The following is a 72089-nucleotide window of genomic DNA, read 5'->3' as shown; positions in this document are numbered from 1 at the left end:
ACCTTTGTGGGCATATAACTTGGCTTCTGAATGTCCTAGAGAGGTTAGGTTTGTTTAAGTGTACTCCAATCAACAGCCCCTACAACCACAAAAAGGAATGGAGTCATTAGCACTTATGGTTTGTAAATGGCACCCATAATTATGTTGCACGAAGCACAATTTCACATCATTCTGGGTTCATTTGTGTGAAAACAAGGTCCAATCAGGCTGAAACGTTACAGGAAGGTAGAATCTATTGAGTTGTAAGTGATCTGAACGTTTCATGATGATAGCACTTTCCTAAGGAGGTCAAACCATGTCCAAAAGGTCACTGGATCTGGTGTCAATTTAAAGAAGTAGTCCAGTTACACATTTGTGGGCTTATAACTTGGCTTCTGAATGTCCTAGAGAGATCAGGATTGTTTTAATGTACTCCAACCAACAGCCCCTACAACCACAAAAAGGAATGGAGTCATAAGCACTTATGGTTTGTAAATGGCACCCAGAATTATGTTGCACGAAGCACAATTTCACATCATTCTGGGTCCATTTGTGTGAAAACAAGGTCCAATCAGGCTGAAACGTTACAAGAAGGTAGAATCCATTGAGTTGTAAGTGATCTCAACGTTTCATGATGATAGCACTTTCCTAAGGGGGTCAAACCATGTCCCAAAGGTCACCGGATCTAGTGTCAATTTAAAGAAGTAGTCCAGTTACACCTTTGTAGGCTTATAACTTGGCTTCTGAATGTCCTAGAGAGATCAGGTTTGTTTTAGTATACTCCAATCAACAGCTCCTACAATCACAAAAAGGAATGGAGTCAATAGCACTTATGGTTTTTAAATGGCACCCAGAATTATGTTGCACGAAGCACAATTTCACATCATTCTGGGTTCATTTGTGTGAAAACAAGGTCCAGTCAGGCTGAAACGTTACAGGAAGGTAGAATCTATTGAGTTGTAAGTGATCTGAACATTTCATGATTATAGCACTTTCCTAAGGGAGTCAAACCATGTCCCAAAGGTCACCGGATCTGGTGTCAATTTAAAGAAGTAGTCCAGTTACACATTTGTGGGCTTATAACTTGGCTTCTGAATGTCCTAGAGAGATCAGGTTTGTTTTAGTGTACTCCAATCAACAGCCCCTACAACCACAAAAAGGAATGGAGTCATTAGCACTTAAGGTTTGTAAATGGCACCCAGAATTATGTTGCACGAAGCACAATTTCACATCATTCTGGGTCCATTTGTGTGAAAACAAGTTCCAATCAGGCTGAAACGTTACAGGAAGGTAGAATCTATTGAGTTGTAAGTGATCTGAACGTTTCATGATGATAGCACATTCCTAAGGGGGTCAAACCATGTCCCAAAGGTCACCGGATCTGGTGTCAATTTAAAGAAGTTGTCCAGTTACACATTTGTGGGCTTATAACTTGGCTTCTGAATGTCCTAGAGAGATCAGGTTTGTTTTAGTGTACTCCAATCAACAGCCCCTACAACAACAAAAAGGAATGGAGTCATTAGCACTTAAGGTTTGTAAATGGCACCCAGAATTATGTTGCACGAAGCACAATTTCACATCATTCTGGGTCCATTTGTGTGAAAACAAGGTCCAATCGGGCTTAAACGCTACAAGAAGGTAGAATCTATTGAGTTGTAAGTGATCTGAACGTTTCATGATGATAGCACATTCCTAAGGGGGTCAAACCATGTCCCAAAGGTCACCGGATCTGGTGTCAATTTAAAGAAGTAGTCCAGTTACACATTTGTGGGCTTATAACTTGGCTTCTGAATGTCCTAGAGAAATCAGGTTTGTTTTAGTGTACTCCAATCAACAGCCCCTACAACCACAAAAAGGAATGGAGTCATTAGCACTTAAGGTTTGAAAATGGCACCCAGAATTATGTTGCACGAAGCACAATTTCACATCTTTCTGGGTCCATTTGTGTGAAAACAAGGTCCAATCAGGCTGAAAAGCTACAAGAAGGTAGAATCTATTGAGTTGTAAGTGATCTGAACGTTTCAAGATTATCGCACATTCCTATAGGGGGTAAAACCATGTCCCAAAGGTCACCGGGCCTGGTGTCACTTTAAAGAAGTAGTCCAGTTACACCTTTGTGGGCTTATAACTTGGCTTCTGAATGTCCTAGAGAGGTTAGGTTTGTTTTAGTGTACTCCAATCAACAGCCCATACAACCACAAAAAGGAATTGAGTCATTAGCACTTATGGTTTGTAAATGGCACCCAGAATTATGTTGCACGAAGCACAATTTCACATCATTCTGGGTTCATTTGTGTGAAAACAAGGTCCAATCAGGCTGAAACGTTACAGGAAGGTAGAATCTATTGAGTTGTAAGTGATCTGAACGTTTCATGATGATAGCTCTTTCCTAAGGAGGTCAAACCATGTCCCAAAGGTCACCGGATCTGGTGTCAATTTAAAGAAGTTGTCCAGTTACACATTTGTGGGCTTATAACTTGGCTTCTGAATGTCCTAGAGAGATCAGGATTGTTTTAATGTACTCCAACCAACAGCCCCTACAACCACAAAAAGGAATGGAGTCATTAGCACTTATGGTTTGTAAATGGCACCCAGAATTATGTTGCACGAAGCACAATTTCACATCATTCTGGGTCCATTTGTGTGAAAACAAGGTACAATCAGGCTGAAACGTTACAAGAAGGTAGAATCTATTGAGTTGTAAGTGATCTGAACGTTTCATGATGATCGCACATTCCTATAGGGGGTCAAACCATGTCCCAAAGGTCACCGGGCCTGGTGTCACTTTAAAGAAATAGTCCAGTTACACCTTTGAGGGCTTATAACTTGGCTTCTGAATGTCCTAGAGAGATCAGGTTTGTTTTAGTGTACTCCAATCAACAGCCCCCAACAACCTCAAAAAGGGATGAAGTTATTAGCACTTATGGTTTTTAAATAGCACCCAGAATTATGTTGCACGAAGCACAATTTCACATCATTCTGGGTTCATTTGTGTGAAAACAAGGTCCAATCAGGCTGAAATGTTACAGGAAGGTAGAATCTATTGAGTTGTAAGTGATCTGAACGTTTCATGATGATAGCACTTTCCTAAGGGGGTCAAACCATGTCCCAAAGGTCACCGGATCTGGTGTCAATTTAAAGTAGTCCAGTTACACCTTTGTGGGCTTATAACTTGGCTTCTGAATGTCCTAGAGAGATCAGGTTTGTTTTAGTATACTTCAATCAACAGCCCCTACAACCACAAAAAGGAATGGAGTCATTAGTACTTATGGTTTGTAAATGGCACCCAGAATTATGTTGCACGAAGCACAATTTCACTTCATTCTTGGTCCATTTGTGTGAAAACAAGGTCCAATCAGGCTGAAACGTTACAGGAAGGTAGAATCTATTGAGTTGTAAGTGATCTGAACGTTTCATGATGATAGCAAATTCCTAAGGGGGTCAAACCATGTCCCAAAGGTCACCGGATCTGGTGTCAATTTAAAGAAGTAGTCCAGTTACACATTTGTGGGCTTATAACTTGGCTTCTGAATGTCCTAGAGAGATCAGGTTTGTTTTAGTGTACTCCAATCAACAGCCCCTACAACAACAAATAGGAATGGAGTCATTAGCACGTAAGGTTTGTAAATGGCACCCAGAATTATGTTGCACGAAGCACAATTTCACATCATTCTGGGTCCATTTGTGTGAAAACAAGGTCCAATCAGGAAGAAACGCTACAAGAAGGTAGAATCTATTGAGTTGTAAGGGATCTGAACGTTTCAAGATGATCGCACATTCCTATAGGGGGTAAAACCATGTCCCAAAGGTCACCGGGCCTGGTGTCACTTTAAAGAAGTAGTCCAGTTACACCTTTGTGGGCTTATAACTTGGCTTCTGAATGTCCTAGAGAGGTTAGATTTGTTTTAGTGTACTCCAATCAACATCCCCTACAACCTCAAAAAGGAATGGAGTCATTAGCACTTATGGTTTGTAAATGGCACCCATAATTATGTTGCACGAAGCACAATTTCACATCATTCTGGGTTCATTTGTGTGAAAACAAGGTCCAATCATGCTGAAATGTTACAGGAAGGTAGAATCCATTGAGTTGTAAGTGATCTCAACGTTTCATGATGATAGCACTTTCCTAAGGGGGTCAAACCATGTCCCAAAGGTCACCGGATCTGGTGTCAATTTAAAGAAGTAGTCCAGTTACACCTTTGTAGGCTTATAACTTGGCTTCTGAATGTCCTAGAGAGATCAGGTTTGTTTTAGTATACTCCAATCAACAGCCCCTACAATCACAAAAAGGATTGGAGTCAATAGCACTTATGGTTTTTAAATGGCACCCAGAATTATGTTGCACGAAGCACAATTTCACATCATTCTGGGTTCATTTGTGTGAAAACAAGGTCCAGTCAGGCTGAAACGTTACAGGAAGGTAGAATCTATTGAGTTGTAAGTGATCTGAACATTTCATGATGATAGCACTTTCCTAAGGGGGTCAAACCATGTCCCAAAGGTCACCGGATCTGGTGTCAATTTAAAGAAGTAGTCCAGTTACACATTTGTGGGCTTATAACTTGGCTTCTGAATGTCCTAGAGAGATCAGGTTTGTTTTAGTGTACTCCAATCAACAGCCCCTACAACCACAAAAAGGAATGGAGTCATTAGCACTTAAGGTTTGTAAATGGCACCCAAAATTATGTTGCACGAAGCACAATTTCACATCATTCTGGGTCCATTTGTGTGAAAACAAGTTCCAATCAGGCTGAAACGTTACAGGAAGGTAGAATCTATTGAGTTGTAAGTGATCTGAACGTTTCATGATGATAGCACATTCCTAAGGGGGTCAAACCATGTCCCAAAGGTCACCGGATCTGGTGTCAATTTAAAGAAGTTGTCCAGTTACACATTTGTGGGCTTATAACTTGGCTTCTGAATGTCCTAGAGAGATCAGGTTTGTTTTAGTGTACTCCAATCAACAGCCCCTACAACAACAAAAAGGAATTGAGTCATTAGCACTTAAGGTTTGTAAATGGCACCCAGAATTATGTTGCACGAAGCACAATTTCACATCATTCTGGGTCCATTTGTGTGAAAACAAGGTCCAATCGGGCTTAAACGCTACAAGAAGGTAGAATCTATTGAGTTGTAAGTGATCTGAACGTTTCAAGATGATCGCACATTCCTATAGGGGGTAAAACCATGTCCCAAAGGTCACCGGGCCTGGTGTCACTTTAAAGAAGTAGTCCAGTTACACCTTTGTGGGCATATAACTTGGCTTCTGAATGTCCTAGAGAGGTTAGGTTTGTTTTAGTGTACTCCAATCAACAGCCCCTACAACCACAAAAAGGAATGGAGTCATTAGCACTTATGGTTTGTAAATGGCACCCAGAATTATGTTGCACGAAGCACAATTTCACATCATTCTGGGTTCATTTGTGTGAAAACAAGGTCCAATCAGGCTGAAACGTTACAGGAAGGTAGAATCTATTGAGTTGTAAGTGATCTGAACGTTTCATGATGATAGCACTTTCCTAAGGAGGTCAAACCATGTCCCAAAGGTCACCGGATCTGGTGTGAATTTAAAGAAGTAGTCCAGTTACACATTTGTGGGCTTATAACTTGGCTTCTGAATGTCCTAGAGAGATCAGGATTGTTTTAATGTACTCCAACCAACAGCCCCTACAACCACAAAAAGGAATGGAGTCATAAGCACTTATGGTTTGTAAATGGCACCCAGAATTATGTTGCACGAAGCACAATTTCACATCATTCTGGGTCCATTTGTGTGAAAACAAGGTCCAATCAGGCTGAAACGTTACAAGAAGGTAGAATCCATTGAGTTGTAAGTGATCTCAAGGTTTCATGATGATAGCACTTTCCTAAGGGGGTCAAACCATGTCCCAAAGGTCACCGGATCTGGTGTCAATTTAAAGAAGTAGTCCAGTTACACCTTTGTAGGCTTATAACTTGGCTTCTGAATGTCCTAGAGGGATCAGGTTTGTTTTAGTATACTCCAATCAACAGCTCCTACAATCACAAAAAGGAATGGAGTCAATAGCACTTATGGTTTTTAAATGGCACCCAGAATTATGTTGCACGAAGCACAATTTCACATCATTCTGGGTTCATTTGTGTGAAAACAAGGTCCAGTCAGGCTGAAACGTTACAGGAAGGTAGAATCTATTGAGTTGTAAGTGATCTGAACATTTCATGATGATAGCACTTTCCTAAGGGAGTCAAACCATGTCCCAAAGGTCACCGGATCTGGTGTCAATTTAAAGAAGTAGTCCAGTTACACATTTGTGGGCTTATAACTTGGCTTCTGAATGTCCTAGAGAGATCAGGTTTGTTTTAGTGTACTCCAATCAACAGCCCCTACAACCACAAAAAGGAATGGAGTCATTAGCACTTAAGGTTTGTAAATGGCACCCAGAATTATGTTGCACGAAGCACAATTTCACATCATTCTGGGTCCATTTGTGTGAAAACAAGGTCCATTCAGGCTGAAACGTTACAGGAAGGTAGAATCTATTGAGTTGTAAGTGATCTGAACGTTTCATGATGATAGCACATTCCTAAGGGGGTCAAACCATGTCCCAAAGGTCACCGGATCTGGTGTCAATTTAAAGAAGTAGTCCAGTTACACATTTGTGGGCTTATAACTTGGCTTCTGAATGTCCTAGAGAAATCAGGTTTGTTTTAGTGTACTCCAATCAACAGCCCCTACAACCACAAAAAGGAATGGAGTCATTAGCACTTAAGGTTTGAAAATGGCACCCAGAATTATGTTGCACGAAGCACAATTTCACATCTTTCTGGGTCCATTTGTGTGAAAACAAGGTCCAATCAGGCTGAAAAGCTACAAGAAGGTAGAATCTATTGAGTTGTAAGTGATCTGAACGTTTCAAGATTATCGCACATTCCTATAGGGGGTAAAACCATGTCCCAAAGGTCACCGGGCCTGGTGTCACTTTAAAGAAGTAGTCCAGTTACACCTTTGTGGGCATATAACTTGGCTTCTGAATGTCCTAGAGAGGTTAGGTTTGTTTTAGTGTACTCCAATCAACAGCCCCTACAACCACAAAAAGGAATTGAGTCATTAGCACTTATGGTTTGTAAATGGCACCCAGAATTATGTTGCACGAAGCACAATTTCACATCATTCTGGGTTCATTTGTGTGAAAACAAGGTCCAATCAGGCTGAAACGTTACAGGAAGGTAGAATCTATTGAGTTGTAAGTGATCTGAACGTTTCATGATGATAGCTCTTTCCTAAGGAGGTCAAACCATGTCCCAAAGGTCACCGGATCTGGTGTCAATTTAAAGAAGTTGTCCAGTTACACATTTGTGGGCTTATTGGCTTCTGAATGTCCTAGAGAGATCAGGATTGTTTTAATGTACTCCAACCAACAGCCCCTACAAACACAAAAAGGAATGGAGTCATTAGCACTTATGGTTTGTAAATGGCACCCAGAATTATGTTGCACGAAGCACAATTTCACATCATTCTGGGTCCATTTGTGTGAAAACAAGGTACAATCAGGCTGAAACGTTACAAGAAGGTAGAATCTATTGAGTTGTAAGTGATCTGAACGTTTCATGATGATCGCACATTCCTATAGGGGGTCAAACCATGTCCCAAAGGTCACCGGGCCTGGTGTCACTTTAAAGAAATAGTCCAGTTACACCTTTGAGGGCTTATAACTTGGCTTCTGAATGTCCTAGAGAGATCAGGTTTGTTTTAGTGTACTCCAATCAACAGCCCCCAACAACCTCAAAAAGGGATGAAGTTATTAGCACTTATGGTTTTTAAATAGCACCCAGAATTATGTTGCACGAAGCACAATTTCACATCATTCTGGGTTCATTTGTGTGAAAACAAGGTCCAATCAGGCTGAAATGTTACAGGAAGGTAGAATCTATTGAGTTGTAAGTGATCTGAACGTTTCATGATGATAGCACTTTCCTAAGGGGGTCAAACCATGTCCCAAAGGTCACCGGATCTGGTGTCAATTTAAAGTAGTCCAGTTACACCTTTGTGGGCTTATAACTTGGCTTCTGAATGTCCTAGAGAGATCAGGTTTGTTTTAGTATACTCCAATCAACAGCCCCTACAACCACAAAAAGGAATGGAGTCATTAGCACTTATGGTTTGTAAATGGCACCCAGAATTATGTTGCACGAAGCACAATTTCACTTCATTCTTGGTCCATTTGTGTGAAAACAAGGTCCAATCAGGCTGAAACGTTACAGGAAGGTAGAATCTATTGAGTTGTAAGTGATCTGAACGTTTCATGATGATAGCAAATTCCTAAGGGGGTCAAACCATGTCCCAAAGGTCACCGGATCTGGTGTCAATTTAAAGAAGTAGTCCAGTTACACATTTGTGGGCTTATAACTTGGCTTCTGAATGTCCTAGAGAGATCAGGTTTGTTTTAGTGTACTCCAATCAACAGCCCCTACAACAACAAAAAGGAATGGAGTCATTAGCACGTAAGGTTTGTAAATGGCACCCAGAATTATGTTGCACGAAGCACAATTTCACATCATTCTGGGTCCATTTGTGTGAAAACAAGGTTCAATCAGGCTGAAACGCTACAAGAAGGTAGAATCTATTGAGTTGTAAGTGATCTGAACGTTTCAAGATGATCGCACATTCCTATAGGGGGTAAAACCATGTCCCAAAGGTCACCGGGCCTGGTGTCACTTTAAAGAAGTAGTCCAGTTACACCTTTGTGGGCTTATAACTTGGCTTCTGAATGTCCTAGAGAGGTTAGATTTGTTTTAGTGTACTCCAATCAACATCCCCTACAACCTCAAAAAGGAATGGAGTCATTAGCACTTATGGTTTGTAAATGGCACCCATAATTATGTTGCACGAAGCACAATTTCACATCATTCTGGGTTCATTTGTGTGAAAACAAGGTCCAATCAGGCTGAAATGTTACAGGAAGGTAGAATCTATTGAGTTGTAAGTGATCTGAACGTTTCATGATGATAGCACTTTCCCAAGGGGGTCAAACCATGTCCCAAAGGTCACCGGATCTGGTGTCAATTTAAAGAAGTAGTCCAGTTACACATTTGTGGGCTTATAACTTGGCTTCTGAATGTCCTAGAGAGATCAGGTTTGTTTTAATGTACTCCAACCAACAGCTCCTACAACCACAAAAAGGAATGGAGTCATTAGCACTTATGGTTTGTAAATGGCACCCAGAATTATGTTGCACAAAGCACAATTTCACATCGTTCTGGGTTCATTTGTGTGAAAACAAGGTCCAATCAGGCTGAAATGTTACAGGAAGGTAGAATCTATTGAGTTGTAAGTGATCTGAACGTTTCATGATGATAGCACTTTCCTAAGGGGGTCAAACCATGTCCCAAAGGTCACCGGATCTGGTGTCAATTTAAAGAAGTAGTCCAGTTACACCTTTGTGGGCTTATAACTTGGATTCTGAATGTCCTAGAGAGATCAGGTTTGTTTTAGTATACTCCAATGAACATCCCCTACAACCACAAAAAGGAATGGAGTCATTAGCACTTATGGTTTTTAAATGGCACCCAGAATTATGTTGCACGAAGCACAATTTCACATCTTTCTGGGTTCATTTGTGTGAAAACAAGGTCCAATCAGGCTGAAACGTTACAAGAAGGTAGAATCTATTGAGTTGTAAGTGATCTGAACATTTCATGATGATCGCACATTCCTATTGGGGGTCAAACCATGTCCCAAAGGTCACCGGGCCTGGTGTCACTTTAAAGAAGTAGTCCACTTACACCTTTGAGGGCTTATAACTTGGCTTCTGAATGTCCTAGAGAGATCAGGTTTGTTTTACTATACTCCAATCAACAGCCCCTACAACCTCAAAAAGGAATGGAGTCATTAGCACTTATGGTTTTTAAATGGCACCCAGAATTATGTTGCACGAAGCACAATTTCACATCATTCTGGGCTCATTTGTGTGAAAACAAGGTCCAATCAGGCTGAAATGTTACAAGAAGGTAGATTCTATTGAGTTGTAAGTGATCTGAACGTTTCATGATGATAGCACATTCCTAAGGGGGTCAAACCATGTCCCAAAGGTCACCGGATCTGGTGTCAATTTAAAGTAGTCCAGTTACACCTTTGTGGGCTTATAACTTGGCTTCTGAATGTCCTAGAGAGATCAGGTTTGTTTTAGTATACTCCAATCAACATCCCCTACAACCACAAAAAGGAATGGAGTCATTTGCACTTATGGTTTTTAAATGGCACCCAGAATTATGTTGCACAAAGCACAATTTCACATCATTCTGGGTTCATTTGTGTGAAAACAAGGTCCAATAAGGCTGAAACGTTACAGGAAGGTAGAATCTATTGAGTTGTAAGTGATCTGAACGTTTCATGATGATAGCCCTTTCCTAAGGGGGTCAAACCATGTCCCATAGGTCACCGGGCCTGGTGTCACTTTAAAAAAGTAGTCCAGTTACACCTTTGTGGGCTTATAACTTGGCTTCTGAATGTCCTAGAGAGGTTAGGTTTGTTTTAGTGTTCTCCAATCAACAGCCCCTACAACCACAAAAAGGAATGGAGTCATTAGCACTTATGGTTTGTAAATGGCACCCAGAATTATGTTGCACGAAGCACAATTCCACATCATTCTGGGTTAATTTGTGTGAAAACCAGGTCCAATCAGGCTGAAATGTTACAGGAAGGTAGAATCTATTGAGTTGCAAGTGATCTGAACGTTTCATGATGATAGCACTTTCCTAAGGGGGTCAAACCATGTCCCAAAGGTCACCGGAACTGGTGTCAATTTAAAGAAGTAGTCCAGTTACACATTTGTGGGCATATAACTTGGCTTCTGAATGTCCTAGAGAGATCAGGTTTGTTTTAGTGTACTCCAATCAACAGCCCCTACAACCACAAAGAGGAATGGAGTCATTAGCACTTATGGTTTGTAAATGGCACCCAGAATTATGTTGCACGAAGCACAATTTCACATCATTCTGGGTCCATTTGTGTGATGACAAGGTACAATCAGGCTGAAACGTTACAAGAAGGTAGAATCTATTGAGTTGTAAGTGATCTGAACGTTTCATGATGATCGCACATTCCTATAGGGGGTCAAACCATGTCCCAAAGGTCACCGGGCCTGGTGTCACTTTAAATAAATAGTCCAGTTACACCTTTGAGGGCTTATAACTTGGCTTCTGAATGTCCTAGAGAGATCAGGTTTGTTTTAGTGTACTCCAATCAACAGCCCCCAACAACCTCAAAAAGGGATGAAGTTATTAGCACTTATGGTTTTTAAATAGCACCCAGAATTATGTTGCACGAAGCACAATTTCACATCATTCTGGGTTCATTTGTGTGAAAACAAGGTCCAATCAGGCTGAAATGTTACAGGAAGGTAGAATCTATTGAGTTGTAAGTGATCTGAACGTTTCATGATGATATCACTTTCCTAAGGGGGTCAAACCATGTCCCAAAGGTCACCGGATCTGGTGTCAATTTAAAGTAGTCCAGTTACACCTTTGTGGGCTTATAACTTGGCTTCTGAATGTCCTAGAGAGATCAGGTTTGTTTTAGTATACTCCAATCAACAGCCCCTACAACCACAAAAAGGAATGGAGTCATTAGCACTTATGGTTTGTAAATGGCACCCAGAATTATGTTGCACGAAGCACAATTTCACTTCATTCTTGGTCCATTTGTGTGAAAACAAGGTCCAATCAGGCTGAAACGTTACAGGAAGGTAGAATCTATTGAGTTGTAAGTGATCTGAACGTTTCATGATGATAGCAAATTCCTAAGGGGGTCAAACCATGTCCCAAAGGTCACCGGATCTGGTGTCAATTTAAAGAAGTAGTCCAGTTACACATTTGTGGGCTTATAACTTGGCTTCTGAATGTCCTAGAGAGATCAGGTTTGTTTTAGTGTACTCCAATCAACAGCCCCTACAACAACAAAAAGGAATGGAGTCATTAGCACGTAAGGTTTGTAAATGGCACCCAGAATTATGTTGCACGAAGCAAAATTTCACATCATTCTGGGTCCATTTGTGTGAAAACAAGGTTCAATCAGGCTGAAACGCTACAAGAAGGTAGAATCTATTGAGTTGTAAGTGATCTGAACGTTTCAAGATGATCGCACATTCCTATAGGGGGTAAAACCATGTCCCAAAGGTCACCGGGCCTGGTGTCACTTTAAAGAAGTAGTCCAGTTACACCTTTGTGGGCTTATAACTTGGCTTCTGAATGTCCTAGAGAGGTTAGATTTGTTTTAGTGTACTCCAATCAACATCCCCTACAACCTCAAAAAGGAATGGAGTCATTAGCACTTATGGTTTGTAAATGGCACCCATAATTATGTTGCACGAAGCACAATTTCACATCATTCTGGGTTCATTTGTGTGAAAACAAGGTCCAATCAGGCTGAAATGTTACAGGAAGGTAGAATCTATTGAGTTGTAAGTGATCTGAACGTTTCATGATGATAGCACTATCCCAAGGGGGTCAAACCATGTCCCAAAGGTCACCGGATCTGGTGTCAATTTAAAGAAGTAGTCCAGTTACACATTTGTGGGCTTATAACTTGGCTTCTGAATGTCCTAGAGAGATCAGGTTTGTTTTAATGTACTCCACCCAACAGCTCCTACAACCACAAAAAGGAATGGAGTCATTAGCACTTATGGTTTGTAAATGGCACCCAGAATTATGTTGCACAAAGCACAATTTCACATCGTTCTGGGTTCATTTGTGTGAAAACAAGGTCCAATCAGGCTGAAATGTTACAGGAAGGTAGAATCTATTGAGTTGTAAGTGATCTGAACGTTTCATGATGATAGCACTTTCCTAAGGGGGTCAAACCATGTCCCAAAGGTCACCGGATCTGGTGTCAATTTAAAGAAGTAGTCCAGTTACACCTTTGTGGGCTTATAACTTGGATTCTGAATGTCCTAGAGAGATCAGGTTTGTTTTAGTATACTCCAATGAACATCCCCTACAACCACAAAAAGGAATGGAGTCATTAGCACTTATGGTTTTTAAATGGCACCCAGAATTATGTTGCACGAAGCACAATTTCACATCTTTCTGGGTTCATTTGTGTGAAAACAAGGTCCAATCAGGCTGAAACGTTACAAGAAGGTAGAATCTATTGAGTTGTAAGTGATCTGAACATTTCATGATGATCGCACATTCCTATAGGGGGTCAAACCATGTCCCAAAGGTCACCGGGCCTGGTGTCACTTTAAAGAAGTAGTCCACTTACACCTTTGAGGGCTTATAACTAGGCTTCTGAATGTCCTAGAGAGATCAGGTTTGTTTTACTATACTCCAATCAACAGCCCCTACAACCTCAAAAAGGAATGGAGTCATTAGCACTTATGGTTTTTAAATGGCACCCAGAATTATGTTGCACGAAGCACAATTTCACATCATTCTGGGTTCATTTGTGTGAAAACAAGGTCCAATCAGGCTGAAATGTTACAAGAAGGTAGAATCTATTGAGTTGTAAGTGATCTGAACGTTTCATGATGATAGCACATTCCTAAGGGGGTCAAACCATGTCCCAAAGGTCACCGGATCTGGTGTCAATTTAAAGTAGTCCAGTTACACCTTTGTGGGCTTATAACTTGGCTTCTGAATGTCCTAGAGAGATCAGGTTTGTTTTAGTATACTCCAATCAACATCCCCTACAACCACAAAAAGGAATGGAGTCATTTGCACTTATGGTTTTTAAATGGCACCCAGAATTATGTTGCACGAAGCACAATTTCACATCATTCTGGGTTCATTTGTGTGAAAACAAGGTCCAATAAGGCTGAAACGTTACAGGAAGGTAGAATCTATTGAGTTGTAAGTGATCTGAACGTTTCATGATGATAGCCCTATCCTAAGGGGGTCAAACCATGTCCCAAAGGTCACCGGATCTGGTGTCAATTTAAAGAAGTAGTCCAGTTACACATTTGTGGGCTTATACCTTGGCTTCTGAATGTCCTAGAGAGATCAGGTTTGTTTTAATGTACTCCAATCAACAGCCCCTACAACCACAAAAAGGAATGGAGTCATTAGCACTTATGGTTTGTAAATGGCACCCAGAATTATGTTGCACGAAGCACAATTTCACTTCATTCTGGGTCCATTTGTGTGAAAACAAGGTCCAATCAGGCTCAAACGTTACAGGAAGGTAGAATCTATTGAGTTGTAAGTGATCTGAACGTTTCATGATGATAGCACTTTCCTAAGGGGGTCAAACCATGTCCCAAAGGTCACCGGATCTGGTGTCAATTTAAAGAAGTAGTCCAGTTACACATTTGTGGGCTTATAACTTGGCTTCTGAATGTCCTAGAGAGGTCAGGTTTGTTTTAGTGTACTCCAATCAACAGCCCCTACAACCACAAAAAGGAATGGAGTCATTAGCACTTAAGGTTTGTAAATGGCACCCAGAATTATGTTGCACGAAGCACAATTTCACATCATTCTGGGTTCATTTGTGTGAAAACAAGGTCCAATCAGGCTGAAACGCTACAAGAAGGTAGAATCTATTGAGTTGTAAGTGATCTGAACGTTTCAAGATGATCGCACATTCCTATAGGGGGTCAAACCATGTCCCAAAGGTCACCGGATCTGGTGTCAATTTAAAGAAGTAGTCCAGTTACACCTTTGTGGGCTTATAACTTGGCTTCTGAATGTCCTAGAGAGATCAGGGTTGTTTTAATGTACTCCAATCAACAGCCCCTACAACCACAAAAAGGAATGGAGTCATTAGCACTTATGTTTTTTAAATGGCACCCAGAATTATGTTGCAAGAAGCACAATTTCACTTCATTCTGGGTCCATTTGTGTGAAAACAAGGTCCAGTCAGGCTGAAACGTTACAGGAAGGTAGAATCTATTGAGTTGTAAGTGATCTGAACGTTTCATGATGATAGCACTTTCCTAAGGGGGTCAAACCATGTCCCAAAGGTCACCGGATCTGGTGTCAATTTAAAGAAGTAGTCCAGTTACACATTTGTGGGCTTATAACTTGGCTTCTGAATGTCCTAGAGAGATCAGGTTTGTTTTAGTGTACTCCAATCCACAGCCCCTACAACCACAAAAAGGAATGGAGTCATTAGCACTTAAGGTTTGTAAATGGCACCCAGAATTATGTTGCATGAAGCACAATTTCACATCATTCTGGGTTCATTTGTGTGAAAACAAGGTCCAATCAGGCTGAAATGTTACAGGAAGGTATAATCTATTGAGTTGTAAGTGATCTGAACGTTTCATGATGATAGCACTTTCTTAAGGGGGTCAAACCATGTCCCAAAGGTCACCGGATCTGGTGTCAATTTAAAGAAGTAGTCCAGTTACACCTTTGTGGGCTTATAACTTGGCTTCTGAATGTCCTAGAGAGATCAGAGTTGTTTTAGTATACTCCAATCAACAGCCCCTACAACCACAAAAAGGAATGGAGTCATTAGCACTTATGGTTTTTAAATGGCACCCAGAATTATGTTGCACGAAGCACAATTTCACATCATTCTGGGTTCATTTGAGTGAAAACAAGGTCCAATCAGGCTGAAACGTTACAGGAAGGTAGAATCTATTGAGTTGTAAGTGATCTGAACGTTTCATGATGATAGCACTTTCCTAAGGGGGTCAAACCGTGTCCCAAAGGTCACCGGATCTGGTGTCAATTTTAAGAAGTAGTCCAGTTACACATTTGTGGGCTTATAACTTGCCTTCTGAATGTCCTAGAGAGATCAGGTTTGTTTTAGTGTACTCCAATCCACAGCCCCTACAACCACAAAAAGGAATGGAGTCATTAGCACTTAAGGTTTGTAAATGGCACCCAGAATTATGTTGCATGAAGCACAATTTCACATAATTCTGGGTCCATTTGTGTGAAAACAAGGTCCAATCAGGCTGAAACGTTACAGGAAGGTAGAATCTATTGAGTTGTAAGTGATCTGAATGTTTCATGATGATAGCACATTCCTAAGGGGGTCAAACAATGTCCCAAAGGTCACCGGATCTGGTGTCAATTTAAAGAAGTAGTCCAGTTACACATTTGTGGGCTTATAACTTGGCTTCTGAATGTCCAAGAGAGATCAGGTTTGTTTTAGTGTACTCCAATCAACAGCCCCTACAACCACAAAAATGAATGGAGTCATTAGCACTTAAGGTTTGTAAATGGCACCCAGAATTATGTTGCACGAAGCACAATTTCACATCATTCTGGGTCCATTTGTGTGAAAACAAGGTCCAATCAGGCTGAAACGCTACAAGAAGGTAGAATCTATTGAGTTGTAAGTGATCTGAACGTTTCAAGATGATGGCACATTCCTATAGGGGGTAAAACCATGTCCCAGAGGTCACCGGGCCTGGTGTCACTTTAAATAAGTAGTCCAGTTACACCTTGGTGGGCTTATAACTTGGCTTCTGAATGTCCTAGAGAGGTTAGGTTTGTTTTAGTGTACTCCAATCAACATCCCCTACAACCTCAAAAAGGAATTGAGTCATTAGCACTTATGGTTTGTAAATAGCACCCAGAATTATGTTGCACGAAGCAGAATTTCACATCATTCTGGGTTCATTTGTGTGAAAACAAGGTCCAATCAGGCTGAAATGTTACAGGAAGGAAGAATCTATTGAGTTGTAAGTGATCTGAACGTTTCATGATGATAGCACTTTCCTAAGGGGGTCAAACCATATCCCAAAGGTCACTGGATCTGGTGTCAATTTAAAGTAGTCCAGTTACACATTTGTGGGCTTATAACTTGGCTTCTGAAAGTCCTAGAGAGATCAGGTTTGTTTTAGTGTACTCCAATCCACAGCCCCTACTACCACAAAAAGGAATGGAGTCATTAGCACTTAAGGTTTGTAAATGGCACCCAGAATTATGTTGCACGAAGCACATTTTCACATCATTCTCGGTCCATTTGTGTAAAAACAAGGTCCAATCAGGCTGAAACGTTACAGGAAGGTAGAATCTATTGAGATGTAAGTGATCTGAACGTTTCAAGATGATCGCACATTCCTATAGGGGGTAAAACCATGTCCCAAAGGTCACCGGGCCTGGTGTCACTTTAAAGAAGTAGTCCAGTTACACCTTTGTGGGCTTATAACTTGGCTTCTGAATGTCCTAGAGAGGTTAGGTTTGTTTTAGTGTACTCCAATCAACAGCCCCTACAACCACAAAAAGGAATGGAGTCATTAGCACTTATGGTTTTTTAAATGGCACCCAGAATTATGTTGCACGAAGCACAATTTCACATCATTCTGGGTTCATTTGTGTGAAAACAAGGTCCAATCAGGCTGAAACGTTACAGGAAGGTAGAATCTATTGAGTTGTAAGTGATCTGAACGTTTCATGATGATAGCACTTTCCTAAGGGGGTCAAACCATGTCCCAAAGGTCACCGGATCTGGTGTCAATTTAAAGAAGTAGTCCAGTTACACATTTGTGGGCTTATAACTTGGCTTCTGAATGTCCTAGAGAGATCAGGTTTGTTTTAGTATATTCCAATCAACAGCCCCTACAACCACAAAAAGGAATGGAGTCATTAGCACTTATGGTTTTTAAATGGCACCCAGAATTATGTTGCACGAAGCACAATTTCACATCATTCTGGGTTCATTTGTGTTAAAACAAGGTCCAATCAGGCTGAAACGTTACAGGAAGGTAGAATCTATTGAGTTGTAAGTGATCTGAACGTTTCATGATGATAGCACTTTCCTAAGGGGGTCAAACCGTGTCCCAAAGGTCACCGGATCTGGTGTCAATTTTAAGAAGTAGTCCAGTTACACATTTGTGGGCTTATAATTTGCCTTCCGAATGTCCTAGAGAGGTTAGGTTTGTTTTAGTGTACTCCAATCAACAGCCCCTACAACCACAAAAAGGAATGGAGTCATTAGCACTTAAGGTTTGTAAATGTCACCCAGAATTATGTTGCACGAAGCACAATTTCACATCATTCTGGGTCCATTTGTGTGAAAACAAGGTCCAATCAGGCTGAAACGCTACAAGAAGGTAGAATCTATTGAGTTGTAAGTGATCTGAACGTTTCAAGATGATGGCACATTCCTATAGGGGGTAAAACCATGTCCCAGAGGTCACCGGGCCTGGTGTCACTTTAAATAAGTAGTCCAGTTACACCTTGGTGGGCTTATAACTTGGCTTCTGAATGTCCTAGAGAGGTTAGGTTTGTTTTAGTGTACTCCAATCAACATCCCCTACAACCTCAAAAAGGAATTGAGTCATTAGCACTTATGGTTTGTAAATAGCACCCAGAATTATGTTGCACGAAGCAGAATTTCACATCATTCTGGGTTCATTTGTGTGAAAACAAGGTCCAATCAGGCTGAAATGTTACAGGAAGGAAGAATCTATTGAGTTGTAAGTGATCTGAACGTTTCATGATGATAGCACTTTCCTAAGGGGGTCAAACCATGTCCCAAAGGTCACTGGATCTGGTGTCAATTTAAAGTAGTCCAGTTACACATTTGTGGGCTTATAACTTGGCTTCTGAAAGTCCTAGAGAGATCAGGTTTGTTTTAGTGTACTCCAATCCACAGCCCCTACTACCACAAAAAGGAATGGAGTCATTAGCACTTAAGGTTTGTAAATGGCACCCAGAATTATGTTGCACGAAGCACATTTTCACATCATTCTCGGTCCATTTGTGTAAAAACAAGGTCCAATCAGGCTGAAACGTTACAGGAAGGTAGAATCTATTGAGATGTAAGTGATCTGAACGTTTCAAGATGATCGCACATTCCTATAGGGGGTAAAACCATGTCCCAAAGGTCACCGGGCCTGGTGTCACTTTAAAGAAGTAGTCCAGTTACACCTTTGTGGGCTTATAACTTGGCTTCTGAATGTCCTAGAGAGGTTAGGTTTGTTTTAGTGTACTCCAATCAACAGCCCCTACAACCACAAAAAGGAATGGAGTCATTAGCACTTATGGTTTTTTAAATGGCACCCAGAATTATGTTGCACGAAGCACAATTTCACATCATTCTGGGTTCATTTGTGTGAAAACAAGGTCCAATCAGGCTGAAACGTTACAGGAAGGTAGAATCTATTGAGTTGTAAGTGATCTGAACGTTTCATGATGATAGCACTTTCCTAAGGGGGTCAAACCATGTCCCAAAGGTCACCGGATCTGGTGTCAATTTAAAGAAGTAGTCCAGTTACACATTTGTGGGCTTATAACTTGGCTTCTGAATGTCCTAGAGAGATCAGGTTTGTTTTAGTGTACTCCAATCCACAGCCCCTACAACCACAAAAAGGAATGGAGTCATTATCACTTAAGGTTTGTAAATGGCACCCAAAATTATGTTGCACGAAGCACAATTTCACATCATTCTAGGTCCATTTGTGTGAAAACAAGGTCCAATCAGGCTGAAACGTTACAGGAAGGTAGAAGCTATTGAGTTGTAAGTGATCTGAACGTTTCATGATGATAGCACATTCCTAAGGGGGTCAAACCATGTCCCAAAGGTCACCGGATCTGGTGTCAATTTAAAGAAGTAGTCCACTTACACATTTGTGGGCTTATAACTTGGCTTCTGAATGTCCAAGAGAGATCAGGTTTGTTTTAGTGTACTCCAATCAACAGCCCCTACAACCACAAAAATGAATGGAGTCATTAGCACTTAAGGTTTGTAAATGGCACCCAGAATTATGTTGCACGAAGCACAATTTCACATCATTCTGGGTCCATTTGTGTGAAAACAAGGTCCAATCAGGCTGAAACGTTACAAGAAGGTAGAATCTATTGAGTTGTAAGTGATCTGAACGTTTCATGATGATCGCACATTCCTATAGGGGGTCAAACCATGTCCCAAAGGTCACCGGGCCTGGTGTCACTTTAAAGTAGTCCAGTTACACCTTTGAGGGCTTATAACTTGGCTTCTGAATGTCCTAGAGAGATCAGGTTTGTTGTAGTATACTCCAATCAACAGCCCCTACAACCACAAAAATGAATGGAGTCATTAGCACTTATGGTTTGTAAATGGCACCCAGAATTATGTTGCACGAAGCACAATTTCACATCATTCTGGGTCCATTTGTGTGAAAACAAGGTCCAATCAGGCTGAAATGTTACAGGAAGGTATAATCTATTGAGTTGTAAGTGATCTGAACGTTTCATGATGATAGCACTTTCTTAAGGGGGTCAAACCATGTCCCAAAGGTCACCGGATCTGGTGTCAATTTAAAGAAGTAGTCCAGTTACACCTTTGTGGGCTTATAACTTGGCTTCTGAATGTCCTAGAGAGATCAGAGTTGTTTTAGTATACTCCAATCAACAGCCCCTACAACCACAAAAAGGAATGGAGTCATTAGCACTTATGGTTTTTAAATGGCACCCAGAATTATGTTGCACGAAGCACAATTTCACATCATTCTGGGTTCATTTGAGTGAAAACAAGGTCCAATCAGGCTGAAACGTTACAGGAAGGTAGAATCTATTGAGTTGTAAGTGATCTGAACGTTTCATGATGATAGCACTTTCCTAAGGGGGTCAAACCGTGTCCCAAAGGTCACCGGATCTGGTGTCAATTTTAAGAAGTAGTCCAGTTACACATTTGTGGGCTTATAACTTGCCTTCTGAATGTCCTAGAGAGATCAGGTTTGTTTTAGTGTACTCCAATCCACAGCCCCTACAACCACAAAAAGGAATGGAGTCATTAGCACTTAAGGTTTGTAAATGGCACCCAGAATTATGTTGCATGAAGCACAATTTCACATAATTCTGGGTCCATTTGTGTGAAAACAAGGTCCAATCAGGCTGAAACGTTACAGGAAGGTAGAATCTATTGAGTTGTAAGTGATCTGAATGTTTCATGATGATAGCACATTCCTAAGGGGGTCAAACAATGTCCCAAAGGTCACCGGATCTGGTGTCAATTTAAAGAAGTAGTCCAGTTACACATTTGTGGGCTTATAACTTGGCTTCTGAATGTCCAAGAGAGATCAGGTTTGTTTTAGTGTACTCCAATCAACAGCCCCTACAACCACAAAAATGAATGGAGTCATTAGCACTTAAGGTTTGTAAATGGCACCCAGAATTATGTTGCACGAAGCACAATTTCACATCATTCTGGGTCCATTTGTGTGAAAACAAGGTCCAATCAGGCTGAAACGCTACAAGAAGGTAGAATCTATTGAGTTGTAAGTGATCTGAACGTTTCAAGATGATGGCACATTCCTATAGGGGGTAAAACCATGTCCCAGAGGTCACCGGGCCTGGTGTCACTTTAAATAAGTAGTCCAGTTACACCTTGGTGGGCTTATAACTTGGCTTCTGAATGTCCTAGAGAGGTTAGGTTTGTTTTAGTGTACTCCAATCAACATCCCCTACAACCTCAAAAAGGAATTGAGTCATTAGCACTTATGGTTTGTAAATAGCACCCAGAATTATGTTGCACGAAGCAGAATTTCACATCATTCTGGGTTCATTTGTGTGAAAACAAGGTCCAATCAGGCTGAAATGTTACAGGAAGGAAGAATCTATTGAGTTGTAAGTGATCTGAACGTTTCATGATGATAGCACTTTCCTAAGGGGGTCAAACCATGTCCCAAAGGTCACTGGATCTGGTGTCAATTTAAAGTAGTCCAGTTACACATTTGTGGGCTTATAACTTGGCTTCTGAAAGTCCTAGAGAGATCAGGTTTGTTTTAGTGTACTCCAATCCACAGCCCCTACAACCACAAAAAGGAATGGAGTCATTAGCACTTAAGGTTTGTAAATGGCACCCAGAATTATGTTGCACGAAGCACATTTTCACATCATTCTCGGTCCATTTGTGTAAAAACAAGGTCCAATCAGGCTGAAACGTTACAGGAAGGTAGAATCTATTGAGATGTAAGTGATCTGAACGTTTCAAGATGATCGCACATTCCTATAGGGGGTAAAACCATGTCCCAAAGGTCACCGGGCCTGGTGTCACTTTAAAGAAGTAGTCCAGTTACACCTTTGTGGGCTTATAACTTGGCTTCTGAATGTCCTAGAGAGGTTAGGTTTGTTTTAGTGTACTCCAATCAACAGCCCCTACAACCACAAAAAGGAATGGAGTCATTAGCACTTATGGTTTTTTAAATGGCACCCAGAATTATGTTGCACGAAGCACAATTTCACATCATTCTGGGTTCATTTGTGTGAAAACAAGGTCCAATCAGGCTGAAACGTTACAGGAAGGTAGAATCTATTGAGTTGTAAGTGATCTGAACGTTTCATGATGATAGCACTTTCCTAAGGGGGTCAAACCATGTCCCAAAGGTCACCGGATCTGGTGTCAATTTAAAGAAGTAGTCCAGTTACACATTTGTGGGCTTATAACTTGGCTTCTGAATGTCCTAGAGAGATCAGGTTTGTTTTAGTATATTCCAATCAACAGCCCCTACAACCACAAAAAGGAATGGAGTCATTAGCACTTATGGTTTTTAAATGGCACCCAGAATTATGTTGCACGAAGCACAATTTCACATCATTCTGGGTTCATTTGTGTTAAAACAAGGTCCAATCAGGCTGAAACGTTACAGGAAGGTAGAATCTATTGAGTTGTAAGTGATCTGAACGTTTCATGATGATAGCACTTTCCTAAGGGGGTCAAACCGTGTCCCAAAGGTCACCGGATCTGGTGTCAATTTTAAGAAGTAGTCCAGTTACACATTTGTGGGCTTATAATTTGCCTTCTGAATGTCCTAGAGAGATCAGGTTTGTTTTAGTGTACTCCAATCCACAGCCCCTACAACCACAAAAAGGAATGGAGTCATTATCACTTAAGGTTTGTAAATGGCACCCAAAATTATGTTGCACGAAGCACAATTTCACATCATTCTGGGTCCATTTGTGTGAAAACAAGGTCCAATCAGGCTGAAACGTTACAGGAAGGTAGAAGCTATTGAGTTGTAAGTGATCTGAACGTTTCATGATGATAGCACATTCCTAAGGGGGTCAAACCATGTCCCAAAGGTCACCGGATCTGGTGTCAATTTAAAGAAGTAGTCCACTTACACATTTGTGGGCTTATAACTTGGCTTCTGAATGTCCAAGAGAGATCAGGTTTGTTTTAGTGTACTCCAATCAACAGCCCCTACAACCACAAAAATGAATGGAGTCATTAGCACTTAAGGTTTGTAAATGGCACCCAGAATTATGTTGCACGAAGCACAATTTCACATCATTCTGGGTCCATTTGTGTGAAAACAAGGTCCAATCAGGCTGAAACGTTACAAGAAGGTAGAATCTATTGAGTTGTAAGTGATCTGAACGTTTCATGATGATCGCACATTCCTATAGGGGGTCAAACCATGTCCCAAAGGTCACCGGGCCTGGTGTCACTTTAAAGTAGTCCAGTTACACCTTTGAGGGCTTATAACTTGGCTTCTGAATGTCCTAGAGAGATCAGGTTTGTTGTAGTATACTCCAATCAACAGCCCCTACAACCACAAAAATGAATGGAGTCATTAGCACTTATGGTTTGTAAATGGCACCCAGAATTATGTTGCACGAAGCACAATTTCACATCATTCTGGGTCCATTTGTGTGAAAACAAGGTCCAATCAGGCTGAAACGTTACAAGAAGGTAGAATCTATTGAGTTGTAAGTGATCTGAACGTTTCATGATGATCGCACATTCCTATAGGGGGTCAAACCATGTCCCAAAGGTCACCGGGCCTGGTGTCACTTTAAAGTAGTCCAGTTACACCTTTGAGGGCTTATAACTTGGCTTCTGAATGTCCTAGAGAGATCAGGTTTGTTGTAGTATACTCCAATCAACAGCCCCTACAACCACAAAAAGGAATGGAGTCATTAGCACTTATGGTTTTTAAATGGCACCCAGAATTATGTTGCACGAAGCACAATTTCACATCATTCTGGGTTCATTTGTGTGAAAACAAGGTCCAATCAGGCTGAAACGTTACAGGAAGGTAGAATCTATTGAGTTGTAAGTGATGTGAACTTTTCATGATGATAGCACTTTCCTAAGGGGGTCAAACCATGTCCCAAAGGTCACCGGATCTGGTGTCAATTTAAAGAAGTAGTCCAGTTACACATTTGTGGGCTTTTAACTTGGCTTATGAAAGTCCTAGAGAGATCAGGTTTGTTTAAGTGTACTCCAATCCACAGCCCCTACAACCACAAAAAGGAATGGAGTCATTAGCACTTATGGTTTGTAAATAGCACCCAGAATTATGTTGCACGAAGCAGAATTTCACATCATTCTGGGTTCATTTGTGTGAAAACAAGGTCCAATCAGGCTGAAATGTTACAGGAAGGAAGAATCTATTGAGTTGTAAGTGATCTGAACGTTTCATGATGATAGCACTTTCCTAAGGGGGTCAAACCATGTCCCAAAGGTCACTGGATCTGGTGTCAATTTAAAGTAGTCCAGTTACACATTTGTGGGCTTATAACTTGGCTTCTGAAAGTCCTAGAGAGATCAGGTTTGTTTTAGTGTACTCCAATCCACAGCCCCTACAACCACAAAAAGGAATGGAGTCATTAGCACTTAAGGTTTGTAAATGGCACCCAGAATTATGTTGCACGAAGCACATTTTCACATCATTCTCGGTCCATTTGTGTAAAAACAAGGTCCAATCAGGCTGAAACGTTACAGGAAGGTAGAATCTATTGAGATGTAAGTGATCTGAACGTTTCAAGATGATCGCACATTCCTATAGGGGGTAAAACCATGTCCCAAAGGTCACCGGGCCTGGTGTCACTTTAAAGAAGTAGTCCAGTTACACCTTTGTGGGCTTATAACTTGGCTTCTGAATGTCCTAGAGAGGTTAGGTTTGTTTTAGTGTACTCCAATCAACAGCCCCTACAACCACAAAAAGGAATGGAGTCATTAGCACTTATGGTTTTTTAAATGGCACCCAGAATTATGTTGCACGAAGCACAATTTCACATCATTCTGGGTTCATTTGTGTGAAAACAAGGTCCAATCAGGCTGAAACGTTACAGGAAGGTAGAATCTATTGAGTTGTAAGTGATCTGAACGTTTCATGATGATAGCACTTTCCTAAGGGGGTCAAACCATGTCCCAAAGGTCACCGGATCTGGTGTCAATTTAAAGAAGTAGTCCAGTTACACATTTGTGGGCTTATAACTTGGCTTCTGAATGTCCTAGAGAGATCAGGTTTGTTTTAGTATATTCCAATCAACAGCCCCTACAACCACAAAAAGGAATGGAGTCATTAGCACTTATGGTTTTTAAATGGCACCCAGAATTATGTTGCACGAAGCACAATTTCACATCATTCTGGGTTCATTTGTGTTAAAACAAGGTCCAATCAGGCTGAAACGTTACAGGAAGGTAGAATCTATTGAGTTGTAAGTGATCTGAACGTTTCATGATGATAGCACTTTCCTAAGGGGGTCAAACCGTGTCCCAAAGGTCACCGGATCTGGTGTCAATTTTAAGAAGTAGTCCAGTTACACATTTGTGGGCTTATAATTTGCCTTCTGAATGTCCTAGAGAGATCAGGTTTGTTTTAGTGTACTCCAATCCACAGCCCCTACAACCACAAAAAGGAATGGAGTCATTATCACTTAAGGTTTGTAAATGGCACCCAAAATTATGTTGCACGAAGCACAATTTCACATCATTCTGGGTCCATTTGTGTGAAAACAAGGTCCAATCAGGCTGAAACGTTACAGGAAGGTAGAAGCTATTGAGTTGTAAGTGATCTGAACGTTTCATGATGATAGCACATTCCTAAGGGGGTCAAACCATGTCCCAAAGGTCACCGGATCTGGTGTCAATTTAAAGAAGTAGTCCACTTACACATTTGTGGGCTTATAACTTGGCTTCTGAATGTCCAAGAGAGATCAGGTTTGTTTTAGTGTACTCCAATCAACAGCCCCTACAACCACAAAAATGAATGGAGTCATTAGCACTTAAGGTTTGTAAATGGCACCCAGAATTATGTTGCACGAAGCACAATTTCACATCATTCTGGGTCCATTTGTGTGAAAACAAGGTCCAATCAGGCTGAAACGTTACAAGAAGGTAGAATCTATTGAGTTGTAAGTGATCTGAACGTTTCATGATGATCGCACATTCCTATAGGGGGTCAAACCATGTCCCAAAGGTCACCGGGCCTGGTGTCACTTTAAAGTAGTCCAGTTACACCTTTGAGGGCTTATAACTTGGCTTCTGAATGTCCTAGAGAGATCAGGTTTGTTGTAGTATACTCCAATCAACAGCCCCTACAACCACAAAAATGAATGGAGTCATTAGCACTTATGGTTTGTAAATGGCACCCAGAATTATGTTGCACGAAGCACAATTTCACATCATTCTGGGTCCATTTGTGTGAAAACAAGGTCCAATCAGGCTGAAACGTTACAAGAAGGTAGAATCTATTGAGTTGTAAGTGATCTGAACGTTTCATGATGATCGCACATTCCTATAGGGGGTCAAACCATGTCCCAAAGGTCACCGGGCCTGGTGTCACTTTAAAGTAGTCCAGTTACACCTTTGAGGGCTTATAACTTGGCTTCTGAATGTCCTAGAGAGATCAGGTTTGTTGTAGTATACTCCAATCAACAGCCCCTACAACCACAAAAAGGAATGGAGTCATTAGCACTTATGGTTTTTAAATGGCACCCAGAATTATGTTGCACGAAGCACAATTTCACATCATTCTGGGTTCATTTGTGTGAAAACAAGGTCCAATCAGGCTGAAACGTTACAGGAAGGTAGAATCTATTGAGTTGTAAGTGATGTGAACTTTTCATGATGATAGCACTTTCCTAAGGGGGTCAAACCATGTCCCAAAGGTCACCGGATCTGGTGTCAATTTAAAGAAGTAGTCCAGTTACACATTTGTGGGCTTTTAACTTGGCTTATGAAAGTCCTAGAGAGATCAGGTTTGTTTAAGTGTACTCCAATCCACAGCCCCTACAACCACAAAAAGGAATGGAGTCATTAGCACTTAAGGTTTTTAAATGGCACCCAGAATTATGTTGCACGAAGCACAATTTCAAATCATTCTGGGTCCATTTGTGTGAAAACAAGGTCCAATCAGGCTGAAACGTTACAGGAAGGTAGAATCTATTGAGTTGTAAGTGATCTGAACGTTTCAAGATGATCGCACATTCCTATAGGGGGTAAAACCATGTCCCAAAGGTCACCGGGCCTGGTGTCACTTTAAAGAAGTAGTCCAGTTACACCTTTGTGGGCTTATAACTTGGCTTCTGAATGTCCTAGAGAGGTTAGGTTTGTTTTAGTGTACTCCAATCAACAGCCCCTACCACCACAAAAAGGAATGGAGTCATTAGCACTTATGGTTTTTAAATGGCACCCAGAATTATGTTGCACGAAGCACAATTTCACATCATTCTGGGTTCATTTGTGTGAAAACAAGGTCCAATCAGGCTGAAATGTTACAGGAAGGTAGAATCTATTGAGTTGTAAGTGATCTGAACGTTTCATGATGATAGCACTTTCCTAAGGGGGTCAAACCATGTCCCAAAGGTCACCGGATCTGGTGTCAATTTAAAGAAGTAGTCCAGTTACACATTTGTGGGCTTGTAACTTGGCTTCTGAATGTCCTAGAGAAGTCAGGTTTGTTTTAGTGTACTCCAATCAACAGCCCCTACAACCACAAAAAGGATTGAAGTCATTAGCACTTATGTTTTGTAAATGGCACCCAGAATTATGTTGCACGAAGCACAATTTCACATCATTCTGGGTTCATTTGTGTGAAAACAAGGTCCAATCAGGCTGAAACGCTACAAGAAGGTAGAATCTATTGAGTTGTAAGTGATCTGAACGTTTCAAGATGATCGCACATTCCTATAGGTGGTCAAACCATGTCCCAAAGGTCACCGGGCCTGGTGTCACTTTAAAAAAGTAGTCCAGTTACACCTTTGTGGGCTTATAACTTGGCTTCTGAATGTCCTAGAGAGGTTAGGTTTGTTTTAGTGTTCTCCAATCAACAGCCCCTACAACCACAAAAAGGAATGGAGTCATTAGCACTTATGGTTTGTAAATGGCACCCAGAATTATGTTGCACGAAGCACAATTCCACATCATTCTGGGTTAATTTGTGTGAAAACAAGGTCCAATCAGGCTGAAATGTTACAGGAAGGTAGAATCTATTGAGTTGTAAGTGATCTGAACGTTTCATGATGATAGCACTTTCCTAAGGGGGTCAAACCATGTCCCAAAGGTCACCGGAACTGGTGTCAATTTAAAGAAGTAGTCCAGTTACACATTTGTGGGCTTATAACTTGGCTTCTGAATGTCCTAGAGAGATCAGGTTTGTTTTAATGTACTCCAATCAACAGCCCCTACAACCACAAAGAGGAATGGAGTCATTCGCACTTATGGTTTTTAAATGGCACCCAGAATTATGTTGCACGAAGCACAATTTCACATCATTCTGGGTCCATTTGTGTGAAAACAAGGTCCAGTCAGGCTGAAACGCTACAAGAAGGTAGAATCTATTGAGTTGTAAGTGATCTGAACGTTTCAAGATGATCGCACATTCCTATAGGGGGTAAAACCATGTCCCAAAGGTCACCGGGCCTGGTGTCACTTTAAAGAAGTAGTCCAGTTACACCTTTGTGGGCTCATAACTTGGCTTCTGAATGTCCTAGAGAGGTTAGGTTTGTTTTAGTGTACTCCAATCAACAGCCCCTACAACCACAAAAAGGAATGGAGTCATTAGCACTTATGGTTTGTAAATGGCACCCAGAATTATGTTGCACGAAGCACAATATCACATCATTCTGGGTTCATTTGTGTGAAAACAAGGTCCAATCAGGCTGAAACGTTACAGGAAGGTAGAATCTATTGAGTTGTAAGTGATGTGAACGATTCATGATGATAGCACTTTCCTAAGGGGGTCAAACCATGTCCCAAAGGTCACCGGATCTGGTGTCAATTTAAAGAAGTAGTCCAGTTACACATTTGTGGGCTTATAACTTGGCTTCTGAAAGTCCTAGAGAGATCAGGTTTGTTTTAGTGTACTCCAATCCACAGCCCCTACAACCACAAAAAGGAATGGAATCATTAGCACTTAAGGTTTGTAAATGGCACCCAGAATTATGTTGCACGAAGCACAATTTCACATCATTCTGGGTCCATTTGTGTGAAAACAAGGTCCAATAAGGCTGAAACGTTACAGAAGGTAGAATCTATTGAGTTGTAAGTGATCTGAACGTTTCAAGATGATCGCACATTCCTATAGGGGGTCAAACCATGTCCCAAAGGTCACCGGGCCTGGTGTCACTTTAAAAAAGTAGTCCAGTTACACCTTTGTGGGCTTATAACTTGGCTTCTGAATGTCCTAGAGAGGTTAGGTTTGTTTTAGTGTTCTCCAATCAACAGCCCCTACAACCACAAAAAGGAATGGAGTCATTAGCACTTATGGTTTGTAAATGGCACCCAGAATTATGTTGCACGAAGCACAATTCCACATCATTCTGGGTTAATTTGTGTGAAAACCAGGTCCAATCAGGCTGAAATGTTACAGGAAGGTAGAATCTATTGAGTTGCAAGTGATCTGAACGTTTCATGATGATAGCACTTTCCTAAGGGGGTCAAACCATGTCCCAAAGGTCACCGGAACTGGTGTCAATTTAAAGAAGTAGTCCAGTTACACATTTGTGGGCATATAACTTGGCTTCTGAATGTCCTAGAGAGATCAGGTTTGTTTTAGTGTACTCCAATCAACAGCCCCTACAACCACAAAGAGGAATGGAGTCATTAGCACTTATGGTTTGTAAATGGCACCCAGAATTATGTTGCACGAAGCACAATTTCACATCATTCTGGGTTCATTTGTGTGAAAACAAGGTCCAATCAGGCTGAAACGTTACAGGAAGGTAGAATCTATTGAGTTGTAAGTGATCTGAACGTTTCATGATGATAGGACTTTCCTAAGGGGGTCAAACCATGTCCCAAAGGTCACCGGATCTGGTGTCAATTTAAAGAAGTAGTCCAGTTACACATTTGTGGGCTTATAACTTGGCTTCTGAATGTCCTAGAGAGATCAGGTTTGTTTTAATGTACTCCAATCAACAGCCCCTACAACCACAAAAAGGAATGGAGTCATTAGCACTTATGGTTTGTAAATGGCACCCAGAATTATGTTGCACGAAGCACAATTTCACATCATTCTGGGTCCATTTGTGTGAAAACAAAGTCCAATCAGGCTGAAACGTTACAAGAAGGTAGAATCTATTGAGTTGTAATTGATCTGAACGTTTCATGATGATCGCACATTCCTATTGGGGGTCAAACCATGTCCCAAAGGTCACCGGATCTGGTGTCAATTTAAAGAAGTAGTCCAGTTACACCTTTGTGGCCTTATAACTTGGCTTCTGAATGTCCTAGAGAGATCAGGTTTTTTTTTAGTATACTCCAATCAACCGCCCCTACAACCACAAAAAGGAATGGAGTCATTAGCACTTATGGTTTTTAAATGGCACCCAGAATTATGTTGCACGAAGCACAATTTCACATCATTCTGGGTTCATTTGTGTTAAAACAAGGTCCAATCAGGCTGAAACGTTACAGGAAGGTAGAATCTATTGAGTTGTAAGTGATCTGAACGTTTCATAATGATAGCACTTTCCTAAGGGGGTCAAACCGTGTCCCAAAGGTCACCGGATCTGGTGTCAATTTTAAGAAGTAGTCCAGTTACACATTTGTGGGCTTATAATTTGCCTTCTGAATGTCCTAGAGAGATCAGGTTTGTTTTAGTGTACTCCAATCCACAGCCCCTACAACCACAAAAAGGAATGGAGTCATTATCACTTAAGGTTTGTAAATGGCACCCAAAATTATGTTGCACGAAGCACAATTTCACATCATTCTGGGTCCATTTGTGTGAAAACAAGGTCCAATCAGGCTGAAACGTTACAGGAAGGTAGAAGCTATTGAGTTGTAAGTGATCTGAACGTTTCATGATGATAGCACATTCCTAAGGGGGTCAAACCATGTCCCAAAGGTCACCGGATCTGGTGTCAATTTAAAGAAGTAGTCCACTTACACATTTGTGGGCTTATAACTTGGCTTCTGAATGTCCAAGAGAGATCAGGTTTGTTTTAGTGTACTCCAATCAACAGCCCCTACAACCACAAAAATGAATGGAGTCATTAGCACTTAAGGTTTGTAAATGGCACCCAGAATTATGTTGCACGAAGCACAATTTCACATCATTCTGGGTCCATTTGTGTGAAAACAAGGTCCAATCAGGCTGAAACGTTACAAGAAGGTAGAATCGATTGAGTTGTAAGTGATCTGAACGTTTCATGATGATCGCACATTCCTATAGGGGGTCAAACCATGTCCCAAAGGTCACCGGGCCTGGTGTCACTTTAAAGTAGTCCAGTTACACCTTTGAGGGCTTATAACTTGGCTTCTGAATGTCCTAGAGAGATCAGGTTTGTTGTAGTATACTCCAATCAACAGCCCCTACAACCACAAAAATGAATGGAGTCATTAGCACTTATGGTTTGTAAATGGCACCCAGAATTATGTTGCACGAAGCACAATTTCACATCATTCTGGGTCCATTTGTGTGAAAACAAGGTCCAATCAGGCTGAAACGTTACAAGAAGGTAGAATCTATTGAGTTGTAAGTGATCTGAACGTTTCATGTTGATCGCACATTCCTATAGGGGGTCAAACCATGTCCCAAAGGTCACCGGGCCTGGTGTCACTTTAAAGTAGTCCAGTTACACCTTTGAGGGCTTATAACTTGGCTTCTGAATGTCCTAGAGAGATCAGGTTTGTTGTAGTATACTCCAATCAACAGCCCCTACAACCACAAAAAGGAATGGAGTCATTAGCACTTATGGTTTTTAAATGGCACCCAGAATTATGTTGCACGAAGCACAATTTCACATCATTCTGGGTTCATTTGTGTGAAAACAAGGTCCAATCAGGCTGAAACGTTACAGGAAGGTAGAATCTATTGAGTTGTAAGTGATGTGAACTTTTCATGATGATAGCACTTTCCTAAGGGGGTCAAACCATGTCCCAAAGGTCACCGGATCTGGTGTCAATTTAAAGAAGTAGTCCAGTTACACATTTGTGGGCTTTTAACTTGGCTTCTGAAAGTCCTAGAGAGATCAGGTTTGTTTAAGTGTACTCCAATCCACAGCCCCTACAACCACAAAAAGGAATGGAGTCATTAGCACTTAAGGTTTTTAAATGGCACCCAGAATTATGTTGCACGAAGCACAATTTCAAATCATTCTGGGTCCATTTGTGTGAAAACAAGGTCCAATCAGGCTGAAACGTTACAGGAAGGTAGAATCTATTGAGTTGTAAGTGATCTGAACGTTTCAAGATGATCGCACATTCCTATAGGGGGTAAAACCATGTCCCAAAGGTCACCGGGCCTGGTGTCACTTTAAAGAAGTAGTCCAGTTACACCTTTGTGGGCTTATAACTTGGCTTCTGAATGTCCTAGAGAGGTTAGGTTTGTTTTAGTGTACTCCAATCAACAGCCCCTACCACCACAAAAAGGAATGGAGTCATTAGCACTTATGGTTTTTAAATGGCACCCAGAATTATGTTGCACAAAGCACAATTTCACATCATTCTGGGTTCATTTGTGTGAAAACAAGGTCCAATCAGGCTGAAATGTTACAGGAAGGTAGAATCTATTGAGTTGTAAGTGATCTGAACGTTTCATGATGATAGCACTTTCCTAAGGGGGTCAAACCATGTCCCAAAGGTCACCGGATCTGGTGTCAATTTAAAGAAGTAGTCCAGTTACACATTTGTGGGCTTGTAACTTGGCTTCTGAATGTCCTAGAGAAGTCAGGTTTGTTTTAGTGTACTCCAATCAACAGCCCCTACAACCACAAAAAGGATTGAAGTCATTAGCACTTATGTTTTGTAAATGGCACCCAGAATTATGTTGCACGAAGCACAATTTCACATCATTCTGGGTTCATTTGTGTGAAAACAAGGTCCAATCAGGCTGAAACGCTACAAGAAGGTAGAATCTATTGAGTTGTAAGTGATGTGAACGATTCATGATGATAGCACTTTCCTAAGGGGGTCAAACCATGTCCCAAAGGTCACCGGATCTGGTGTCAATTTAAAGAAGTAGTCCAGTTACACATTTGTGGGCTTATAACTTGGCTTCTGAAAGTCCTAGAGAGATCAGGTTTGTTTTAGTGTACTCCAATCCACAGCCCCTACAACCACAAAAAGGAATGGAATCATTAGCACTTAAGGTTTGTAAATGGCACCCAGAATTATGTTGCACGAAGCACAATTTCACATCATTCTGGGTCCATTTGTGTGAAAACAAGGTCCAATAAGGCTGAAACGTTACAGGAAGGTAGAATCTATTGAGTTGTAAGTGATCTGAACGTTTCAAGATGATCGCACATTCCTATAGGGGGTCAAACCATGTCCCAAAGGTCACCGGGCCTGGTGTCACTTTAAAAAAGTAGTCCAGTTACACCTTTGTGGGCTTATAACTTGGCTTCTGAATGTCCTAGAGAGATCAGGTTTGTTTTAGTGTACTCCAATCAACAGCCCCTACAACCACAAAGAGGAATGGAGTCATTAGCACTTATGGTTTGTAAATGGCACCCAGAATTATGTTGCACGAAGCACAATTTCACATCATTCTGGGTTCATTTGTGTGAAAACAAGGTCCAATCAGGCTGAAACGTTACAGGAAGGTAGAATCTATTGAGTTGTAAGTGATCTGAACGTTTCATGATGATAGGACTTTCCTAAGGGGGTCAAACCATGTCCCAAAGGTCACCGGATCTGGTGTCAATTTAAAGTAGTCCAGTTACACATTTGTGGGCTTATAACTTGGCTTCTGAATGTCCTAGAGAGATCAGGTTTGTTTTAATGTACTCCAATCAACAGCCCCTACAACCACAAAAAGGAATGGAGTCATTAGCACTTATGGTTTGTAAATGGCACCCAGAATTATGTTGCACGAAGCACAATTTCACATCATTCTGGGTCCATTTGTGTGAAAACAAAGTCCAATCAGGCTGAAACGTTACAAGAAGGTAGAATCTATTGAGTTGTAATTGATCTGAACGTTTCATGATGATCGCACATTCCTATTGGGGGTCAAACCATGTCCCAAAGGTCACCGGATCTGGTGTCAATTTAAAGAAGTAGTCCAGTTACACATTTGTGGGCTTATAACTTGGCTTCTGAATGTCCTAGAGAGATCAGGTTTGTTTTAGTGTACTCCAATCCACAGCCCCTACAACCACAAAAAGGAATGGAGTCATTAGCACTTAAGGTTTGTAAATGGCACCCAGAATTATGTTGCACGAAGCACAATTTCACATCATTCTGGGTTCATTTGTGTGAAAACAAGGTCCAATCAGGCTGAAACGTTACAGGAAGGTAGAATCTATTGAGTTGTAAGTGATCTGAACGTTTCATGATGATAGCACTTTCCTAAGGGGGTCAAACCATGTCCCAAAGGTCACCGGATCTGGTGTCAATTTAAAGAAGTAGTCCAGTTACACCTTTGTGGGCTTATAACTTGTCTTCTGAATGTCCTAGAGAGATCAGGTTTGTTTTAGTATACTCCAATCAACAGCCCCTACAACCACAAAAAAGAATAGAGTCATTAGCACTTATGGTTTTTAAATGGCACCCAGAATTATGTTGCACGAAGCACAATTTCACATCATTCTGGGTTCATTTGTGTGAAAACAAGGTCCAATCAGGCTGAAAAGTTACAGGAAGGTAGAATCTATTGATTTGTAAGTGATCTGAACGTTCCATGATGATCGCACTTTCCTAAGGGGGTCAAACCATGTCCCAAAGGTCACCGGATCTGGTGTCAATTTTAAGAAGTAGTCCAGTTACACATTTGTGGGCTTATAACTTGGCTTCTGAATGTCCTAGAGAGATCAGGTTTGTTTTAGTGTACTCCAATCAACAGCCCCTACAACCACAAAAAGGAATGGAGTCATTAGCACTTAAGGTTTGTAAATGGCACCCAGAATTATGTTGCACGAAGCACAATTTCACATCATTCTGGGTCCATTTGTGTGAAAACAAGGTGCAATCAGGCTGAAACGTTACAGGAAGGTAGAATCTATTGAGTTGTAAGTGATCTGAACGTTTCATGATGATAGCACATTCCTAAAAGGGTGAAACCAAGTCCCAAAGGTCACCGGATCTGGTGTCAAATTAAAGAAGTAGTCCAGTTACACATTTGTGGGCTTATAACTTGGCTTCTGAATGTCCTAGAGAGATCAGGTTTGTTTTAGTGTACTCCAATCAACAGCCCCTACAACCACAAAAAGGAATGGAGTCATTAGCACTTAAGGTTTGTAAATGGCAACCAGAATTATGTTGCACAAAGCACAATTTCACATCATTCTGGGTCCATTTGTGTGAAAACAAGGTCCAATCAGGCTGAAACGCTACAAGAAGGTAGAATCTATTGAGTTGTAAGTGATCTGAACATTTCAAGATGATCGCACATTCCTATAGGGGGTAAAACCATGTCCCAAAGGTCACCGGGCCTGGTGTCACTTTAAAGAAGTAGTCCAGTTACACCTTTGTGGGCTTATAACTTGGCTTCCGAATGTCCTAGAGAGGTTAGGTTTGTTTTAGTGTACTCCAATCAACAGCCCCTACAACCACAAAAAGGAATGGAGTCATTAGCACTTAAGGTTTGTAAATGTCACCCAGAATTATGTTGCACGAAGCACAATTTCACATCATTCTGGGTCCATTTGTGTGAAAACAAGGTCCAATCAGGCTGAAATGCTACAAGAAGGTAGAATCTATTGAGTTGTAAGTGATCTGAACGTTTCATGATGATCGCACATTCCTATAGGGGGTCAAACCATGTCCCAAAGGTCACCGGGCCTGGTGTCACTTTAAAGAAGTAGTCCAGTCACACCTTTGAGGGCTTATAACTTGGCTTCTGAATGTCCTAGAGAGATCAGGTTTGTTTTAGTGTACTCCAATCAACAGCCCCTACAACCTCAAAAAGGAATGGAGTCATTAGCACTTATGGTTTTTAAATGGCACCTAGAATTATGTTGCACGAAGCACAATTTCACATCATTCTGGGTTCATTTGTGTGAAAACAAGGTCGGATCAGGCTGAAATGTTACAGGAAGGTAGAATCTATTGAGTTGTAAGTGATCTGAACGTTTCATGATGATAGCACTTTCCTAAGGGGGTCAAACCATGTCCCAAAGGTCACCGGATCTGGTGTCAATTTAAAGAAGTAGTCCAGTTACACCTTTGTGGGCTTACAACTTGGCTTCTGAATGTCCTAGAGAGATCAGGTTTGTTTTAGTATACTCCAATCAACAGCCCCTACAACCACAAAAAGGAATGGAGTCATTAGCACTTATGGTTTTTAAATGGCACCCAGAATTATGTTGCACGAAGCACAATTTCACATCATTCTGGGTCCATTTGTGTGAAAAAAAAGGTCCAATCAGGCTTAAACGCTACTAGAAGGTAGAATCTATTGAGTTGTAAGTGATCTGAACGTTTCAAGATGATCGCACATTCCTATAGGGGGTCAAACCATGTCCCAAAGGTCACCGGGCCTGGTGTCACTTTAAAGAAGTAGTCCAGTTACACATTTTTGGGCTTATAACTTGGCTTCTGAATGTCCTAGAGAGATCAGGTTTGTTTTAGTGTACTCCAATCAACAGCCCCTACAACCTCAAAAAGGAATGGAGTCATTAGCACTTATGGTTTGTAAATGGCACCCAGAATTATGTTGCACGAAGCACAATTTCACATCATTCTGGGTTCATTTGTGTGAAAACAAGGTCCAATCAGGCTGAAATGTTACAGGAAGGTAGAATCTATTGAGTTGTAAGTGATCTGAACGTTTCATGATGATAGCACTTTCCTAAGGGGGTCAAACCATGTCCCAAAGGTCACCGGATCTGGTGTCAATTTAAAGAAGTAGTCCAGTTACACATCTATGGGCTTATAACTTGGCTTCTGAAAGTCCTAGAGAGATCAGGTTTGTTTTAGTGTACTCCAATCCACAGCCCCTACAACCACAAAAAGGAATGGAGTCATTAGCACTTATGGTTTGTAAATGGCACCCAGAATTATGTTGCACGAAGCACAATTTCACATCATTCTGGGTTCTTTTGTGTGAAAACAAGGTCCAATCAGGCTGAAACGTTACAGGAAGGTAGAATCTATTGAGTTGTAAGTGATCTGAACGTTTCATGATGATAGCACTTTCCTAAGGGGGTCAAACCATGTCCCAAAGGTCACCGGATCTGGTGTCAATTTAAGGAAGTAGTCCAGTTACACATTTGTGGGCTTGTAACTTGGCTTCTGAATGTCCTAGAGAAGTCAGGTTTGTTTTAGTGTACTCCAATCAACAGCCCATACAACCACAAAAAGGAATGAAGTCATTAGCACTTATGTTTTGTAAATGGCACCCAGAATTATGTTGCACGAAGCACAATTTCACATCATTCTGGGTTCATTTGTGTGAAAACAAGGTCCAATCAGGCTGAAACGCTACAAGAAGGTAGAATCTATTGAGTTGTAAGTGATCTGAACGTTTCAAGATGATCGCACATTCCTATAGGGGGTCAAACAATGTCCCAAAGGTCACCGGGCCTGGTGTCACTTTAAAAAAGTAGTCCAGTTACACCTTTGTGGGCTTATAACTTGGCTTCTGATTGTCCTAGAGAGATCAGGTTTGTTTAAGTGTACTCCAATCAACAGCCCCTACAACCACAAAAAGGAATGGAGTCATTAGCACTTATGGTTTGTAAATGGCACCCAGAATTATGTTGCACGAAGCACAATTTCACATCATTCTGGGTCCATTTGTGTGAAAACAAGGTCCAATCAGGCTGAAACGTTACAAGAAGGTAGAATCTATTGAGTTGTAAGTGATCTGAATGTTTCATGATGATCGCACATTCCTATAAGGGGTCAAACCACGTCCCAAAGGTCACCGGATCTGGTGTCAATTTAAAGAAGTAGTCCAGTTACACCTTTGTGGGCTTATAACTTGGCTTCTGCATGTCCTAGAGAGGTCAGGTTTGTTTTAGAGTACTCCAATTAACAGCCCCTTTTACCACAAAAAGGAATGGAGTCATTAGCACTTATGGTTTTTAAATGGCACCCAGAATTATGTTGCACGAAGCACAATTTCACATCATTCTGGGTTCATTTGTGTGAAAACAAGGTCCAATCAGGCTGAAACGTTACAAGAAGGTAGAATCTATTGAGTTGTAAGTGATCTGAACGTTTCATGATGATCGCACATTCCTATAGGGGGTCAAACCATGTCCCAAAGGTCACCAGGCCTGGTGTCACTTTAAAGAAGTAGTCCAGTTACACATTTGTGGGCTTATAACTTGGCTTCTGAATGTCCTAGAGAGATCAGGTTTATTTTAGTGTACTCCAGTTAACAGCCCCTACAACCACAAAAAGGAATGGAGCCATTAGCACTTATGGTTTTTAAATGGCACCCAGAATTATGTTGCACGAAGCACAATTTCACATCATTCTGGGTTCATTTGTGTGAAAGCAAGGTCCAATCAGGCTGAAACGTTACAGGAAGGTAGAATCTATTGAGTTGTAAGTGATCTGAACGTTTCAAGATGATCGCACATTCCTATAGGGGGTAAAACCATGTCCCAAAGGTCACCGGGCCTGGTGTCACTTTAAAGAAGTAGTCCAGTTACACCTTTGTGGGCTCATAACTTGGCTTCTGAATGTCCTAGAGAGGTTAGGTTTGTTTTAGTGTACTCCAATCAACAGCCCCTACAACCACAAAAAGGAATGGAGTCATTAGCACTTATGGTTTGTAAATGGCACCCAGAATTATGTTGCACGAAGCACAATATCACATCATTCTGGGTTCATTTGTGTGAAAACAAGGTCCAATCAGGCTGAAACGTTACAGGAAGGTAGAATCTATTGAGTTGTAAGTGATGTGAACGATTCATGATGATAGCACTTTCCTAAGGGGGTCAAACCATGTCCCAAAGGTCACCGGATCTGGTGTCAATTTAAAGAAGTAGTCCAGTTACACATTTGTGGGCTTATAACTTGGCTTCTGAAAGTCCTAGAGAGATCAGGTTTGTTTTAGTGTACTCCAATCCACAGCCCCTACAACCACAAAAAGGAATGGAATCATTAGCACTTAAGGTTTGTAAATGGCACCCAGAATTATGTTGCACGAAGCACAATTTCACATCATTCTGGGTCCATTTGTGTGAAAACAAGGTCCAATAAGGCTGAAACGTTACAGGAAGGTAGAATCTATTGAGTTGTAAGTGATCTGAACGTTTCAAGATGATCGCACATTCCTATAGGGGGTCAAACCATGTCCCAAAGGTCACCGGGCCTGGTGTCACTTTAAAAAAGTAGTCCAGTTACACCTTTGTGGGCTTATAACTTGGCTTCTGAATGTCCTAGAGAGGTTAGGTTTGTTTTAGTGTTCTCCAATCAACAGCCCCTACAACCACAAAAAGGAATGGAGTCATTAGCACTTATGGTTTGTAAATGGCACCCAGAATTATGTTGCACGAAGCACAATTCCACATCATTCTGGGTTAATTTGTGTGAAAACCAGGTCCAATCAGGCTGAAATGTTACAGGAAGGTAGAATCTATTGAGTTGCAAGTGATCTGAACGTTTCATGATGATAGCACTTTCCTAAGGGGGTCAAACCATGTCCCAAAGGTCACCGGAACTGGTGTCAATTTAAAGAAGTAGTCCAGTTACACATTTGTGGGCATATAACTTGGCTTCTGAATGTCCTAGAGAGATCAGGTTTGTTTTAGTGTACTCCAATCAACAGCCCCTACAACCACAAAGAGGAATGGAGTCATTAGCACTTATGGTTTGTAAATGGCACCCAGAATTATGTTGCACGAAGCACAATTTCACATCATTCTGGGTTCATTTGTGTGAAAACAAGGTCCAATCAGGCTGAAACGTTACAGGAAGGTAGAATCTATTGAGTTGTAAGTGATCTGAACGTTTCATGATGATAGGACTTTCCTAAGGGGGTCAAACCATGTCCCAAAGGTCACCGGATCTGGTGTCAATTTAAAGAAGTAGTCCAGTTACACATTTGTGGGCTTATAACTTGGCTTCTGAATGTCCTAGAGAGATCAGGTTTGTTTTAATGTACTCCAATCAACAGCCCCTACAACCACAAAAAGGAATGGAGTCATTAGCACTTATGGTTTGTAAATGGCACCCAGAATTATGTTGCACGAAGCACAATTTCACATCATTCTGGGTCCATTTGTGTGAAAACAAAGTCCAATCAGGCTGAAACGTTACAAGAAGGTAGAATCTATTGAGTTGTAATTGATCTGAACGTTTCATGATGATCGCACATTCCTATTGGGGGTCAAACCATGTCCCAAAGGTCACCGGATCTGGTGTCAATTTAAAGAAGTAGTCCAGTTACACCTTTGTGGCCTTATAACTTGGCTTCTGAATGTCCTAGAGAGATCAGGTTTTTTTTTAGTATACTCCAATCAACCGCCCCTACAACCACAAAAAGGAATGGAGTCATTAGCACTTATGGTTTTTAAATGGCACCCAGAATTATGTTGCACGAAGCACAATTTCACATCATTCTGGGTTCATTTGTGTTAAAACAAGGTCCAATCAGGCTGAAACGTTACAGGAAGGTAGAATCTATTGAGTTGTAAGTGATCTGAACGTTTCATAATGATAGCACTTTCCTAAGGGGGTCAAACCGTGTCCCAAAGGTCACCGGATCTGGTGTCAATTTTAAGAAGTAGTCCAGTTACACATTTGTGGGCTTATAATTTGCCTTCTGAATGTCCTAGAGAGATCAGGTTTGTTTTAGTGTACTCCAATCCACAGCCCCTACAACCACAAAAAGGAATGGAGTCATTATCACTTAAGGTTTGTAAATGGCACCCAAAATTATGTTGCACGAAGCACAATTTCACATCATTCTGGGTCCATTTGTGTGAAAACAAGGTCCAATCAGGCTGAAACGTTACAGGAAGGTAGAAGCTATTGAGTTGTAAGTGATCTGAACGTTTCATGATGATAGCACATTCCTAAGGGGGTCAAACCATGTCCCAAAGGTCACCGGATCTGGTGTCAATTTAAAGAAGTAGTCCACTTACACATTTGTGGGCTTATAACTTGGCTTCTGAATGTCCAAGAGAGATCAGGTTTGTTTTAGTGTACTCCAATCAACAGCCCCTACAACCACAAAAATGAATGGAGTCATTAGCACTTAAGGTTTGTAAATGGCACCCAGAATTATGTTGCACGAAGCACAATTTCACATCATTCTGGGTCCATTTGTGTGAAAACAAGGTCCAATCAGGCTGAAACGTTACAAGAAGGTAGAATCGATTGAGTTGTAAGTGATCTGAACGTTTCATGATGATCGCACATTCCTATAGGGGGTCAAACCATGTCCCAAAGGTCACCGGGCCTGGTGTCACTTTAAAGTAGTCCAGTTACACCTTTGAGGGCTTATAACTTGGCTTCTGAATGTCCTAGAGAGATCAGGTTTGTTGTAGTATACTCCAATCAACAGCCCCTACAACCACAAAAATGAATGGAGTCATTAGCACTTATGGTTTGTAAATGGCACCCAGAATTATGTTGCACGAAGCACAATTTCACATCATTCTGGGTCCATTTGTGTGAAAACAAGGTCCAATCAGGCTGAAACGTTACAAGAAGGTAGAATCTATTGAGTTGTAAGTGATCTGAACGTTTCATGTTGATCGCACATTCCTATAGGGGGTCAAACCATGTCCCAAAGGTCACCGGGCCTGGTGTCACTTTAAAGTAGTCCAGTTACACCTTTGAGGGCTTATAACTTGGCTTCTGAATGTCCTAGAGAGATCAGGTTTGTTGTAGTATACTCCAATCAACAGCCCCTACAACCACAAAAAGGAATGGAGTCATTAGCACTTATGGTTTTTAAATGGCACCCAGAATTATGTTGCACGAAGCACAATTTCACATCATTCTGGGTTCATTTGTGTGAAAACAAGGTCCAATCAGGCTGAAACGTTACAGGAAGGTAGAATCTATTGAGTTGTAAGTGATGTGAACTTTTCATGATGATAGCACTTTCCTAAGGGGGTCAAACCATGTCCCAAAGGTCACCGGATCTGGTGTCAATTTAAAGAAGTAGTCCAGTTACACATTTGTGGGCTTTTAACTTGGCTTCTGAAAGTCCTAGAGAGATCAGGTTTGTTTAAGTGTACTCCAATCCACAGCCCCTACAACCACAAAAAGGAATGGAGTCATTAGCACTTAAGGTTTTTAAATGGCACCCAGAATTATGTTGCACGAAGCACAATTTCAAATCATTCTGGGTCCATTTGTGTGAAAACAAGGTCCAATCAGGCTGAAACGTTACAGGAAGGTAGAATCTATTGAGTTGTAAGTGATCTGAACGTTTCAAGATGATCGCACATTCCTATAGGGGGTAAAACCATGTCCCAAAGGTCACCGGGCCTGGTGTCAATTTAAAGAAGTAGTCCAGTTACACCTTTGTGGGCTTATAACTTGGCTTCTGAATGTCCTAGAGAGGTTAGGTTTGTTTTAGTGTACTCCAATCAACAGCCCCTACCACCACAAAAAGGAATGGAGTCATTAGCACTTATGGTTTTTAAATGGCACCCAGAATTATGTTGCACAAAGCACAATTTCACATCATTCTGGGTTCATTTGTGTGAAAACAAGGTCCAATCAGGCTGAAATGTTACAGGAAGGTAGAATCTATTGAGTTGTAAGTGATCTGAACGTTTCATGATGATAGCACTTTCCTAAGGGGGTCAAACCATGTCCCAAAGGTCACCGGATCTGGTGTCAATTTAAAGAAGTAGTCCAGTTACACATTTGTGGGCTTGTAACTTGGCTTCTGAATGTCCTAGAGAAGTCAGGTTTGTTTTAGTGTACTCCAATCAACAGCCCCTACAACCACAAAAAGGATTGAAGTCATTAGCACTTATGTTTTGTAAATGGCACCCAGAATTATGTTGCACGAAGCACAATTTCACATCATTCTGGGTTCATTTGTGTGAAAACAAGGTCCAATCAGGCTGAAACGCTACAAGAAGGTAGAATCTATTGAGTTGTAAGTGATGTGAACGATTCATGATGATAGCACTTTCCTAAGGGGGTCAAACCATGTCCCAAAGGTCACCGGATCTGGTGTCAATTTAAAGAAGTAGTCCAGTTACACATTTGTGGGCTTATAACTTGGCTTCTGAAAGTCCTAGAGAGATCAGGTTTGTTTTAGTGTACTCCAATCCACAGCCCCTACAACCACAAAAAGGAATGGAATCATTAGCACTTAAGGTTTGTAAATGGCACCCAGAATTATGTTGCACGAAGCACAATTTCACATCATTCTGGGTCCATTTGTGTGAAAACAAGGTCCAATAAGGCTGAAACGTTACAGGAAGGTAGAATCTATTGAGTTGTAAGTGATCTGAACGTTTCAAGATGATCGCACATTCCTATAGGGGGTCAAACCATGTCCCAAAGGTCACCGGGCCTGGTGTCACTTTAAAAAAGTAGTCCAGTTACACCTTTGTGGGCTTATAACTTGGCTTCTGAATGTCCTAGAGAGATCAGGTTTGTTTTAGTGTACTCCAATCAACAGCCCCTACAACCACAAAGAGGAATGGAGTCATTAGCACTTATGGTTTGTAAATGGCACCCAGAATTATGTTGCACGAAGCACAATTTCACATCATTCTGGGTTCATTTGTGTGAAAACAAGGTCCAATCAGGCTGAAACGTTACAGGAAGGTAGAATCTATTGAGTTGTAAGTGATCTGAACGTTTCATGATGATAGGACTTTCCTAAGGGGGTCAAACCATGTCCCAAAGGTCACCGGATCTGGTGTCAATTTAAAGTAGTCCAGTTACACATTTGTGGGCTTATAACTTGGCTTCTGAATGTCCTAGAGAGATCAGGTTTGTTTTAATGTACTCCAATCAACAGCCCCTACAACCACAAAAAGGAATGGAGTCATTAGCACTTATGGTTTGTAAATGGCACCCAGAATTATGTTGCACGAAGCACAATTTCACATCATTCTGGGTCCATTTGTGTGAAAACAAAGTCCAATCAGGCTGAAACGTTACAAGAAGGTAGAATCTATTGAGTTGTAATTGATCTGAACGTTTCATGATGATCGCACATTCCTATTGGGGGTCAAACCATGTCCCAAAGGTCACCGGATCTGGTGTCAATTTAAAGAAGTAGTCCAGTTACACCTTTGTGGCCTTATAACTTGGCTTCTGAATGTCCTAGAGAGATCAGGTTTTTTTTAGTATACTCCAATCAACCGCCCCTACAACCACAAAAAGGAATGGAGTCATTAGCACTTATGGTTTTTAAATGGCACCCAGAATTATGTTGCACGAAGCACAATTTCACATCATTCTGGGTTTATTTGTGTGAAAACAAGGTCCAATCAGGCTGAAACGTTACAGGAAGGTAGAATCTATTGAGTTGTAAGTGATCTGAACGTTTTATGATGATAGCACTTTCCTAAGGGGTCAAACCATGTCCCAAAGGTCACCGGATCTGGTGTCAATTTAAAGAAGTAGTCCAGTTACACATTTGTGGGCTTATAACTTGGCTTCTGAATGTCCTAGAGAGATCAGGTTTGTTTTAGTGTACTCCAATCCACAGCCCCTACAACCACAAAAAGGAATGGAGTCATTAGCACTTAAGGTTTGTAAATGGCACCCAGAATTATGTTGCACGAAGCACAATTTCACATCATTCTGGGTTCATTTGTGTGAAAACAAGGTCCAATCAGGCTGAAACGTTACAGGAAGGTAGAATCTATTGAGTTGTAAGTGATCTGAACGTTTCATGATGATAGCACTTTCCTAAGGGGGTCAAACCATGTCCCAAAGGTCACCGGATCTGGTGTCAATTTAAAGAAGTAGTCCAGTTACACCTTTGTGGGCTTATAACTTGTCTTCTGAATGTCCTAGAGAGATCAGGTTTGTTTTAGTATACTCCAATCAACAGCCCCTACAACCACAAAAAAGAATAGAGTCATTAGCACTTATGGTTTTTAAATGGCACCCAGAATTATGTTGCACGAAGCACAATTTCACATCATTCTGGGTTCATTTGTGTGAAAACAAGGTCCAATCAGGCTGAAAAGTTACAGGAAGGTAGAATCTATTGATTTGTAAGTGATCTGAACGTTCCATGATGATCGCACTTTCCTAAGGGGGTCAAACCATGTCCCAAAGGTCACCGGATCTGGTGTCAATTTTAAGAAGTAGTCCAGTTACACATTTGTGGGCTTATAACTTGGCTTCTGAATGTCCTAGAGAGATCAGGTTTGTTTTAGTGTACTCCAATCAACAGCCCCTACAACCACAAAAAGGAATGGAGTCATTAGCACTTAAGGTTTGTAAATGGCACCCAGAATTATGTTGCACGAAGCACAATTTCACATCATTCTGGGTCCATTTGTGTGAAAACAAGGTGCAATCAGGCTGAAACGTTACAGGAAGGTAGAATCTATTGAGTTGTAAGTGATCTGAACGTTTCATGATGATAGCACATTCCTAAAAGGGTGAAACCAAGTCCCAAAGGTCACCGGATCTGGTGTCAAATTAAAGAAGTAGTCCAGTTACACATTTGTGGGCTTATAACTTGGCTTCTGAATGTCCTAGAGAGATCAGGTTTGTTTTAGTGTACTCCAATCAACAGCCCCTACAACCACAAAAAGGAATGGAGTCATTAGCACTTAAGGTTTGTAAATGGCAACCAGAATTATGTTGCACAAAGCACAATTTCACATCATTCTGGGTCCATTTGTGTGAAAACAAGGTCCAATCAGGCTGAAACGCTACAAGAAGGTAGAATCTATTGAGTTGTAAGTGATCTGAACGTTTCAAGATGATCGCACATTCCTATAGGGGGTAAAACCATGTCCCAAAGGTCACCGGGCCTGGTGTCACTTTAAAGAAGTAGTCCAGTTACACCTTTGTGGGCTTATAACTTGGCTTCCGAATGTCCTAGAGAGGTTAGGTTTGTTTTAGTGTACTCCAATCAACAGCCCCTACAACCACAAAAAGGAATGGAGTCATTAGCACTTAAGGTTTGTAAATGTCACCCAGAATTATGTTGCACGAAGCACAATTTCACATCATTCTGGGTCCATTTGTGTGAAAACAAGGTCCAATCAGGCTGAAATGCTACAAGAAGGTAGAATCTATTGAGTTGTAAGTGATCTGAACGTTTCATGATGATCGCACATTCCTATAGGGGGTCAAACCATGTCCCAAAGGTCACCGGGCCTGGTGTCACTTTAAAGAAGTAGTCCAGTCACACCTTTGAGGGCTTATAACTTGGCTTCTGAATGTCCTAGAGAGATCAGGTTTGTTTTAGTGTACTCCAATCAACAGCCCCTACAACCTCAAAAAGGAATGGAGTCATTAGCACTTATGGTTTTTAAATGGCACCCAGAATTATGTTGCACGAAGCACAATTTCACATCATTCTGGGTTCATTTGTGTGAAAACAAGGTCGGATCAGGCTGAAATGTTACAGGAAGGTAGAATCTATTGAGTTGTAAGTGATCTGAACGTTTCATGATGATAGCACTTTCCTAAGGGGGTCAAACCATGTCCCAAAGGTCACCGGATCTGGTGTCAATTTAAAGAAGTAGTCCAGTTACACCTTTGTGGGCTTACAACTTGGCTTCTGAATGTCCTAGAGAGATCAGGTTTGTTTTAGTATACTCCAATCAACAGCCCCTACAACCACAAAAAGGAATGGAGTCATTAGCACTTATGGTTTTTAAATGGCACCCAGAATTATGTTGCACGAAGCACAATTTCACATCATTCTGGGTCCATTTGTGTGGAAAAAAAAGGTCCAATCAGGCTGAAACGCTACTAGAAGGTAGAATCTATTGAGTTGTAAGTGATCTGAACGTTTCAAGATGATCGCACATTCCTATAGGGGGTCAAACCATGTCCCAAAGGTCACCGGGCCTGGTGTCACTTTAAAGAAGTAGTCCAGTTACACATTTTTGGGCTTATAACTTGGCTTCTGAATGTCCTAGAGAGATCAGGTTTGTTTTAGTGTACTCCAATCAACAGCCCCTACAACCTCAAAAAGGAATGGAGTCATTAGCACTTATGGTTTGTAAATGGCACCCAGAATTATGTTGCACGAAGCACAATTTCACATCATTCTGGGTTCATTTGTGTGAAAACAAGGTCCAATCAGGCTGAAATGTTACAGGAAGGTAGAATCTATTGAGTTGTAAGTGATCTGAACTTTTCATGATGATAGCACTTTCCTAAGGGGGTCAAACCATGTCCCAAAGGTCACCGGATCTGGTGTCAATTTAAAGAAGTAGTCCAGCTACACATCTATGGGCTTATAACTTGGCTTCTGAAAGTCCTAGAGAGATCAGGTTTGTTTTAGTGTACTCCAATCCACAGCCCCTACAACCACAAAAAGGAATGGAGTCATTAGCACTTATGGTTTGTAAATGGCACCCAGAATTATGTTGCACGAAGCACAATTTCACATCATTCTGGGTTCTTTTGTGTGAAAACAAGGTCCAATCAGGCTGAAACGTTACAGGAAGGTAGAATCTATTGAGTTGTAAGTGATCTGAACGTTTCATGATGATAGCACTTTCCTAAGGGGGTCAAACCATGTCCCAAAGGTCACCGGATCTGGTGTCAATTTAAGGAAGTAGTCCAGTTACACATTTGTGGGCTTGTAACTTGGCTTCTGAATGTCCTAGAGAAGTCAGGTTTGTTTTAGTGTACTCCAATCAACAGCCCATACAACCACAAAAAGGAATGAAGTCATTAGCACTTATGTTTTGTAAATGGCACCCAGAATTATGTTGCACGAAGCACAATTTCACATCATTCTGGGTTCATTTGTGTGAAAACAAGGTCCAATCAGGCTGAAACGCTACAAGAAGGTAGAATCTATTGAGTTGTAAGTGATCTGAACGTTTCAAGATGATCGCACATTCCTATAGGGGGTCAAACCATGTCCCAAAGGTCACCGGGCCTGGTGTCACTTTAAAAAAGTAGTCCAGTTACACCTTTGTGGGCTTATAACTTGGCTTCTGATTGTCCTAGAGAGATCAGGTTTGTTTAAGTGTACTCCAATCAACAGCCCCTACAACCACAAAAAGGAATGGAGTCATTAGCACTTATGGTTTGTAAATGGCACCCAGAATTATGTTGCACGAAGCACAATTTCACATCATTCTGGGTCCATTTGTGTGAAAACAAGGTCCAATCAGGCTGAAACGTTACAAGAAGGTAGAATCTATTGAGTTGTAAGTGATCTGAATGTTTCATGATGATCGCACATTCCTATAAGGGGTCAAACCACGTCCCAAAGGTCACCGGATCTGGTGTCAATTTAAAGAAGTAGTCCAGTTACACCTTTGTGGGCTTATAACTTGGCTTCTGCATGTCCTAGAGAGGTCAGGTTTGTTTTAGAGTACTCCAATTAACAGCCCCTTTTACCACAAAAAGGAATGGAGTCATTAGCACTTATGGTTTTTAAATGGCACCCAGAATTATGTTGCACGAAGCACAATTTCACATCATTCTGGGTTCATTTGTGTGAAAACAAGGTCCAATCAGGCTGAAACGTTACAAGAAGGTAGAATCTATTGAGTTGTAAGTGATCTGAACGTTTCATGATGATCGCACATTCCTATAGGGGGTCAAACCATGTCCCAAAGGTCACCAGGCCTGGTGTCACTTTAAAGAAGTAGTCCAGTTACACATTTGTGGGCTTATAACTTGGCTTCTGAATGTCCTAGAGAGATCAGGTTTATTTTAGTGTACTCCAATTAACAGCCCCTACAACCACAAAAAGGGATGGAGCCATTAGCACTTATGGTTTTTAAATGGCACCCAGAATTATGTTGCACGAAGCACAATTTCACATCATTCTGGGTTCATTTGTGTGAAAACAAGGTCCAATCAGGCTGAAACGTTACAGGAAGGTAGAATCTACTGAGTTGTAAGTGATCTGAACGTTTCATGATGATCGCACATTCCTAAGGGGGTCAAACCATGTCCCAAACGTCACCGGATCCGGTGTCAATTTAAAGAAGTAGTCCAGTTACACATTTGTGGGCTTATAACTTGGCTTCTGAATGTCCTAGAGAGATCAGGTTTGTTTTAGTGTACTCCAATCAACAGCCCCTACAACCACAAAAAGGAATGGAGTCATTAGCACTTATAGTTTGTAAATGGCACCCAGAATTATGTTGCACGAAGCACATTTTGACATCATTCTGGGTTCATTTGTGTGAAAACAAGGTCCAATCAGGCAGAAACGTTACAGGAAGGTAGAATCTATTGAGTTGTAAGTGATCTGAACGTTTCATGATGATAGCACTTTCCTAAGGGGGTCAAACCATGTCCCAAAGGTCACCGGATCTGGTGTCAATTTAAAGAAGCAGTCCAGTTACACCTTTGTGGGCTTATAACTTGGCTTCTGAATGTACTAGAGAGATCAGGTTTGTTTTAGTGTACTCCAATGAACAGCCCCTACAACCACAAAAAGGAATGGAGTCATTAGCACTTATGGTTTGTAAATGGCACCCAGAATCATGTTGCACGAAGCACAATTTCACATCATTCTGGGTCCATTTGTGTGAAAACAAGGTCCAATCAGGCTGAAACGTTACAGGAAGGTAGAATCTATTGAGTTGTAAGTGATCTGAACGTTTCATGATGATAGCACTGTCCTAAGGGGGTCAAACCATGTCCCAAAGGTCACCGGATCTGGTGTCAATTTAAAGAAGTAGTCCAATTACACTTTTGAGGGCTTATAACTTGGTTTCTGAATGTCCTAGAGAGATCAGGTTTGATTTAATGTACTCCAATCAACAGCCCCTACAACCTCAAAAAGGAATGGAGTCATTAGCACTTATGGTTTTTAAATGGCACCCAGAATTATGTTGCATGAAGCACAATTTCACATCATTCTGGGTTCATTTGTGTGAAAACAAGGTCCAATCAGGCTGAAACGTTACAAGAAGGTAGAATCTATTGAGTTGTAAGTGATCTGAACGTTTCATGATGATCGCACATTCCTATAGGGGGTCAAACCATGTCCCAAAGGTCACCAGGCCTGGTGTCACTTTAACGAAGTAGTCCAGGTATACATTTGTGGGCTTATAACTTGGCTTCTGAATGTCCTAGAGAGATCAGGTTTGTTTTAGTGTACTCCAATCAACAGCCCCTACAACCACAAAAAGGAATGGAGTCATTAGTACTTATGGTTTGTAAATGGCACCCAGAATTATGTTGCACGAAGCACAATTTCACATCATTCTGGGTCCATTTGTGTGAAAACAAGGTCCAATCAGGCTGAAACGTTACAAGAAGGTAGAATCTATTGAATTGTAAGTGATCTGAATGTTTCATGATGATCGCACATTCCTATAAGGGGTCAAACCATGTCCCAAAGGTCACCGGATCTGGTGTCAATTTAAAGAAGTAGTCCAGTTACACCTTTGTGGGCTTATAACTTTGCTTCTGAATGTCCTAGAGAGATCAGGTTTGTTTTAGTGTACTCCAATCAACAGCCATTACAACCACAAAAAGGAATGGTGTCATTAGCACTTATGGTTTTTAAATGGCACCCAGAATTATGTTGCACGAAGCACAATTTCACATCATTCTGGGTTCATTTGTGTGGAAACAAGGTCCAATCAGGCAGAAACGTTACAGGAAGGTAGAATCTATTGAGTTGTAAGTGATCTGAACGTTTCATGATGATAGCACTTTCCTAAGGGGGTCAAACCATGTCCCAAAGGTCACCGGATCTGGTGTCAATTTAAAGAAGTAGTCCAGTTACACCTTTGTGGGCTTATAACTTGGCTACTGAATATCCTAGAGAGGTCAGGTTTGTTTTAGAGTACTCCAATCAACAGCCCCTACAACCACAAAAAGGAATGGAGTCATTAGCACTTATGGTTTTTAAATGGCACCCAGAATTATGTTGCACGAAGCACAATTTCACATCATTCTGGGTTCATTTGTGTGAAAACAAGGTCCAATCAGGCTGAAACGTTACAGGAAGGTAGAATCTACTGAGTTGTAAGTGATCTTAACGTTTCATGATGATCGCACATTCCTAAGGGGGTCAAACCATGTCCCAAACGTCACCGGATCCGGTGTCAATTTAAAGAAGTAGTCCAGTTACACATTTGTGGGCTTATAACTTGGCTTCTGAATGTCCTAGAGAGATCAGGTTTGTTTTAGTGTACTCCAATCAACAGCCCCTACAACCACAAAAAGGAATGGAGTCATTAGCACTTATAGTTTGTAAATGGCACCCAGAATTATGTTGCACGAAGCACAATTTGACATCATTCTGGGTTCATTTGTGTGAAAACAAGGTCCAATCAGGCAGAAACGTTACAGGAAGGTAGAATCTATTGAGTTGTAAGTGATCTGAACGTTTCATGATGATAGCACTTTCCTAAGGGGGTCAAACCATGTCCCAAAGGTCACCGGATCTGGTGTCAATTTAAAGAAGCAGTCCAGTTACACCTTTGTGGGCTTATAACTTGGCTTCTGAATGTACTAGAGGGATCAGGTTTGTTTTAGTGTACTCCAATCAACAGCCCCTACAACCACAAAAAGGAATGGAGTCATTAGCACTTATGGTTTGTAAATGGCACCCAGAATCATGTTGCACGAAGCACAATTTCACATCATTCTGGGTCCATTTGTGTGAAAACAAGGTCCAATCAGGCTGAAACGTTACAGGAAGGTAGAATCTATTGAGTTGTAAGTGATCTGAACGTTTCATGATGATAGCACTGTCCTAAGGGGGTCAAACCATGTCCCAAACGTCACCGGATCTGGTGTCAATTTAAAGAAGTAGTCCAGTTACACATTTGTGGTCATATAACTTGGCTTCTGAATGTCCTAGAGAGATCAGGTTTGTTTTAGTGTACTCCAATCAACAGCCCCTACAACCACAAAAAGGAATGGAGTCATTAGCACTTATGGTTTGTAAATGGCACCCAGAATTATGTTGCACGAAGCACAATTTCACATCATTCTGGGTCCATTTGTGTGAAAACAAGGTCCAATCAGGCTGAAACGTTACAAGAAGGTAGAATCTATTGAGTTGTAAGTGATCTGAACGTTTCATGATGATAGCACTTTCCTAAGGGGGTCAAACCATGTCCCAAAGGTCACCGGATCTGGTGTCAATTTAAAGAAGTAGTCCAATTACACTTTTGAGGGCTTATAACTTGGTTTCTGAATGTCCTAGAGAGATCAGGTTTGTTTTAATGTACTCCAATCAACAGCCCCTACAACCTCAAAAAGGAATGGAGTCATTAGCACTTATGGTTTTTAAATGGCACCCAGAATTATGTTGCACGAAGCACAATTTCACATCATTCTGGGTCCATTTGTGTGAAAACAAGGTCCAATCAGGCTGAAACGTTACAAGAAGGTAGAATCTATTGAGTTGTAAGTGATCTGAATGTTTCATGATGATCGCACATTCCTATAAGGGGTCAAACCATGTCCCAAAGGTCACCGGATCTGGTGTCAATTTAAAGAAGTAGTCCAGTTACACATTTGTGGGCTTATAACTTGGCTTCTGCATGTCCTAGAGAGATCAGGTTTGTTTTAGTGTACTCCAATCAACAGCCCCTACAATCACAAAAAGGAATGGAGTCATTAGCACTTATGGTTTGTAAATGGCACCCAGAATTATGTTGCACGAAGCACAATTTCACATCATTCTGGGTTTATTTGTGTGAAAACAAGGTCCAATCAGGCTGAAACGTTACAAGAAGGTAGAATCTATTGAGTTGTAAGTGATCTGAACGTTTCATGATGATAGCACTTTCCTAAGGGGGTCAAACCATGTCCCAAAGGTCACCGGATCTGGTGTCAATTTAAAGAAGTAGTCTAGTTACACCTTTGTGGGCTTATAACTTTGCTTCTGAATGTCCTAGAGAGATCAGGTTTTTTTAGTGTACTCCAATCAACAGCCCCTACAACCACAAAAAGGAATGGTGTCATTAGCACTTATGGTTTTTGAATGGCACCCAGAATTATGTTGCACGAAGCACAATTTCACATCATTCTGGGTTCATTTGTGTGAAAACAAGGTCCAATCAGGCAGAAACGTTACAGGAAGGTAGAATCTATTGAGTTGTACGTGATCTGAACGTTTCATGATGATAGCACTTTCCTAAGGGGGTCAAACCATGTCCCAAAGGTCACCGGATCTGGTATCAATTTAAAGAAGTAGTCCAGTTACACCTTTGTGGACTTATAACTTGGCTTCTGAATATCCTAGAGAGGTTAGGTTTATTTTAGAGTACTCCAATTAACAGCCCCCATTACCACAAAAAGGAATGGAGTCATTAGCACTTATGGTTTTTAAATGGCACCCAGAATTATGTTGCACGAAGCACAATTTCACATCATTCTGGGTTCATTTGTGTGAAAACAAGGTCCAATCAGGCTGAAACGTTACAAGAAGGTAGAATCTATTGAGTTGTAAGTGATCGGAACGTTTCATGATGATCGCACATTCCTATAGGGGGTCAAACCATGTCCCAAAGGTCACCGGGATTGGTGTCACTTTAAATAAGTAGTCCAGTTACACCTTTGTGGGCTTATAACTTGGCTTCTGAATGTCCTAGAGAGATCAGGTTTATTTTAGTGTACTCCAATTAACAGCCCCTACAACCACAAAAAGGAATGGAGCCATTAGCACTTATGGTTTTTAAATGGCACCCAGAATTATGTTGCACGAAGCACAATTTCACATCATTCTGGGTTCATTTGTGTGAAAACAAGGTCCAATCAGGCTGAAACGTTACAGGAAGGTAGAATCTATTGAGTTGTAAGTGATCTGAACGTTTCATGATGATCGCACATTCCTATAAGGGGTCAAACCATGTCCCAAAGGTCACCGGATCTGGTGTCAATTTAAAGAAGTAGTCCAGTTACACATTTGTGGGCTTATAACTTGGCTTCTGCATGTCCTAGAGAGATCAAGTTTGTTTTAGTGTACTCCAGTCAACAGCCCCTACAACCACAAAAAGGAATGGAGTAATTTGCACTTATGGTTTTAAAATGGCACCCAGAATTATGTTGCACGAAGCACAATTTCACATCATTCTGGGTTCATTTGTGTGAAAACAAGGTCCAATCATGCTGAAACGTTACAAGAAGGTAGAATCCATTGAGTTGTAAGTGATCTGAACGTTTCATGATTATCGCACATTCCTATAGGGGCTCAAACCATGTCCCATAGGTCGCCGGGCCTGGTGTCACTTTAAAGAAGTAGTCCAGTTAACCCTTTGTTGGCTTATAACTTGGCTTCTGAATGTCCTAGAGAGATCAGGTTTGTTTTAATGTACTCCAGTCAACAGCCCCTAAAACCACAGAAAGGAATGGAGTCATTAGCACTTATGGTTTGTAAATGGCACCCAGAATTATGTTGCACGAAGCACAATTTCACATCATTCTGGGTCCATTTGTGTGAAAACAAGGTCCAATCAGGCTGAAACGTTACAAGAAGGTAGAATCTATTGAATTGTAAGTGATCTGAATGTTTCATGATGATCGCACATTCCTATAAGGGGTCAAACCATGTCCCAAAGGTCACCGGATCTGGTGTCAATTTAAAGAAGTAGTCCAGTTACACCTTTGTGGGCATATAACTTGGCTTCTGCATGTCCTAGAGAGATCAGGTTTGTTTTAGTGTACTCCAATCAACAGCCCCTACAACCACAAAAAGGAATGGAGTCATTAGCACTTATGGTTTTTAAATGGCACCCAGAATTATGTTGCACGAAGCACAATTTCACATCAATCTGGGTTCATTTGTGTGAAAACAAGGTCCAATCAGGCTGAAACGTTACAAGAAGGTAGAATCTATTGAGTTGTAAGTAATCTGAACGTTTCATGATGATAGCACTTCCCTAAGGGGGTCAAACCATGTCCCAAAGGTCACCGGATCTGGTGTCAATTTAAAGAAGTAGTCCAGTTACACCTTTGTGGGCTTATAACTTTGCTTCTGAATGTCCTAGAGAGATCAGGTTTGTTTTAGTGTACTCCAATCAACAGCCCATACAACCACAAAAAGGAATGGTGTCATTAGCACTTATGGTTTTTAAATGGCACCCAGAATTATGTTGCACGAAGCACAATTTCACATCATTCTGGGTTCATTTGTGTGAAAACAAGGTCCAATCAGGCAGAAACGTTACAGGAAGGTAGAATCTATTGAGTTGTAAGTGATCTGAATGTTTCATGATGATAGCACTTTCCTAAGGGGGTCAAACCATGGCCCCATGTTCACCGGATCTGGTGTCAATTTAAAGAAGTAGTCCAGTTACACCTTTGTGGGCTTATAACTTGGCTACTGAATATCCTAGAGAGGTCAGGTTTGTTTTAGAGTACTCCAAGTAACAGCCCCCATTACCACAAAAAGGAATGGAGTCATTAGCACTTATGGTTTTTAAATGGCACCCAGAATTATGTTGCACGAAGCACAATTTCACATCATTCTGGGTTCATTTGTGTGAAAACAAGGTCCAATCAGGCTGAAACGTTACAAGAAGGTAGAATCTATTGAGTTGTAAGTGATCTGAACGTTTCATGATGATCGCACATTCCTATAGGGGGTCAAACCATGTCCCAAAGGTCACCAGGCCTGGTGTCACTTTAAAGAAGTAGTCCAGTTACACATTTGTGGGCTTATAACTTGGCTTCTGAATGTCCTAGAGTGATCAGGTTTATTTTAGTGTACTCCAATTAACAGCCCCTACAACCACAAAAAGGAATGGAGCCATTAGCACTTATGGTTTTTAAATGGCACCCAGAATTATGTTGCACGAAGCACAATTTCACATCATTCTGGGTTCATTTGTGTGAAAACAAGGTCCAATCAGGCTGAAACGTTACAGGAAGGTAGAATCTACTGAGTTGTAAGTGATCTGAACGTTTCATGATGATCGCACATTCCTAAGGGGGTCAAACCATGTCCCAAACGTCACCGGATCCGGTGTCAATTTAAAGAAGTAGTCCAGTTACACATTTGTGGGCTTATAACTTGGCTTCTGAATGTCCTAGAGAGATCAGGTTTGTTTTAGTGTACTCCAATCAACAGCCCCTACAACCACAAAAAGGAATGGAGTCATTAGCACTTATGGTTTGTAAATGGCACCCAGAATTATGTTGCACGAAGCACAATTTGACATCATTCTGGGTTCATTTGTGTGAAAACAAGGTCCAATCAGGCAGAAACATTACAGGAAGGTAGAATCTATTGAGTTGTAAGTGATCTGAACGTTTCATGATGATTACACATTCCTATAGGGGGTCAAACCATGTCCCAAAGGTCACCGGGCTTCGTGTCACTTTAAAGAAGTAGTCCAGTTACACCTTTGTGGGCTTATAACTTGGCTTCTGAATATCCTAGAGAGGTCAGGTTTGTTTTAGAGTACTCCAATTAACAGCCCCTACAACCACAAAAAGGAATGGAGCCATTAGCACTTATGGTTTTTAAATGGCACGCAGAATTATGTTGCACGAAGCACAATTTCACATCATTCTGGGTCCATTTGTGTGAAAACAAGGTCCAATCAGGCTGAAACGTTACAAGAAGGTAGAATCTATTGAGTTGTAAGTGATCTGAACGTTTCATAATGATCGCACATTCCTATAGGGGGTAAAACCATGTCCCAAAGGTCACCAGGCCTGGTGTCACTTTAAAGAAGTAGTCCAGTTACACATTTGTGGGCTTATAACTTTGCTTCTGAATGTCCTAGAGAGATCAGGTTTGTTTTAGTGTACTCCAATCAACAGCCCATACGACCACAAAAAGGAATGGTGTCATTAGCACTTATGGTTTTTAAATGGCACCCAGAATTATGTTGCACGAAGCACAATTTCACATCATTCTGGGTTTATTTGTGTGAAAACAAGGTCCAATCAGGCTGAAACGTTACAAGAAGGTAGAATCTATTGAGTTGTAAGTGATCTGAACGTTTCATGATGATAGCACTTTCCTAAGGGGGTCAAACCATGTCCCAAAGGTCACCGGATCTGGTGTCAATTTAAAGAAGTAGTCTAGTTACACCTTTGTGGGCTTATAACTTTGCTTCTGAATGTCCTAGAGAGATCAGGTTTTTTTAGTGTACTCCAATCAACAGCCCCTACAACCACAAAAAGGAATGGTGTCATTAGCACTTATGGTTTTTGAATGGCACCCAGAATTATGTTGCACGAAGCACAATTTCACATCATTCTGGGTTCATTTGTGTGAAAACAAGGTCCAATCAGGCAGAAACGTTACAGGAAGGTAGAATCTATTGAGTTGTACGTGATCTGAACGTTTCATGATGATAGCACTTTCCTAAGGGGGTCAAACCATGTCCCAAAGGTCACCGGATCTGGTATCAATTTAAAGAAGTAGTCCAGTTACACCTTTGTGGACTTATAACTTGGCTTCTGAATATCCTAGAGAGGTTAGGTTTATTTTAGAGTACTCCAATTAACAGCCCCCATTACCACAAAAAGGAATGGAGTCATTAGCACTTATGGTTTTTAAATGGCACCCAGAATTATGTTGCACGAAGCACAATTTCACATCATTCTGGGTTCATTTGTGTGAAAACAAGGTCCAATCAGGCTGAAACGTTACAAGAAGGTAGAATCTATTGAGTTGTAAGTGATCGGAACGTTTCATGATGATCGCACATTCCTATAGGGGGTCAAACCATGTCCCAAAGGTCACCGGGATTGGTGTCACTTTAAATAAGTAGTCCAGTTACACCTTTGTGGGCTTATAACTTGGCTTCTGAATGTCCTAGAGAGATCAGGTTTATTTTAGTGTACTCCAATTAACAGCCCCTACAACCACAAAAAGGAATGGAGCCATTAGCACTTATGGTTTTTAAATGGCACCCAGAATTATGTTGCACGAAGCACAATTTCACATCATTCTGGGTTCATTTGTGTGAAAACAAGGTCCAATCAGGCTGAAACGTTACAGGAAGGTAGAATCTATTGAGTTGTAAGTGATCTGAACGTTTCATGATGATCGCACATTCCTATAAGGGGTCAAACCATGTCCCAAAGGTCACCGGATCTGGTGTCAATTTAAAGAAGTAGTCCAGTTACACATTTGTGGGCTTATAACTTGGCTTCTGCATGTCCTAGAGAGATCAAGTTTGTTTTAGTGTACTCCAGTCAACAGCCCCTACAACCACAAAAAGGAATGGAGTAATTTGCACTTATGGTTTTAAAATGGCACCCAGAATTATGTTGCACGAAGCACAATTTCACATCATTCTGGGTTCATTTGTGTGAAAACAAGGTCCAATCATGCTGAAACGTTACAAGAAGGTAGAATCCATTGAGTTGTAAGTGATCTGAACGTTTCATGATTATCGCACATTCCTATAGGGGCTCAAACCATGTCCCATAGGTCGCCGGGCCTTGTGTCACTTTAAAGAAGTAGTCCAGTTAACCCTTTGTTGGCTTATAACTTGGCTTCTGAATGTCCTAGAGAGATCAGGTTTGTTTTAATGTACTCCAGTCAACAGCCCCTAAAACCACAGAAAGGAATGGAGTCATTAGCACTTATGGTTTGTAAATGGCACCCAGAATTATGTTGCACGAAGCACAATTTCACATCATTCTGGGTCCATTTGTGTGAAAACAAGGTCCAATCAGGCTGAAACGTTACAAGAAGGTAGAATCTATTGAATTGTAAGTGATCTGAATGTTTCATGATGATCGCACATTCCTATAAGGGGTCAAACCATGTCCCAAAGGTCACCGGATCTGGTGTCAATTTAAAGAAGTAGTCCAGTTACACCTTTGTGGGCATATAACTTGGCTTCTGCATGTCCTAGAGAGATCAGGTTTGTTTTAGTGTACTCCAATCAACAGCCCCTACAACCACAAAAAGGAATGGAGTCATTAGCACTTATGGTTTTTAAATGGCACCCAGAATTATGTTGCACGAAGCACAATTTCACATCAATCTGGGTTCATTTGTGTGAAAACAAGGTCCAATCAGGCTGAAACGTTACAAGAAGGTAGAATCTATTGAGTTGTAAGTAATCTGAACGTTTCATGATGATAGCACTTCCCTAAGGGGGTCAAACCATGTCCCAAAGGTCACCGGATCTGGTGTCAATTTAAAGAAGTAGTCCAGTTACACCTTTGTGGGCTTATAACTTTGCTTCTGAATGTCCTAGAGAGATCAGGTTTGTTTTAGTGTACTCCAATCAACAGCCCATACAACCACAAAAAGGAATGGTGTCATTAGCACTTATGGTTTTTAAATGGCACCCAGAATTATGTTGCACGAAGCACAATTTCACATCATTCTGGGTTCATTTGCGTGAAAACAAGGTCCAATCAGGCAGAAACGTTACAGGAAGGTAGAATCTATTGAGTTGTAAGTGATCTGAATGTTTCATGATGATAGCACTTTCCTAAGGGGGTCAAACCATGGCCCCATGTTCACCGGATCTGGTGTCAATTTAAAGAAGTAGTCCAGTTACACCTTTGTGGGCTTATAACTTGGCTACTGAATATCCTAGAGAGGTCAGGTTTGTTTTAGAGTACTCCAAGTAACAGCCCCCATTACCACAAAAAGGAATGGAGTCATTAGCACTTATGGTTTTTAAATGGCACCCAGAATTATGTTGCACGAAGCACAATTTCACATCATTCTGGGTTCATTTGTGTGAAAACAAGGTCCAATCAGGCTGAAACGTTACAAGAAGGTAGAATCTATTGAGTTGTAAGTGATCTGAACGTTTCATGATGATCGCACATTCCTATAGGGGGTCAAACCATGTCCCAAAGGTCACCAGGCCTGGTGTCACTTTAAAGAAGTAGTCCAGTTACACATTTGTGGGCTTATAACTTGGCTTCTGAATGTCCTAGAGTGATCAGGTTTATTTTAGTGTACTCCAATTAACAGCCCCTACAACCACAAAAAGGAATGGAGCCATTAGCACTTATGGTTTTTAAATGGCACCCAGAATTATGTTGCACGAAGCACAATTTCACATCATTCTGGGTTCATTTGTGTGAAAACAAGGTCCAATCAGGCTGAAACGTTACAGGAAGGTAGAATCTACTGAGTTGTAAGTGATCTGAACGTTTCATGATGATCGCACATTCCTAAGGGGGTCAAACCATGTCCCAAACGTCACCGGATCCGGTGTCAATTTAAAGAAGTAGTCCAGTTACACATTTGTGGGCTTATAACTTGGCTTCTGAATGTCCTAGAGAGATCAGGTTTGTTTTAGTGTACTCCAATCAACAGCCCCTACAACCACAAAAAGGAATGGAGTCATTAGCACTTATGGTTTGTAAATGGCACCCAGAATTATGTTGCACGAAGCACAATTTGACATCATTCTGGGTTCATTTGTGTGAAAACAAGGTCCAATCAGGCAGAAACATTACAGGAAGGTAGAATCTATTGAGTTGTAAGTGATCGGAACGTTTCATGATGATCGCACATTCCTATAGGGGGTCAAACCATGTCCCAAAGGTCACCGGGATTGGTGTCACTTTAAATAAGTAGTCCAGTTACACCTTTGTGGGCTTATAACTTGGCTTCTGAATGTCCTAGAGAGATCAGGTTTATTTTAGTGTACTCCAATTAACAGCCCCTACAACCACAAAAAGGAATGGAGCCATTAGCACTTATGGTTTTTAAATGGCACCCAGAATTATGTTGCACGAAGCACAATTTCACATCATTCTGGGTTCATTTGTGTGAAAACAAGGTCCAATCAGGCTGAAACGTTACAGGAAGGTAGAATCTATTGAGTTGTAAGTGATCTGAACGTTTCATGATGATCGCACATTCCTATAAGGGGTCAAACCATGTCCCAAAGGTCACCGGATCTGGTGTCAATTTAAAGAAGTAGTCCAGTTACACATTTGTGGGCTTATAACTTGGCTTCTGCATGTCCTAGAGAGATCAAGTTTGTTTTAGTGTACTCCAGTCAACAGCCCCTACAACCACAAAAAGGAATGGAGTAATTTGCACTTATGGTTTTAAAATGGCACCCAGAATTATGTTGCACGAAGCACAATTTCACATCATTCTGGGTTCATTTGTGTGAAAACAAGGTCCAATCATGCTGAAACGTTACAAGAAGGTAGAATCCATTGAGTTGTAAGTGATCTGAACGTTTCATGATTATCGCACATTCCTATAGGGGCTCAAACCATGTCCCATAGGTCGCCGGGCCTGGTGTCACTTTAAAGAAGTAGTCCAGTTAACCCTTTGTTGGCTTATAACTTGGCTTCTGAATGTCCTAGAGAGATCAGGTTTGTTTTAATGTACTCCAGTCAACAGCCCCTAAAACCACAGAAAGGAATGGAGTCATTAGCACTTATGGTTTGTAAATGGCACCCAGAATTATGTTGCACGAAGCACAATTTCACATCATTCTGGGTCCATTTGTGTGAAAACAAGGTCCAATCAGGCTGAAACGTTACAAGAAGGTAGAATCTATTGAATTGTAAGTGATCTGAATGTTTCATGATGATCGCACATTCCTATAAGGGGTCAAACCATGTCCCAAAGGTCACCGGATCTGGTGTCAATTTAAAGAAGTAGTCCAGTTACACCTTTGTGGGCATATAACTTGGCTTCTGCATGTCCTAGAGAGATCAGGTTTGTTTTAGTGTACTCCAATCAACAGCCCCTACAACCACAAAAAGGAATGGAGTCATTAGCACTTATGGTTTTTAAATGGCACCCAGAATTATGTTGCACGAAGCACAATTTCACATCAATCTGGGTTCATTTGTGTGAAAACAAGGTCCAATCAGGCTGAAACGTTACAAGAAGGTAGAATCTATTGAGTTGTAAGTAATCTGAACGTTTCATGATGATAGCACTTCCCTAAGGGGGTCAAACCATGTCCCAAAGGTCACCGGATCTGGTGTCAATTTAAAGAAGTAGTCCAGTTACACCTTTGTGGGCTTATAACTTTGCTTCTGAATGTCCTAGAGAGATCAGGTTTGTTTTAGTGTACTCCAATCAACAGCCCATACAACCACAAAAAGGAATGGTGTCATTAGCACTTATGGTTTTTAAATGGCACCCAGAATTATGTTGCACGAAGCACAATTTCACATCATTCTGGGTTCATTTGTGTGAAAACAAGGTCCAATCAGGCAGAAACGTTACAGGAAGGTAGAATCTATTGAGTTGTAAGTGATCTGAATGTTTCATGATGATAGCACTTTCCTAAGGGGGTCAAACCATGGCCCCATGTTCACCGGATCTGGTGTCAATTTAAAGAAGTAGTCCAGTTACACCTTTGTGGGCTTATAACTTGGCTACTGAATATCCTAGAGAGGTCAGGTTTGTTTTAGAGTACTCCAAGTAACAGCCCCCATTACCACAAAAAGGAATGGAGTCATTAGCACTTATGGTTTTTAAATGGCACCCAGAATTATGTTGCACGAAGCACAATTTCACATCATTCTGGGTTCATTTGTGTGAAAACAAGGTCCAATCAGGCTGAAACGTTACAAGAAGGTAGAATCTATTGAGTTGTAAGTGATCTGAACGTTTCATGATGATCGCACATTCCTATAGGGGGTCAAACCATGTCCCAAAGGTCACCAGGCCTGGTGTCACTTTAAAGAAGTAGTCCAGTTACACATTTGTGGGCTTATAACTTGGCTTCTGAATGTCCTAGAGTGATCAGGTTTATTTTAGTGTACTCCAATTAACAGCCCCTACAACCACAAAAAGGAATGGAGCCATTAGCACTTATGGTTTTTAAATGGCACCCAGAATTATGTTGCACGAAGCACAATTTCACATCATTCTGGGTTCATTTGTGTGAAAACAAGGTCCAATCAGGCTGAAACGTTACAGGAAGGTAGAATCTACTGAGTTGTAAGTGATCTGAACGTTTCATGATGATCGCACATTCCTAAGGGGGTCAAACCATGTCCCAAACGTCACCGGATCCGGTGTCAATTTAAAGAAGTAGTCCAGTTACACATTTGTGGGCTTATAACTTGGCTTCTGAATGTCCTAGAGAGATCAGGTTTGTTTTAGTGTACTCCAATCAACAGCCCCTACAACCACAAAAAGGAATGGAGTCATTAGCACTTATGGTTTGTAAATGGCACCCAGAATTATGTTGCACGAAGCACAATTTGACATCATTCTGGGTTCATTTGTGTGAAAACAAGGTCCAATCAGGCAGAAACATTACAGGAAGGTAGAATCTATTGAGTTGTAAGTGATCGGAACGTTTCATGATGATCGCACATTCCTATAGGGGGTCAAACCATGTCCCAAAGGTCACCGGGATTGGTGTCACTTTAAATAAGTAGTCCAGTTACACCTTTGTGGGCTTATAACTTGGCTTCTGAATGTCCTAGAGAGATCAGGTTTATTTTAGTGTACTCCAATTAACAGCCCCTACAACCACAAAAAGGAATGGAGCCATTAGCACTTATGGTTTTTAAATGGCACCCAGAATTATGTTGCACGAAGCACAATTTCACATCATTCTGGGTTCATTTGTGTGAAAACAAGGTCCAATCAGGCTGAAACGTTACAGGAAGGTAGAATCTATTGAGTTGTAAGTGATCTGAACGTTTCATGATGATCGCACATTCCTATAAGGGGTCAAACCATGTCCCAAAGGTCACCGGATCTGGTGTCAATTTAAAGAAGTAGTCCAGTTACACATTTGTGGGCTTATAACTTGGCTTCTGCATGTCCTAGAGAGATCAAGTTTGTTTTAGTGTACTCCAGTCAACAGCCCCTACAACCACAAAAAGGAATGGAGTAATTTGCACTTATGGTTTTAAAATGGCACCCAGAATTATGTTGCACGAAGCACAATTTCACATCATTCTGGGTTCATTTGTGTGAAAACAAGGTCCAATCATGCTGAAACGTTACAAGAAGGTAGAATCCATTGAGTTGTAAGTGATCTGAACGTTTCATGATTATCGCACATTCCTATAGGGGCTCAAACCATGTCCCATAGGTCGCCGGGCCTGGTGTCACTTTAAAGAAGTAGTCCAGTTAACCCTTTGTTGGCTTATAACTTGGCTTCTGAATGTCCTAGAGAGATCAGGTTTGTTTTAATGTACTCCAGTCAACAGCCCCTAAAACCACAGAAAGGAATGGAGTCATTAGCACTTATGGTTTGTAAATGGCACCCAGAATTATGTTGCACGAAGCACAATTTCACATCATTCTGGGTCCATTTGTGTGAAAACAAGGTCCAATCAGGCTGAAACGTTACAAGAAGGTAGAATCTATTGAATTGTAAGTGATCTGAATGTTTCATGATGATCGCACATTCCTATAAGGGGTCAAACCATGTCCCAAAGGTCACCGGATCTGGTGTCAATTTAAAGAAGTAGTCCAGTTACACCTTTGTGGGCATATAACTTGGCTTCTGCATGTCCTAGAGAGATCAGGTTTGTTTTAGTGTACTCCAATCAACAGCCCCTACAACCACAAAAAGGAATGGAGTCATTAGCACTTATGGTTTTTAAATGGCACCCAGAATTATGTTGCACGAAGCACAATTTCACATCAATCTGGGTTCATTTGTGTGAAAACAAGGTCCAATCAGGCTGAAACGTTACAAGAAGGTAGAATCTATTGAGTTGTAAGTAATCTGAACGTTTCATGATGATAGCACTTCCCTAAGGGGGTCAAACCATGTCCCAAAGGTCACCGGATCTGGTGTCAATTTAAAGAAGTAGTCCAGTTACACCTTTGTGGGCTTATAACTTTGCTTCTGAATGTCCTAGAGAGATCAGGTTTGTTTTAGTGTACTCCAATCAACAGCCCATACAACCACAAAAAGGAATGGTGTCATTAGCACTTATGGTTTTTAAATGGCACCCAGAATTATGTTGCACGAAGCACAATTTCACATCATTCTGGGTTCATTTGTGTGAAAACAAGGTCCAATCAGGCAGAAACGTTACAGGAAGGTAGAATCTATTGAGTTGTAAGTGATCTGAATGTTTCATGATGATAGCACTTTCCTAAGGGGGTCAAACCATGGCCCCATGTTCACCGGATCTGGTGTCAATTTAAAGAAGTAGTCCAGTTACACCTTTGTGGGCTTATAACTTGGCTACTGAATATCCTAGAGAGGTCAGGTTTGTTTTAGAGTACTCCAAGTAACAGCCCCCATTACCACAAAAAGGAATGGAGTCATTAGCACTTATGGTTTTTAAATGGCACCCAGAATTATGTTGCACGAAGCACAATTTCACATCATTCTGGGTTCATTTGTGTGAAAACAAGGTCCAATCAGGCTGAAACGTTACAAGAAGGTAGAATCTATTGAGTTGTAAGTGATCTGAACGTTTCATGATGATCGCACATTCCTATAGGGGGTCAAACCATGTCCCAAAGGTCACCAGGCCTGGTGTCACTTTAAAGAAGTAGTCCAGTTACACATTTGTGGGCTTATAACTTGGCTTCTGAATGTCCTAGAGTGATCAGGTTTATTTTAGTGTACTCCAATTAACAGCCCCTACAACCACAAAAAGGAATGGAGCCATTAGCACTTATGGTTTTTAAATGGCACCCAGAATTATGTTGCACGAAGCACAATTTCACATCATTCTGGGTTCATTTGTGTGAAAACAAGGTCCAATCAGGCTGAAACGTTACAGGAAGGTAGAATCTACTGAGTTGTAAGTGATCTGAACGTTTCATGATGATCGCACATTCCTAAGGGGGTCAAACCATGTCCCAAACGTCACCGGATCCGGTGTCAATTTAAAGAAGTAGTCCAGTTACACATTTGTGGGCTTATAACTTGGCTTCTGAATGTCCTAGAGAGATCAGGTTTGTTTTAGTGTACTCCAATCAACAGCCCCTACAACCACAAAAAGGAATGGAGTCATTAGCACTTATGGTTTGTAAATGGCACCCAGAATTATGTTGCACGAAGCACAATTTGACATCATTCTGGGTTCATTTGTGTGAAAACAAGGTCCAATCAGGCAGAAACATTACAGGAAGGTAGAATCTATTGAGTTGTAAGTGATCTGAACGTTTCATGATGATTACACATTCCTATAGGGGGTCAAACCATGTCCCAAAGGTCACCGGGCTTCGTGTCACTTTAAAGAAGTAGTCCAGTTACACCTTTGTGGGCTTATAACTTGGCTTCTGAATATCCTAGAGAGGTCAGGTTTGTTTTAGAGTACTCCAATTAACAGCCCCTACAACCACAAAAAGGAATGGAGCCATTAGCACTTATGGTTTTTAAATGGCACGCAGAATTATGTTGCACGAAGCACAATTTCACATCATTCTGGGTCCATTTGTGTGAAAACAAGGTCCAATCAGGCTGAAACGTTACAAGAAGGTAGAATCTATTGAGTTGTAAGTGATCTGAACGTTTCATAATGATCGCACATTCCTATAGGGGGTAAAACCATGTCCCAAAGGTCACCAGGCCTGGTGTCACTTTAAAGAAGTAGTCCAGTTACACATTTGTGGGCTTATAACTTTGCTTCTGAATGTCCTAGAGAGATCAGGTTTGTTTTAGTGTACTCCAATCAACAGCCCATACGACCACAAAAAGGAATGGTGTCATTAGCACTTATGGTTTTTAAATGGCACCCAGAATTATGTTGCACGAAGCACAATTTCACATCATTCTGGGTTCATTTGTGTGAAAACAAGGTCCAATCAGGCTGAAACGTTACAAGAAGGTAGAATCTATTGAGTTGTAAGTGATCTGAACGTTTCATGATGATAGCACTTTCCTAAGGGGGTCAAACCATGTCCCAAAGGTCACCGGATCTGGTGTCAATTTAAAGAAGTAGTCCAGTTACACCTTTGTGGGCTTATAACTTTGCTTCTGAATGTCCTAGAGAGATCAGTTTTTTTAGTGTACTCCAATCAACAGCCCCTACAACCACAAAAAGGAATGGTGTCATTAGCACTTATGGTTTTTGAATGGCACCCAGAATTATGTTGCACGAAGCACAATTTCACATCATTCTGGGTTCATTTGTGTGAAAACAAGGTCCAATCAGGCAGAAACGTTACAGGAAGGTAGAATCTATTGAGTTGTACGTGATCTGAACGTTTCATGATGATAGCACTTTCCTAAGGGGGTCAAACCATGTCCCAAAGGTCACCGGATCTGGTATCAATTTAAAGAAGTAGTCCAGTTACACCTTTGTGGACTTATAACTTGGCTTCTGAATATCCTAGAGAGGTCAGGTTTATTTTAGAGTACTCCAATTAACAGCCCCCATTACCACAAAAAGGAATGGAGTCATTAGCACTTATGGTTTTTAAATGGCACCCAGAATTATGTTGCACGAAGCACAATTTCACATCATTCTGGGTTCATTTGTGTGAAAACAAGGTCCAATCAGGCTGCAACGTTACAAGAAGGTAGAATCTATTGAGTTGTAAGTGATCTGAACGTTTCATGATGATCGCACATTCCTATAGGGGGTCAAACCATGTCCCAAAGGTCACCGGGCTTGGTGTCACTTTAAATAAGTAGTCCAGTTACACCTTTGTGGGCTTATAACTTGGCTTCTGAATGTCCTAGAGAGATCAGGTTTATTTTAGTGTACTCCAATTAACAGCCCCTACAACCACAAAAAGGAATGGAGCCATTAGCACTTATGGTTTTTAAATGGCACCCAGAATTATGTTGCACGAAGCACAATTTCACATCATTCTGGGTTCATTTGTGTGAAAACAAGGTCCAATCAGGCTGAAACGTTACAGGAAGGTAGAATCTATTGAGTTGTAAGTGATCTGAACGTTTCATGATGATCGCACATTCCTATAAGGGGTCAAACCATGTCCCAAAGGTCACCGGATCTGGTGTCAATTTAAAGAAGTAGTCCAGTTACACATTTGTGGGCTTATAACTTGGCTTCTGCATGTCCTAGAGAGATCAAGTTTGTTTTAGTGTACTCCAGTCAACAGCCCCTACAACCACAAAAAGGAATGGAGTAATTTGCACTTATGGTTTTAAAATGGCACCCAGAATTATGTTGCACGAAGCACAATTTCACATCATTCTGGGTTCATTTGTGTGAAAACAAGGTCCAATCATGCTGAAACGTTACAAGAAGGTAGAATCCATTGAGTTGTAAGTGATCTGAACGTTTCATGATTATCGCACATTCCTATAGGGGCTCAAATCATGTCCCATAGGTCGCCGGGCCTGGTGTCACTTTAAAGAAGTAGTCCAGTTAACCCTTTGTTGGCTTATAACTTGGCTTCTGAATGTCCTAGAGAGATCAGGTTTGTTTTAATGTACTCCAGTCAACAGCCCCTAAAACCACAGAAAGGAATGGAGTCATTAGCACTTATGGTTTGTAAATGGCACCCAGAATTATGTTGCACGAAGCACAATTTCACATCATTCTGGGTCCATTTGTGTGAAAACAAGGTCCAATCAGGCTGAAACGTTACAAGAAGGTAGAATCTATTGAATTGTAAGTGATCTGAATGTTTCATGATGATCGCACATTCCTATAAGGGGTCAAACCATGTCCCAAAGGTCACCGGATCTGGTGTCAATTTAAAGAAGTAGTCCAGTTACACCTTTGTGGGCATATAACTTGGCTTCTGCATGTCCTAGAGAGATCAGGTTTGTTTTAGTGTACTCCAATCAACAGCCCCTACAACCACAAAAAGGAATGGAGTCATTAGCACTTATGGTTTTTAAATGGCACCCAGAATTATGTTGCACGAAGCACAATTTCACATCAATCTGGGTTCATTTGTGTGAAAACAAGGTCCAATCAGGCTGAAACGTTACAAGAAGGTAGAATCTATTGAGTTGTAAGTAATCTGAACGTTTCATGATGATAGCACTTCCCTAAGGGGGTCAAACCATGTCCCAAAGGTCACCGGATCTGGTGTCAATTTAAAGAAGTAGTCCAGTTACACCTTTGTGGGCTTATAACTTTGCTTCTGAATGTCCTAGAGAGATCAGGTTTGTTTTAGTGTACTCCAATCAACAGCCCATACAACCACAAAAAGGAATGGTGTCATTAGCACTTATGGTTTTTAAATGGCACCCAGAATTATGTTGCACGAAGCACAATTTCACATCATTCTGGGTTCATTTGTGTGAAAACAAGGTCCAATCAGGCAGAAACGTTACAGGAAGGTAGAATCTATTGAGTTGTAAGTGATCTGAATGTTTCATGATGATAGCACTTTCCTAAGGGGGTCAAACCATGGCCCCATGTTCACCGGATCTGGTGTCAATTTAAAGAAGTAGTCCAGTTACACCTTTGTGGGCTTATAACTTGGCTACTGAATATCCTAGAGAGGTCAGGTTTGTTTTAGAGTACTCCAAGTAACAGCCCCCATTACCACAAAAAGGAATGGAGTCATTAGCACTTATGGTTTTTAAATGGCACCCAGAATTATGTTGCACGAAGCACAATTTCACATCATTCTGGGTTCATTTGTGTGAAAACAAGGTCCAATCAGGCTGAAACGTTACAAGAAGGTAGAATCTATTGAGTTGTAAGTGATCTGAACGTTTCATGATGATCGCACATTCCTATAGGGGGTCAAACCATGTCCCAAAGGTCACCAGGCCTGGTGTCACTTTAAAGAAGTAGTCCAGTTACACATTTGTGGGCTTATAACTTGGCTTCTGAATGTCCTAGAGTGATCAGGTTTATTTTAGTGTACTCCAATTAACAGCCCCTACAACCACAAAAAGGAATGGAGCCATTAGCACTTATGGTTTTTAAATGGCACCCAGAATTATGTTGCACGAAGCACAATTTCACATCATTCTGGGTTCATTTGTGTGAAAACAAGGTCCAATCAGGCTGAAACGTTACAGGAAGGTAGAATCTACTGAGTTGTAAGTGATCTGAACGTTTCATGATGATCGCACATTCCTAAGGGGGTCAAACCATGTCCCAAACGTCACCGGATCCGGTGTCAATTTAAAGAAGTAGTCCAGTTACACATTTGTGGGCTTATAACTTGGCTTCTGAATGTCCTAGAGAGATCAGGTTTGTTTTAGTGTACTCCAATCAACAGCCCCTACAACCACAAAAAGGAATGGAGTCATTAGCACTTATGGTTTGTAAATGGCACCCAGAATTATGTTGCACGAAGCACAATTTGACATCATTCTGGGTTCATTTGTGTGAAAACAAGGTCCAATCAGGCAGAAACATTACAGGAAGGTAGAATCTATTGAGTTGTAAGTGATCTGAACGTTTCATGATGATTACACATTCCTATAGGGGGTCAAACCATGTCCCAAAGGTCACCGGGCTTCGTGTCACTTTAAAGAAGTAGTCCAGTTACACCTTTGTGGGCTTATAACTTGGCTTCTGAATATCCTAGAGAGGTCAGGTTTGTTTTAGAGTACTCCAATTAACAGCCCCTACAACCACAAAAAGGAATGGAGCCATTAGCACTTATGGTTTTTAAATGGCACGCAGAATTATGTTGCACGAAGCACAATTTCACATCATTCTGGGTCCATTTGTGTGAAAACAAGGTCCAATCAGGCTGAAACGTTACAAGAAGGTAGAATCTATTGAGTTGTAAGTGATCTGAACGTTTCATAATGATCGCACATTCCTATAGGGGGTAAAACCATGTCCCAAAGGTCACCAGGCCTGGTGTCACTTTAAAGAAGTAGTCCAGTTACACATTTGTGGGCTTATAACTTTGCTTCTGAATGTCCTAGAGAGATCAGGTTTGTTTTAGTGTACTCCAATCAACAGCCCATACGACCACAAAAAGGAATGGTGTCATTAGCACTTATGGTTTTTAAATGGCACCCAGAATTATGTTGCACGAAGCACAATTTCACATCATTCTGGGTTCATTTGTGTGAAAACAAGGTCCAATCAGGCTGAAACGTTACAAGAAGGTAGAATCTATTGAGTTGTAAGTGATCTGAACGTTTCATGATGATAGCACTTTCCTAAGGGGGTCAAACCATGTCCCAAAGGTCACCGGATCTGGTGTCAATTTAAAGAAGTAGTCCAGTTACACCTTTGTGGGCTTATAACTTTGCTTCTGAATGTCCTAGAGAGATCAGTTTTTTTTAGTGTACTCCAATCAACAGCCCCTACAACCACAAAAAGGAATGGTGTCATTAGCATTTATGGTTTTTGAATGGCACCCAGAATTATGTTGCACGAAGCACAATTTCACATCATTCTGGGTTCATTTGTGTGAAAACAAGGTCCAATCAGGCAGAAACGTTACAGGAAGGTAGAATCTATTGAGTTGTACGTGATCTGAACGTTTCATGATGATAGCACTTTCCTAAGGGGGTCAAACCATGTCCCAAAGGTCACCGGATCTGGTATCAATTTAAAGAAGTAGTCCAGTTACACCTTTGTGGACTTATAACTTGGCTTCTGAATATCCTAGAGAGGTCAGGTTTATTTTAGAGTACTCCAATTAACAGCCCCCATTACCACAAAAAGGAATGGAGTCATTAGCACTTATGGTTTTTAAATGGCACCCAGAATTATGTTGCACGAAGCACAATTTCACATCATTCTGGGTTCATTTGTGTGAAAACAAGGTCCAATCAGGCTGCAACGTTACAAGAAGGTAGAATCTATTGAGTTGTAAGTGATCTGAACGTTTCATGATGATCGCACATTCCTATAGGGGGTCAAACCATGTCCCAAAGGTCACCGGGCTTGGTGTCACTTTAAATAAGTAGTCCAGTTACACCTTTGTGGGCTTATAACTTGGCTTCTGAATGTCCTAGAGAGATCAGGTTTATTTTAGTGTACTCCAATTAACAGCCCCTACAACCACAAAAAGGAATGGAGCCATTAGCACTTATGGTTTTTAAATGGCACCCAGAATTATGTTGCACGAAGCACAATTTCACATCATTCTGGGTTCATTTGTGTGAAAACAAGGTCCAATCAGGCTGAAACGTTACAGGAAGGTAGAATCTATTGAGTTGTAAGTGATCTGAACGTTTCATGATGATCGCACATTCCTATAAGGGGTCAAACCATGTCCCAAAGGTCACCGGATCTGGTGTCAATTTAAAGAAGTAGTCCAGTTACACATTTGTGGGCTTATAACTTG

The sequence above is a fragment of the Nothobranchius furzeri genome, chromosome 6 (genome assembly GCF_043380555.1).
Source record: "Nothobranchius furzeri strain GRZ-AD chromosome 6, NfurGRZ-RIMD1, whole genome shotgun sequence".
Lineage (NCBI taxonomy): Eukaryota > Metazoa > Chordata > Actinopteri > Cyprinodontiformes > Nothobranchiidae > Nothobranchius > Nothobranchius furzeri.
Note: the sequence above shows the minus strand (reverse complement) of the source record.